Consider the following 72,089-nt stretch of genomic DNA (forward strand, 5'->3'; position numbering starts at 1 on the left):
TCTCATAAATATGTTCGTAAATCCTTCTTTTCAACATTCTCTCAGTCTTCCCTACATGGAAGCAATTACAAACTGAACAGATGGCTAGATAAACTATTCCCTTTGATTCACAATTATAGTAATCAGAGCTGATAATCCATTTTTTCTACTTTCTAAATAATATCTATCCCTATTCATAATATATGTGCATTGTGCACAATGTCCACATTTATATGTTCCCAACTTATTCTTATTAGTATTGCACTTATGTTTGTTTTCCAAAATATTTCTAATACTTTGTGAGCTTTTATATACCACTTTATAAGGGATTTTGGATATATTTTCTAAATCTGTGAGAGAGACAAATCTCTCCCATTCTTTTAAGAAGGTTTTTTTAATATTGTTGTTTAAAGCATTATATTCCAAAATCATAGCTTGCTGATAATCATCTCTAGTGCTTTCTGTTTTCATCCCCTCCATTATTCTGCTCCCTATATTTTTGGATAGGTTTAAATCTGTTTATTCTCCCTTTTACCACCTCCTCTCTGATATCTCTAATAAACTTCAAGGGGTAGCCTCTATCTATAAACATTTTTATTCCAATAGATCACATTCCACTGAAAAATCATTGTCGAAACTGGTCATGCGGCACCCCCTCACAAACTGTCCCCCGACAATGTTTTTCTTACAGTGTTGGGGGTGTGAACTTTTATAGTGCAGGAAGGAATTACAGAAAGTAGCGTTTCTGTATATTTTTGTTTCAAACTTTTTGTCCAACTTATATATTTCTAAATCCAAATATTGCAAACTTGTATTTGAAATTTTGTATGTGAACTTTAACAAATTACTAGAATTATTTATGTATGTCATAAACTCTTCAAATTTCTCCTTTCCTGCCATCCAAAAAATTATTATATCATCCAGAAATCTACAATAGTGTCCAGCAGGCTTTGAATTCAGTATTAAAAATATATTTTTCCTCCCTTTTAGCCAAGACCAGTTTGGCATAAGTTGGGGCACACGCTGCTCCCATGGCTACCCCTTGAGTTTGCTGAAAGAATTCCCCATTAAAATATAAAAAATTATTTTTCAGGACCATATCCATTAACCAGATACTTACTAGTTTTTTCGTTCTGTGTTAGTCTCTGGTCCTCATAGACTATTTCCTCAAACATCTCCATTCCACTATTGTAGGGTATAGATGAAAATAAGTCTACAATATCTATGATAATAAATAATAAATTATCATGATATAAATTATTGGAAATTTCTCTCAAAAGATCCCAAGAGTCCTTTAATATATATTTTCTTCCTACCCATAAGCCTTTTAATTTTGTATCTACATATTTAGCCAAAGGGTGGGTCTTAGACCCATCTGCAGATACAACAGGTCTAAGGGGTGGATCGCTTTCACTTTTGTGTATCTTGGGAATTCCAAAAATTATAGGAATTCTTGTTTTTTTCCATTTTTAGATACATATATGTGTTATAATTTATAAGGTCGTCTTGTAACATATCCCTTAGTCCTATGTCAATTTTATTATAGGCTATATTTACCTCATTTTTTGATACACTAGAGTATCTCAAGTCATCCTGCAGTATCATGTTCATTTTACTTTCATAATATATATTGTCCATAATAACCACCCCTCCCCCTTTATCTGGTTTCATCACTCTGATATTAGTATTTCCTTTCATTTCGTCCAATAATTTTCTTTCCTTATTACTTAAGTTAGCCTTATATTTAATATCCGTCTGCTCTTTCCTTACCTCTTTTTCCATAACTTTTTCCAGATTTTTTAACTGGGGGTGTAATGGGGGGTTGTAACTACTTTTACGTTTTATTTCTTGATTTCTAGTTGCCTTTTCTGTAGGGAACATGATACTCAGGTTGACTTTCCTTAAAAACAATTTGATGTCAAGTAATGTTTTGGTTACATCTCCTTTTTTATATGGAATGAATTTTAAACCCTTAGAAAATAGCTCAAAATGTTCTTTCTCTATTTCAATATCACTAAAATTGTAAATGGAAAAGTTATTATATGTATTTTTAATGCCATTCACTACAATCTCATTACTATAACATGTGGTGGGATGGATACTAGTTAAAATCTCCCCCTCCCCCTTCTCCCCCCCTCCATTGAAAATTTGACTGTTTAAAACCCTGCTTATTCATCAGCCTTTCTGATCTCCTCAAAGGTGGAAAGGCTTGATCATACTCTTGTTCCCCTTTTTCCTGATGGTATTCTTCGTTTCCACCATTCTCAAGGTTAATTACTTCCAAATTCTGCCTATTTTCATTAGTTTTCTTAAAATGTCCATTTGAGGGTTTGGGGTAACTAGTATTACTATTGTATTCCTTGAGGACTCTTTCTAATTTTTTCAATTTTCTATCCACCATATCCCCACATTTGTTGTCAATATATTTTCTTACGTTAAAATACTTTTCTTTCTCTTCCTTAATGGTAAAAATCAGATCATCCTTTATACACTGGTCTAGTTCTTCTATATCTTTTTGTATTACTTCCTGCAACCTTATGTTTTTTCCAATAATAAGTCTTAACACATCTAGGCCACACTTATTGAAAACCTCAGTAAGTTCCTTATGAAATACAGAACCAATCATCACATTATTAGGGAACTTATAGACACGTTGTCCCTTTGGAACTATTTCCCTAGATATACATTCTTTTAAATATTCATTTTCAATATCCAATGTCCTGTATTTAAACATTAACTTGGCCAATTTATCCAATTTTATACGATATGAATCATTAATGGCCGGTTGTTTAATGCCATTACGATCTAACTTGAAAACATACTTAGTCCGTAGCCATTCATTAGTATTAAAAGCTTGAACAGTACCTGCGACCATTTGAGTAGCAAATGGTGATTTTTGACCCGGTTCAATACTTGGGCAGTCATTAGAGCGAGGTCCTGTCTCAATTGTTCTAAAAATGTTTGGTGTGGATACAGGATTGAAAGTTCCTCCGTTAGCTTCAGTTGGGTCACCGGCGCCATTTAAAACACCAATAAGCTCCCTTTGCTTTGTATTTCCATGGCCTCTCTGTTCTCCAAACCCTTCGGTTCCTGGGGATCGATGATGGGCCAGGTTGCCGTAAAGCCCCACCAATGATTGGCTAAGCGGGGTTAGTAAGTCAATCAATTCTGTAAGTTGTCCAATCAACTTGTGAGATTGGCCTACCTCATCTTGCCCTTTTAAATCAGGCAGGTTTTGCTTCTCCATCTCCGTTCCACAAGAGAAACCAATAAATAGAAAAAAGATGGAACTGCAAAAAAAACACTTGTAAATCCAAAAAAGAATGTGCAATACACGGAGCGGAAACCAGTCGAGGTATATTTGAATGTTTTAATAAATCCACACAAATGAACACAAACACATTTACTACATGAACGCCTTCACACCGCTTACTTGCGTTTTTGTCTTATTACTATAGACTTCATCAGATAACCAGTGAATACATCTGTTACCAATATTTATACTGAATTTCATTACCAAAAACCAATGGGATTAAATCATTCGTATTTAAAATCACCAATAGGTTTGCATTTAAACCAGATGCAGAATTCAGTGTCATTATACCATTTAAAACTTTCATCCTAAAATCCTCAGATGTTAAAAACATAACATATAAAACCCCAATAATCAAATTTTATGTATAAACTATTGTTACACAATATTTAAAAGTTAAAAAATTTTAATGGTACACATTAACAGCATGTGACGAATGCGATATTTACAAAAGAGTTTTGGAAAAATAACCATAGGTGGAGGAGGAGGAGGAGCATAAGTAGGGTTAAAATATGGGATAGGATGAAGATGTGTAGTAAAATAGTACAGAATAATGATAACATGACTAAGTGCCTGAATTATGTTAAAAGAAGGAGAATGTGTACATTTATTCGGTGCCACATGGGGAAAAGCTTAGGTTGGATAATTTTGGTTAAGAATATTCTGCTAAGATTGTCATATACAGTTATTTCAGCTAAGCTCTCAATATCTATTTTGTTAAATGCATAAATTAAGCCAGAGTCTGTGCACCCCAGTGTCAGCATGCTATAGAAAACTATCACTTGCATTTCTACAAGTAGGAAATGGGAATGATGATTGGTTATTCCACGACACACTGGCAGAAATTCAGAAAATGTATTTTATTATCATTATTATTATTATTATTATTATTATTATTATTATTATTGTTGTTGTTGTTATTACAGATTTTTGATAGAAGTTCACAAAATGACTACTCTGATAAATAGTCCCACAAAAAAGAAATCAGTTTGAGAGCCAGGAGAAGTGCATCACCTCAATGAAGGGCACTCAAGGTGTGATCAGAATGAGTGAGTGATATTGCATCCAAGACTTTTGTGTCTTGCAAAAATACCCTTCCTTCTCAGATAACGCAGTCTCAGAGTTAATAAAATAAATATCAGGTGTGGAATGGATACATCCACCCCCTAAAACGGGAGAATGGACAGAGGAAGTAAAGATCATCTATATAAATATACATATATCTGTATATATCTATATCTATATGTAACACACACACACACACACACACACACACATTAAACAGATCTTTGATTTTTATTTTATTTTCACTGTTAAAAATCTCAGCATTATGGCTACACTTCTGAGTAGTGACCTATGGCTTCCTGCATTTGTGTCATATAATTAAGAAGGATAAATACTTTAGTGAAATGTAAATTTATTTTCATTTGGAAGTTGTTAGTCATTAGAAGTAGAAACAAATACTTTTCTAGAAAATATCTAGTGGCAATACCATGTTTGATTTATCTCAGAGGCCTCTTTCCCTCATTTGATGGTAATATTGTACTTTCAAACACTGCCTTCACCCACTGACATTCCTATCTGGATTACTCATACAGTGTTGCTCTTTGCCTTGCAAAGGAAATCATTTTTTTTCTTTCATGTCAAGGCTGCTTTCGAATCCATCATGAATTACATTTGTTTCCCTATTGCCAAAAAGTATGAGATGCAGTATTCATTACTTTCGTAACCTATAAATATGTGCATTTAACTTTTTAAACTGTCACATTTAAGTATGCCAGTAAAGAGTGATCATAACTATACATATATGTGTATATTCTTTTAAAGTTAGTGGACAGCTTATTTTATGCTGATGGAGGCAAAATTATAATTTTTGATCTGGACTTTGATTTTTTACTAAGAATATGAGTTGAAGTTTCAAATTTTACTTGTTGGGTATTTCAATATATACCAGTACTGTATTGTCTTCTTCAGTTTAGAGCCTCCACCAAGAAATTGTAACCCTACCATATTGTGTTTCCCTCTTACAATCTTGCGGTTTTTGATCCATGCTAAATGAAGGACCTGTAGCATGTTGTAGAAGTAGAGACATCCTGCTGCACAGTATCTAAGCATTTGATAAGAAGGTGCTAGAAATATAAGGAGCAATGTGTTCTGTATGTAATATGATAAATTTGTGGATAGAATAGCCTTTTAGGAATCCAATTAGTCAAGAAATCTACCAAAGTTGGCATTTTACAAGTTGTCTGGACCAGAACAAAGCCCTTTGCCATACCTGTCAACCATTTAGTGCAAACAATTCTAGACAAAGACAAAATTAATTGGGGGAATGCTCCAAATCAGGGACAGATGTTAAATATTGTTTCTGTAAGTGTAGAACTTTGTTTGTTTTTCATTACCATGCATTTAATGAAGGATGAAATCTGAAACCCAAATGTCCATCAGCTATTTAGTGATTTCAATCCTCAATGATTTATGAAAATAATAAAAACTTTTCAAGGAACTGACCAAAAATATGAAGCAGAATCCAGATATTCTACAAAATTCTGGAAAGTATGCTTCCCCCCTATTTGGCAGAGTTGCAATGTTTGGCAAAAATGGGATACAGAGCCATACATAATTAGCACTGTGTTGAATCCTATTAAATTCTCTGTCAAAATCCCTTAAACATCTTAATCAACCTGTTGCTATAACTGCATGTTGGCCACCCATTTAACAGAATGTAAATGCAATAACGTAGCACCGAGCTATATGGATACAATCTGCTCTACTCAGGAACACAATGTACATTGGTGAACTTTGATTCTGTACATAATTCAGTGGGTACAATGTGGAAGCATGCATTTTTGGTGGTCTGCTGAGATGTTGCATAGAATGTTGTTCTATGGATGACCTTAGTATACAGCTGATAACCAGAGAACTCATTCTCAATGAAAGGAGGCCAAATTCACGCAGATTATACCTACAGATGGTGAAATACTAAGTAGTCACTTTGCTGATAATTTCTAGAGTCACAGCACAAACTTCATGAATCACTACTCAAAGACAGCACAAAATGGCATTGCAACTGTTTTGGAATACCATCCCATATCATTTTGTTGATTTCACTGCAGAACTCTATGCCTTCTTATGCTGTTACACTTATCACTGCTTTCTTGGTTATGAATTCCTTCATGGAAGTGCTGGCTTTCTTGAATTAAGAAAATTAATTCAAATCTGGTGTCCCGAAACCTGAAGTCAGCATCTTTCAAGGAAGTCTCGGTATCAGAAATGTTTATGTTGTTGAAATGTTAGAGATGTTCTTACTTCATACAGAAAAGTGAAGTGTAGTAGATCTGTGATTTATTTTATCTCTTCTTCCTTAATTATGCAGTCGATTGAGTTTCAGAAATGCAGTTCATTTTATTTATTTCAGAAGTCTCTGAAATCACATTTATACTGTGTTATCCAAACATTCTAAGACTAGATGACATTTCTTCTAGTTTCTCTATTGCAACTTTATTTCTTTACAGAAATCATTTAAATTTTGTTCATGAATCCTTGAATTCTTTTATGGCAGCATGTACTGTTTACTGTGACATAGATATTCTTGATTTTTTAATATGAATTTCTTTTGGAATTCTTTAAATGTAATACTGAGTGATGATCTTTGTGAGGCAGCCATTTTCAGATGAACTAGTTTCTCCAATTTTATTTCCAAGTTGCTACTTTGAATTTAGTATGCTCTTTATTAGTTTCAGAAATGTGCAGACCCAAGACAAGGAGTCAGCTAACTCATCACTGACCATTCATTTCCACAGGTGTTTTCTAAATAACTTGCATATGCATCAGTCTGTGATTGGTGGAATGTGTGACTGTGCCAGTTCAGAAGAGTACTACACTGAAGAGACAGTGTCACTGCTCCCAGGGGTCGTAATGCTGCATCTAGTTGGTCTTTTCATTGACTTGGCATAACCTGATTGCATGTGTAAGATGGAAGGTAGAAGAACTGCTGCCTCTATTCCATTGTTATTGTCTGTATCTTTCTTCAGAGGATGAGTTTGCCATGGCCAGGGTAACAATCCCTCGTGATGAAGCACAGCAGGGGACTTCAGGTTAGTCCTACTTCACAAGCCCTCTGATTTTCATAATGCCTTTGGAACTTGATTGCATCTGACACTACTGAATGGTCTGGTCTGGTTTATCAGGACAGCTAATATAATCCCAAACTCAAACATAATACATGGAATTCTTCATTCATAAATAGCAATGATAGTTAATGTTGGTTGACTCGAATTCCAAGGGCAAGGTGGCATTTGCTAACCCATAATTTTTCCCTATTTAATGCACTTTTTAAGTTATTTTTGTAAATCCCTCTGCACTTTTAAGGTACATACTAGAAAAAATTTCACATGCAGTGTAACCAAAATTATTGTTCACTACCTATTGAAGGTTTTTTCAATGCCCCCATCACTTCTTGTCTTCCCTCTCTGGATGATGTGCAAATGTGAGCTAAATAATCCCGCCTATCATGATTTTCTCTCTTTGTCATTGTTGTGTTAACTGTTTTATGCTTATCAGTGTTTCATTAGCTAGTAATTTACATTAATTTTCTTTGAAAGTGTGTCAGTCTTTACCTGATAGATCATATGTCAGTCTGTTGAAAACATTCACAATGACAGATCACTGAACCTAACTCCTGCAGATTTAGGTTGTCAGCTTATTAGCAATGCTTTGTAATTCAGACCTCGTTTTTATGTTTATTTAACTTTTCACACCATTCTTCTAGCAGTAGATGAATGATGATATCACATCAGGACTGAAAACTAAACTGATATTTGAGAAACTGTGCTAAGTATATGAAACCAGTAAATTCTGTTAACATTTTTGGGCCATGTTTGCCTTGATTTTGAGCATGCTTTGTAGTAAAGCTCAGGCTCACTCATGATCAAATACTTTCTACTGTTTCATGTTGTTATTATTTGAATAATGACTAACCTCTACAGCTTTTCATTATCCTTTATTGTTTATCATCATTCTTTCTATTCTACTTTTAACATAGTTTGTGACTTCCCTTGTACATTTAGTGCATCTTTCTCAGTTTAAACATAGTTTTACTGCTTTTATAGGAGTCATTGGGAGTTCAAGGCTACGGAGTCTTTTGACCAGTATGCCTTCCTAGTTTCTACCCAGACTGCACCTTCATTCTCAAGGATGGTTGTGCCAGTCATTCCCAGCATGGATTTATGAATACCCATCCAATTACCCAGCTTCCATTTGAAGTACAATTGTGTACTGCACTGCTTTATCTATAAGAAGAGTTTATTCTATAGGTCAAGACGATGCTGGATAGTGACTGTATCTGTCTATCTTGTTTTACTGATCTACTGAGAATGATTATATATCTTGTTGTGGTACTTGTGGGTCTGTATTATTTATTAAAGAGCAAGAGAGCTAGGCCTACTAGGTTCCTGATTACTTGGAAGATAAGGTGTTGGTCTCTTGTGGGTATCCTATAGGACACACAAAAGAGCAAAAGTAAGTCTGGTCTGGTAGCTTAAAGGTTTCACAACTATGATCATTCTTGTTAGGAAGGTCTGCGGGGGTTACACCTGTTTGTTATGTCTGGTGACATATACCCCTGAAATGGTCTGATCAGTGCTGAATGCAATGGAACAGTAACCACTTGTGAGCTGGATGAAATTTCCCAGTTATTACCTTCAGTGAATAGAACAATTTCTTGAAAGGCAAGATTGCGTTGGTTTGGAAATGTGCTGAGGAGGGATGCTAGGTATATTGGGAAAAGGATGGTAAGGATTAAGCTGCCAGGTAAGAGGAAAAGAGGAAGACCTAAGATAAGGTTTATGGATGTGGTGAGAGAAAACATGCAGGTGGTTGGTGTGACAGAGCAAGATGCAGAGGACAGGAAGAAATGGAAACAGATGATCCACTGTGGCGACCCCTAATGGGAACCGGTGAAATAAAAAGAAGAATAAGGAGAATATTAAACGTAAGGCAGTCGAGGTATTGCATGGTAGGCAGTAGGTGGGGCAGGAAAGTTTGAGATGATGTGGAAAGTGTCAGGTTGAAGGGGAAGGTGAAGAACTGTGTTGTGAGTTATAGGGGATGGTGTTGGGGGAGGGTAATGGAATGAAACTAGTGAGTGCAAATAGGTTGAACGGGGAAGGGATGTGGTAAGTTAGCTATAAGTTAGATGAAAGGTGGTGGGTGGGAATGGGGGTAGGGTAGGGGAGAGGAGTGAGCCTGAGTGAAGTGAGGGCAAATGGAGCGGGTTGAGCCAAGCACTGAAGAGTTTGCCCTAAGAAAAACAATCCAAAAGGTGGAAATCTACCAGGATATGTCTCGCCTTGATTCTATCTGACAAGATCTAAAGCTCATAAGACCAACAACCATATGGCCGACACCATATCACTGACAGCCAAAATCTCAACATCGGAATAAGACTGTAAAAAAGGAACATAAAATTCCCTTTCAACTGCTATCAGGGGTGTTATGCCCCCCCCCCCGTAACTTTAATATACCAACTCCGAAATCGCAATGCAGCACAGGAATGGAAAACTTTCCATTCCACACGGTAATGAGATGCTGGTTCCACATTGTTTGCATTACGAATGTTGATCATATGGTGTCAGCCATATGGTTGTCGGCATTCTGGAGTGTCGGCAATTGGAGCTAGTAACTGAGGGGGGTTGTGAGGGGAGAACAGGGTTCAGCAAAATAAATAATGCTGTTTTTATTTGGATGTCAGCTACTCAGCAAGTGTTTTAGTTGTAAGGTGCTGGCTGGGAGTTGGACTGAAATATTTAGACTTTGCTAACCTGAAAAAACATCAAGCATTCTAGGGAAACAGCTGTTAGGTACATTATGTAGAACAGTGAATGTTCTTTTGGATGGGAAAATATGTCCTTTAACCCTACGGGAGGCAGGATAGCTATCACAGGTTGTTTAAAACCTGGAAGGCACCCAGGGAGTGAGCGAGCATGCCACAAGTTACAAATTATCCAAGGAAGTTGCAGGTATTACACCATAAAACCAAGTAAAAATGCTATTGGGACACCAACGCTTGCAGGTCAGATGGCGGGTTGTGGTGTTCCCCGGTCTCCTTTTTGTAATTAAAACTGACTTAGACAGGGAAACTGTAAGCGACAGAAACATAGAAAAATAAGGGGCGATGGTAAGAGCAGTAAAAGGGCTGAAAATAGTTTAGCAATTATGTACAATGGGCTAACCGTTTCCTAACTTGTGCTAGACAGGCTAACTGTAGATATTGAACACAGCTAGACACTGCTGCTACAATGTGCCAGTTGAATATAGATGGCATTGGCCTAATAAAGTTCATTGCTACCAAGCTTACAGTACTAAGTGGCCTAGAAAACCTTATTCACAATATCTAGCTGCAACGTTAAATTGTTAACAAAAAATGTAGCAGCTGAAAATACATACAGAGTCTAATTCTAATACAGTTCATCTAACTATGTGCTACAGAAACAGAGAAACAAGCTGGCCCAGTAGTAATTAAGATCGCTCACTCAAGCTACATGTGACCTTCTTGCAGTTGCTCTAATTGTACAGAAGACTAAAATGGACACAAGCAATGTTTTTACATACCTGCCAGGGATGCATACTCAGTAAGCTCAATCATGTTTCCCTTCATATAGTCCAGGGATCATTCACTCCAACATGGACTATGACAGAGTCATAACAGTATCTGTTGAGAGACTTGAGTGCATTGGTGATATGGCAGATTCTGGCATCCAGCAAACAACTAACTGTGACTTTCTCCTTATCCAGCCTGGTGAGGGGCACACCTGTGTGTCTCACAATGGAGTCTCCTATGACTAATATGTTGGATTTATGTTTAGGCCTTAGTGGCTGTGAGACACAGGTGTGTGGACTATGTGTGATGTGTGGTGTGGTGGGCAGAGGAGTTTGCATTCATTTATGCTTCAGAGGTCTCTTTTGATTGGGTATTTTTTTGATGAGGGCCTCTGCATATGTGGGAATGTGTTCTGTAGGTATGGGTGGTGTTTGATGTATGGTATTTGTGTTGCCAGCCTTCTCTGTGCTACATATACTGGATTGTGGGGGAGAGAGCAATGACACTAGGTGCTTGATGCATTTGCATCTTTCACAAATTGTGTTCCTAGGTGGTAGCAGTAGAGGGTTGTCAGTGTGCATGAGGCAGTTGCTACACTTTCTTAGGATGCCCATAGCAATCAGACTGGCAGGAGAACATGTATGAAATTGTCCATCCATGTGTGTCAGAAAATGAAAGAGCTAAGAGGGGAAAGGGAGGAAGGTCTATGAGTAGTACGACTAGATTCCCCACGCAGGACACATCATTACACATCTCCAAAACAATTAAACTGGCTAGAATTACCCCAGCTACTACTCTTTAATCAGCTAACCTTTGCCCATAAAATCCTGCATCAGCCAGACAAACCCCCTGCCCTACAAAATCTAATACAACCATACACCAACGATCACTCTCTCTGCTCCAGAAAAAATGTTTAACATTTCAAAAGCAAACAACTCAGCTGGGGGCTCACTCTTCTCAAACTTCATTTCCCAAATATGTAACAAACTACCAGCCCCAATAACCTCACACTGTTCTCTAGTTCAATTAAAAAAACTTGTAAAATCACACTTAATTAAAACTTGGCTCTGCTCATGCTCCTGTCCTGGCTAGTTCTTGTACACACTGAATCTAAGAAGCCTACACCATAAATGTCCTACTACTGTCGTCTATCTACATATGGAATCTATGCTGTATTTGACTTTGGTACAGACCTGTTTTTGTCCTAAAAGTGGGCTGAAACAGAGAAAATTTTCACCTGTATTATCTAAAATATGTGTATATTGTATTTCACCTTTTATTTTTATTCAGCCTTATAGATATATCATATTTGTTAACCTCTTCCATAGCTTTTTCAACTATTCATATTATCATTGATTATATTATTTGCACTTTTCACCTTTCTATTATGTTTTAAGATACCAATTATACTTTTTGTCAAGTATTGTATTTTTTCTTCTTTCGCTGTAATATTTCACTTTGTACAATTTCTCACAGCGTTTCTCCCCGGTCCTCTGCTGAAAAAGTATCTCTGTCCAGTTGGATTTTCCCAGTAAACAAATGTAAAATAAATGATAACACAAGTGCTACTAAGGTAAAACTTGTAACTGGAATACCTCAAAAGGGGTTAAAAACTGTGCAGCTGAAGTTCTGGATGCCACAGACCTGTATCTAGACTATGCTACTCAACTTAAGGTTAAGAACTCTGTAAGAAAAAACTCACAATGATGCACAAATTAATCACTTATAGTAAAAAGAATAGAACTCATTTGCATCTTTACAGAGTGTTACCTAACTAGTTATATGTAGTGTCTGTCTATCCCTCCCTTAGTACTGGTCAGTAGGCCTGTGAGTGGCTTACTCATAACTAATAAGTGAATGTGTTACATATTCTCATCTGGGTAGCAGGTTATTGATGTGTACACATTCATTATTTTACAAGAAGGAAACCTGATTGCTAAAATGTTGTTTGTTTTGGAAAAGTGTTAAACCGTAACGTCACCACTGTGATGAAAACAATGGTCCTTTATTTTCATTATCTTAGTGACAGTGATTTCTTTAACAAGGTTGATTCATCTTTTCTCCATGAGGTATATGGAGATTTGAACACAGAGGAGGATTTTAGCCTATTGGTAGTTTGCATTTCACTAAAATAAATTACACCGTTATAAATGGTTTTAACAGGTGTACATGCTTTTCCTGAACTATCTTTTAAAGGACTTTATTTGTGTAGAAGATAGTTACATTTGACAAATACAGTGCTTGGACATCGGTTACATGCCTTCACAAATTTTTGATATCAGAACATGTGTTATTCTGATATTATTTTCTCAGATAAAGTGAATGTAAACTACACATATAACTTCAGCAATGAGCTTCGTCTTCACTTTGTTTAATTAAAAAGATTTGGAAGCATTCAGAAAGCTTTGCCTGTTAAGGATTCATGGAGCTTGAAACTCAGTAAGTTTGATATACTCTGACATTCATAGACAAGTGTTGCTTGAGTTCCTGTACATTGGCAGTATTCAAGGAGTTCAACATCTAAAGTGGCTTGAAGCTAATTCAACATACATTTACTTTGTCCAAGAATGGCTCCCACCATGTACACAGCTGTGACATGCACTTATGCTCTGAGTCCCAGCCTCTGTGTATGCATGAAATACATGGTGTAACGTTGGTATACAGTGTGGCATTCTGATTTGTAGGATATAAATGGGAGTGAATGAAATGTGCTCAAGGAGAACGAAAAACGTGGAGCAGGAATGGTGGTGAAAGGTTGGATTAGGGTGACTGAACAGTGTAACTGAGATAAATGAGAAGGTAGATGGTATTTTGAGGGACATTTGAAGACAAAGCAGGGGTAGTACATTGATATTATGGCTTGAGCAGAGATGAAGTAAAGAAAATGATTGGCTGTGTAGAAGAAATTAACAGGGTGAGACAAAGAGAAGAGTGACATGGCCAGGGGCATTTCAATGCACAGTTAGAAAAGAGTGGTCACATGGCAAAACAGATTTTAATATAAAAGGTCAGAAAAGTTTAAGGAAATGTAGGAAATGAATACAATTGCTAGATAATATGGGGAGAAATGGGGAGTGTGAGTAGTTTACAAACAGTAGATAGGTAGGGAAGCAAGAAAGCATGTTGTATGGGATATTAGTAGACAATAAATCCATATATGAAGTGGACACTGTGGACATATTATGAAAAAGGAGTCTCAGGTCTTTTTGGTTACCTTGTTATGGAAATGGTATAAGGATGGACTGAGGGCTGGAGAAAAAATGAGTATGTGGTGATACTCAAATCAGTTACAGTCATTAAAAAAGATGGCTAGGGAGGTAGTTCAGTGGAATAATTCAGTAAAGAGAAATATAGAAATAAAGGAGTGTGATGGAATGAAACCTGCTTGAAGGACAGAAGTGAAGGGATACAGAATGTGGTAACAAGATCAAACAGGGGATTTAGAGACAGATTTGCAACAGATGTAGATAGAAATACATGAAGAGGAGAAGAAATAAATACAGGATGAGATGATCGGTAGGGTAGGCCATAAAACACAGCGGCAGGAAGTACAGAAGCTATTAGAAGAGCAGACACAGGTGAGGCAAAATAGATGGAGAAATAATGGCAAAAGGATGTGAAATCAGTAGTGTAAAACTCAAAGTTTCAAAGAAGAGAGAATGGGTGACTGACGTAGGAATAGAACAATGTAGGATAACAATCAACAAATAATAACACACTAACAAATATAGTAGAGTTACCCATAATAAAGAAATGAGATAGGAATTTATTAAACACTTTGAGGATTTATATGTACAAAGAGAAAAGAGTGGGAAGAGGTTTGAGGAACGGGAAAGGCTAGAACACAGCTGCACCTTGTGTACAGTCACAGAGTTTGGGTCAGCCGTACCACCAGCCATGTATATACCAAGGTGGCTGAACAAGAAATGATATCTACGGCAGACAAACTGGTACAAAACAGCTACAGCACTGATGAGTTAGGCAGCTCTGGAAGTAATATATACTTCAGTATAGTCGCTCAGTATTAACCTTATGGGGGACTCGCTTTTACCTTACAGAATATGTTCTGCACTTCACATCATTATGTTAAATTGAACCTAATAATTTTCAATATTTCTGAGGAGGATGGACAACAAAAGAGTGTGGTGCCATCTTATGATGGACTGACACATTTTTTTCCTTCCTTCCAGGGCATCATTTCAGCAAACTATGTCAAATTGGTTTAATGCACCCTTCTTCACAGTGCAATTTGATATACAACCATTTAGGTGGCATAAAATATAAATGATGAAACTTCCAAATACAGTCTGCAGAATTTGATGCTGTGTCCACCAACATACCTAAAGAAAGACCCTTTTGTCATCCGTTTCACTGAAACTTTGAAATTATTTCCAGTCAACTTTCTTTAGGGATTTGATTTGCTGATGTCTCATTTTTGACAGGACTGTACATGATACTTAAATCTACACGTGGCTACTTTGTTTTTACCCTGACATTCTGATTATACGGTTCTAGTACATCTGTCTGCAAATAAGTGCATCAGGAATATTAAAATCCAAACAGTGGAAAAAAGCAAGCAGAATATGTAAACAAGAAGATATCGAAACACAATGGACACCACACATAACGAATACATCTCTCCACATGAACCAAACCACTACATTACAATGAAAATAAATCACTGAGATAAAGACAGCCCTAAACTTCAACTTTAACCATGACTCGAAACCTATTTCCAGCCAAAAGTTAATCAAAGCTCTAAATCTAATGGTAAATAAAACTAAAAACTCACCCTAATTGCAACTTCAACATCAAATCAAAGTCTAAAGTAAATGATTTGTACAGGTATCACATTAATCATATTTAATCAGGCAGCATTTAATTTAAAGTAACATTTTGCCAAATCGCATTTCATTTAAATGCATCATTACAAATAAACAAAATGACTTACCCAAAGTGCTCTCAACAAAAATGCTTTTGAACAAGTAACCTGAATCCAAGACACGTAATGAGAACTAAGACATTCACATCTCACTCTATTTCTGCATGCTGTGCCAGTTACTAACTTCTTTTCTTGAAATGGTTGCTGCTGAATTCAGCTTCAGATGACAACTCATTGTGTTATGACTTTTAATGCTTGACTATCTTAAGAACAAGAGCTCTCTTTATATAAGGAGGCGAATATTACTCTACAGAAGCATATTTGTGATTTTTTCCCCCTCATATACCTTTGTCATCCAGCTTACTTGTGCCAGCATTAATGATCTGTTCTGTCACATTTCTCAACATAAAATCTGGTTAGCGAGTCTATATTAAACACAGTACACTTATTTGTTTTCTGTCTGCACTATATTGATCAGACTTGTAGAATATACTTTTTCAACGCACAAATGTGTTTATATCCCCTTTTTCTGTTCTTTTCCCAAAAAAAGTCTTCTTCCTTCAATGACAGTGTTCTAAAAGAGAAATTGATTCAGTGAGTACCTTCACATTTTTCTTGAAAGATTACTTGTCTTGCTAAGTAAATACAGAAGACTCCATTGTACTAATTTGTTAGAGTAAAGCTTCGGTTTTTGCAAATTAGATGTACAATATTCTTTAGTTTTATAGATCTGCATTGTTGAAAGACAAAACAAAAGTATTTATTAGAATATGTTCAGTTTGTATCCTAAAATGCCTAGCTTTCTGCCATAGATGCACAAAACTGTAACTGTAACTGCAAATGTTAAGATGAAGCAGAAAGGTAAACGATTGGGATTGTTGTGAGCAATTTCAGAAGTGTTGCCCATTGAAACTATGGGCTAGAATACAGCACTGTCTCAAGAAATAAGGGAACTTAGTGAAATAATGACAGCATATTAAATCATGCGATGACACAGACTCCCTTAAGGTCACAAAACTACCTTTTAAGTAAACTAGTTGAAGAAGTTCCAAAAGGCAAATAAAGAAATACGTACACTTAAAACACTTGATATGAATATATAGATATTGAACAATATGCCTAGGCATTTTTTTTAAATCTGAAAGTGTTGTTTTATTAACAACCTCCAGCCCTGACTCTTGAATTTTAAGTTAATGCTATGTAAATGAGCAACATGAAATTTAAAAGTGGCTCTTCTCATAGCATGCTGGGCCTTAGGTGGTACGTCGAGGTCCCAAAGCAAACTTGTAGGTTTCATTTACATTTCATAATTGACAGTGCTGTGACTAATGGTCTGTTGCATGCCTTGTAGTCCACCACAGTGACAGCACTGTGAAATGAAAATGTACAGACAAATAACATTCCACTTAATAACTAGGCCTTGGGTTTAGTGAAAAGACTTGTCTATTTCATTTAACTGCAGGCTGATGAATCATATCGCTCTAGAAGATTCTGGTAGAAAGAAGCAATTTTCAGGCATGTACGTAGTGCTGGGGGTGGCCATGCAAGTCAGAGTCATAGATTGAGCTGATGATTATGATGACTTATTTCCATGCCAAATCACTGTGTATAATATATCTTTATCAATCTGTCTCTAAGTACATATGTGCATAAATGCATGTGTCTGTGTATGCATGTACGTGTGCAAGCATACGTGTATATACACATTATATAATTTAGTCAGAACTTGAGTCTTGTTTAATATGTCTGCTCACTTGCTGGTATTACCCATAGGAACTTTATGAAATTAAAAGAAGTAAAACAATTTCAGACTGTTGGATAACAGAAGTAGTACATCACATATTATTAACCTTATGACCTTTTTTTCTTTGAATTAAAAAAATAATCACTTTCATTGAGGAAAAGGGAACTAACTTGTATGTTTTTTTTTCAATCCTTTGTCAATACAAATGCCCTAGAAAAATGTGTCAGACTACCCATTGGGGGGATAGCATCTTGGATCTTGTCCTTACTAATATGAGAGTATATTGCACCATCCCTTGCATATCTTCGTCACTTGTTAGGTCTGATCATAAACCAATCTGCTCTTAAATAAAAATAAAACCAGAGATCCCTTCTAGTCAAGGTACCTTTGGAAATTTCTTTAAGACAAATTACTTATCAATCTTCAAATAACCATATCCAGCTAACTCCATTGAGTATGCAGAAATGTGCACTACCACACTATACCAGCATGTAAACACTACATAGATGCAGGTGTAACCCACAGGAGCAAATGCAAGGCAAACCCCAGAAACAAACCCATATGGTGGAAACATAATATCAATATGCTTCATAATAAAAATTAAAAAATGACCAAACATAAGAAGAGTAATTTCCTGAATGTTAAAGCTCTTATCACTGAAAAAAAACCTCAGGAACTTAATAAAATCCACCAAAGCCAAGTTTGAGCCTAAAATAGCTACCCAAGCCAAACATAATCACGGGCAGTTTTATTTATGCCAGTAACTTCAAAAGCAGTAATGCACTGAGCTGATTTTGAATGATGTTACCTACACTGAGCCTGAAGATAAAACAAGTCTACCAGCTGACAAATTTAACTCTAAATTTACCCCGTTCTCCCCTCATTGTGTCCCTCAAAATATTCCTGAAACAGGCTTGGCTTCAGCTATCATACAAGACCAAGTTATAAAAATGATATACAAAACTAAAGCTAAAGCTAAAAATATTGCACTGATTGGTCCTGACTATATACTTTGTTGCATTTAAATAGCATGATGCAAGATGTAACCACACACATAACAACACTATCCAATCTCAGCCGCCATACATGTTTTGCACCAAGTGAATGGAGAACAGCTACAGTCATTTCCCTGAATATGAGATGACCTTCCACAGACCCAAGCAATTACAGTCCCATAAGTCTGACCAGTCTCATATGCAAAGCCATGGATATTGTGGAATTAATCAATCAGTATATAGTGAACCTCCAAAAACTAGACCTGTCTTGGTTTGGATTCATCAAGCTTACTCAGTGTGGGGATGTTTTTGAAAAGGTCACCAAAGCAATGGGTGAAGGAAAAATCATACACACCACATACCTCGACTTGACCAAAGCCTTTGACACAATGTCCCACTCAGACATAGTAGAAAAGCTAAATAAACTGGGAATAAACCTCGGTGTCACCCGATGGATTCTCAACTTGCTCACAGATAAGATGCAGGCAATCAAAATAGAGTTACCGCCACAAAGAGACCTGTCACTAGTGATGTCCCCCAGGGTTATATGCTGGGATCTTTCTTGTTTGACATCTACTTTTCTGTAGAAAAGGCCAGTACCAAAGGGCTCTGACTGACTACATTTTCAGATAACTGCAAGCTAGGAGCAGTCATTGAATTCCCAAATGACTTTGCCATCCTGCAGGAAGATTTGTCCTAAACAAATAACTGTTGCCAAAGATATGGTTTGAAACTAAATGCCATTATTGTATCTTTTAGGAAGTCAGCTACCCCAAGGAACTACCGCATTGACAATATGCCCCTAAAAATTGATTCACTTGTTTGGAATTTGGAAACTTATGTGAACAGTGACCTAACTTTCGACCAACATGTGGCTGATGTTGTAAGAACGTCCTTCTGTATTGCAGAGCTTATAAACAAAGGGTGGTGTCTAGATCTACAGATGTCACCCCCCCTTTACTCAGGCCTCATTAGGCCAGTCATTGAATATAATTCCTCCTTTGGTATGCATCTTTTCAGACACATGCAGCAGCTGGAACTCCCACAGAGATACCTCACTAAAAGGATACAAAACCTAAACAACATATCCTATAGGACTGACTCGGGTGGCACAATGCCAGAGTAATCCTAAGGGCTAGGCTTGTAAAAGCTCCAGGGCCATAAGCCTAGTACACACCTATGAACCTATGAACATTAATGGGTGTTAATAATAACCCTACCTCTATCCCTGCTTCTAAATCTAACCCTACACATCATGTTACTAAAAACCCTTTTCCTAAGAATACTACCATTCAGATAATGCTTGAACTGGGTTTTGTACCTGGGATCGAAGCTGTTAATATTTTGTTATTTGATCATTTTGTATGTAAGCCTTTGTGTTGCATTTCATTTGGTTTGTCAACCAATGCTGATATAACTAGACTTATAAACAGAGGTGCAGGTATATACAATGAGAAACATGCACTGCCACATTAGAAAAGATATTTCTCCTTGGGATTTTCAATATTTCCTTATAGTAAGCACTTTAGTCATTTACATTGAGCTGCAAGTCCAGGTAATCATCATCTTAAGCAGAAATCTAATTATCATGCCAATAGAATAACTGTACCTACCTTATTTTGATGTTACTTTATGCAGCAATGACAAATTAAGTGTGAATGAAAGGCATGTTCCATAATGTTGCAAGACCCTTAACCAGAAAATGTTATGCATATTCTGTTTTCTCTTTAATGCCTTCATTTACATTTCTAAGATGTCCATCTTTGACTTCTCATTGCCGTATATAATATAATGGCATCGTCCAATCAGAATCAAACCTCTCACCTGAAAATAATTATTTGCTCCAAATATACACAGACTATGTAATAAATGGTATCATTGCATTCATCCAACTTTTATTTATATCTCAGAATAAGTGAGCCATGAATGTAATATTAGCTCAACAGAATCAATCTTTAAAACTAAACTGTATGTGTTATCCATTTTACACAGCTTATTATAAGGATAGTTCTTTTAACTCTGTAATACATGGTTGAGACATATGCATTTCAGCTTGCTCAACTTTCCAGATTTTCACAGAATGTCCAAATTCTTGCTACAAATTTTTGGTCTAGACTATTCCTCATATAATTTGTGGTTCTCTGACAAATCACTGGGATGATTTGAGGATTGAAGTCACTAAATAATGACATACATTTGAGTTGCAGACTTCAAATCCTTCAGAAAATGTATGTTAACCCAAGCCCTGTTACTATAGCCACTTTCCAAGTTTATAAGAGCAATATTTAAAATCTGCCCCTATTTTTGGGCATTTGCTCCTCCCATTTTGTCAGGCTTTGCCCAGATGTCTTGCACTAAGAGGCTGAGAGGTATGCTTGTTGCTCTTTTCTTCCTATGCAATCTAAGAGCATGCAGACACGCCCACATTTCCAGTCCCTGCCTCCTCAAGGTCTCCAGCACGCTTACAGAAAGTTATTGTTTATGGTTTATACAGTTAAAACACTGTTTACTCTTAATAATTTATTATTAAAAAAGACAGTACAGTGTATTAACAACAAACAGAAAAAAAAAGATAAAATGAAAAGCAGAAATAAAAAATAAACAGGCAAATAAAGGCAGCAGGAAAGGAAACAGAAATTTGGCATATGAAATGTATAACTAGTTTAGGGGAGAGACAATCTGCTTCAGGTAAAACACTTGCTTGAATACCTTAGGTTTTAGAGCAGGACAATCAGAGCCAGGAGTTGGGGGACTAGAGTTTTAGGGTCAGGGAGTGAGGACTCAGGTTAAGAACTGGGTGGGATTGTTAGGCTTACAGTTTCATAGGGCTGGGTGTTGGGAGAGTTAAATAGTAAGCTATGGCTGGTGCAGGATGGGATACCTTCCTTTTCGAGCAAGTGTGTCATGAGCTACTGTCATGCAAGCACTTGTATTAAACCCGTTTTTAAAGATTTTGCAATTGTATGTTTTGTGTATACAGAATGTAAAGTTTTTTTTTTTTTTTGCCTTTTTTTATTAGAAAAATTGCATTAAACAATTACGCAATAATCCACGTCTGAGTGTGGGTAATGCTAGAGTTACCCATGGTTGGTGTGCTTTGGTCATGAAGGCGAAGCCCAAGTGACCAAACAAAGACATCCATGGGAAAATCTAGCATTACCCACACCCGGACATGGGTTATTGCTATTATACATTGACATTATTTAAGAAAAATAATACTTACTTTTCTTAAATAATGTCTTTGTATAATACCTCCGTGCTGCGCTCCCATGGTTTTCCACTATCCTGGGGCTTTTTCTGATGTACTGTGCATGCATATGGAACTTGTGCTCCCATGCTTACGCAGTACATCAGAGCTGTGCAGAGGAAGCAATGGAGAAAGTAAGATCTCTGTTGCTTTTTTAAAGCTATCTTGCTATGTTAAACGAGTTTAACATAGCAAGATATCTTTGAAACATAGAGAGATATCTTTAAAAAAAGCAACGGAGAAAGGAAGATCTCAGTTCCCTTTTTTAAACGTATAACATTGCGAGACTATAACAATGGAGATCTTCCTTTCTCTGTGGCTACCTGTGCTCATACAGACAAAAAAATTAGGACATATACTAATGGAAAAAGTCCATGCGACCGGACCTTTTTCCATTAGTATATGTCGGATTTACAACGGGCACTCTGGTTGGGCTGGCCAATCAGCATGCATGTTTTGGAATGCTAATTGCCAGTCATTGTTTAATGTTGAATTTCTAATGGTATGATGCAGGCAGAATACTGACAAAAATATTTACAATTTGTGTCACATGTTTGTATTACAGCAATTATCAGTGTCTATTGTCATGATCGAGTTAACATGTTTCTTAACCATACAGTACAAGATTTTTAATTTATTTTTTAACAAAATCCGACATATTCATTTCATCCATTTTGTTCTGTAATTTTAATTTTGGGTTCCCAATTCCTACTCATTTCAAATGGATACAACAATTTGAGACTATTTGTATAGCATTTTATGTGTGTTTCAATGTTTTTTCTTGATTTTGTGGAAAACATTTCTTAGTCTGGTAAAGTTTATTTAACTATTTTATACTTATAAGATTGCTTCATGGCTTGGTTAGCTTAAAGGATTTAGTGTGCCTTCCAGTGATTTGGGTCAGATTGTTTAATGCAAGTAAGTATACATGTATTAATTCGTATTACTGGCTGGCTGATTAAAATTGTTATTTTACTGAACATTTATTTCTTTGTTTTATTTTTGTTTAATTTTGTTAAATTTCTTGTGTAATGATTTGATGATAAATATAAGGCTTTTCTATAGGATTTTTTTATTTTACTTTGTTTCCAGTGTGCAGTGTCTTTTCTGAACTGGACCGAGATACAATGTTTGGTGATGTGGGCAAAATGGTGGTAAATATTTGATATTGAATCATCATCATCAGCCCCCCCTTTAACCATTTTCTTCATGGGGTTGGGGTATCTTGTTAACTGTCACCATCTCTCTTGATTCAGTGCCATACTCCTGCCTTATTCAACACTCATGCCTAAATGTCGCAGATCTTCTTTCACATAATCCATTAATTTCTTTGCTAGATGCCCTTGTTTCCTCTTACCTTCTTCCTTTCTGTCCCAAATCTTCTTCACAAGATTGTCTTCTGCTTTTCTCTACATGTGTCTGAACCATTGTAATTTGTTCTCTTTGATCTTTTCTGCAATTGAAGCTAATTGGGCTTCTGCTCTTATGTCCTCATTTCTTCATTTGTCCCACAGTGTGTATCCTACCACCCTTCTCAAGCACGTCATTTCCATCACCTCTAGCTTCTTCATCTGCTCTGCCTTTACTGCTCAGGTTTCTATACCTTACAGTAGTACTGGTAACACCACTGTCTCATACACCTTACTTTTCAGCTTTTTTGGCATTCTTCTGTTATAGACTATACTTGAGACTGCATGCCAGTTGGCTGCAGCTCCTCTGATTCTAGCTTTGACCTTCATTCAGAATTCCCTTCTTCTCAACCACCTCTCCCAGATACTTTAAGCTATTTACCTTGTCTATCTTTCCTTCTCTCTCAATTCTCAGTTTCTTCTGATTTCCCCAATTTGCTGCTATTACCACTGTCTTATCTGTGCTTAGTTTCATCCCAAGTGCCTTCAGTTTTGCTTTCCATTTCCTGTCCTTTGCTGAAGTTCTTGCTAAGAGTCTGCCTGCAATGCACCATCATCTGCATTAGCAACTTTGTTGCTCGGTCCCCTCTAACCTGTTTGTAATGTAGTCCATCACCATTATGAGCAGAAGTGGGCTGAGACCTGAACCCTGGTGTACACCCACTCCCACTGGGAACCTCTCTATGAGGCCAAACACTGTTCTTATTTGAGTCATTGGGTCCTTGTACATAGCCACTACTAATTCTACCAATGTTTCTGTGATTTTGCACCATGACAGTTCTGCTCGGATCACAGGTTCATAGGATCATAGGAAGTTACTAGGCTATTGGCCCTGAAGCCCTTACAAGCCTAGCCAAGAATTTAGGCCATGTTTCAAGAAGTCAGCACACAATGCCCCTGGCTAGCAGGGACACAGGTGGAATCTCAGGGGTGTATTTTCGCTTCCCCATCCAGTTATCCAGGTTGCACTTAAAAAGGGGTAATGAGGTACTCAGCTTGACGTGGAGAGGGAGCCTATTCCACAGAAGGGGGGGTCTCTAGGACACAAAGCTGTCCTGCCAGCAAGTTGTATTGATGTCACAACGCATGTTGAGTTCATGAGTGCAGGCTATTAAAGTGGAGCTTGACTTGTGGATATGCAGCAGTCCCATCAAGGCAGGGTCTGATATTGCTTTGTATGCCAGACAGAAGTCACCACTGAGGAGTCTGTATGAGACTGAGTAGAGGAATAGGGCCTTTAGCCTATCTGTGTAGGGTAGAAGTTTGAGATCCTGGATTCTCCTGGTGAGGAACCTCTGTGGTCTCTCCAGCTGCTGTATGTGCTTTGTGAGGTACATGCTGAATGGGGCATTGTTCTCAATAATGGGTCTTGAAAGTGAAGAATACAGGAAAGTTATGACCTCCTTGTCCGTGGATGAAATCCTCTTTCTAATGAGGTGGGCATGTAGAAAGCTTTCTGTACAATGAAGGCAACATGGGGGTCAAAAGTCAGTTTGCTATCAACCTGGGTGCCCAAGTTACTCATGACTGATTGTGTGCTTAGGACCTTGTTATTAATGTGATCATTTGTGGGGATATCACTCTCCCCAAAGGGGATGATGATGTATTTTTTGGAATTCAGTTTGAGACCATATTTCTGGCAGCAGTCATTTGTTTGGGTGAGACCCTCTTTGAGCATGTCCACATCACTAGAGAAATTGATGACAGTGTCAGGCTTGCAGTTATGTGCAAACATGGTCAGTAATAACCCACTGGGTTTGGCTTGCACATCACAAAAATATGTCCCAAACAAGAGATGCCCAAGACTGATCCCTGGGGTACACCATTCATTACGGGTCTACTGTTTGAGGTGGCTTCCCTTATTTTGACTAGGTGGATTCTATCAGTGAGCCTGTTTGCTTCCCATCTGGTAACATATGGATTGATGCCTTTCTTGGGACCTTCTCATATGCTTTCTCCAAGTCTAGGAATGCCCAGTTGGGCTCTTTCTTTATCTCTAGCTTCTTCTCAACTATCTGTCTCACTGCAAACATTGGATCAGTTGTACTGCATACTGATCTGAATCCAAACTGCTCATCTCCCTTCTTACATTCTATTACTCCTCATATCTGTTTATTGCATCTATATTACATAACTAAACTTTCAAAAGTTTCAACGTCATATGGTCGACACCATATGATCGAACTTTTAAAAGTTTGAAAATGTAATAAAAAATAATAAACCAAAGGAAAAAACCTACCTGAATGGTTTGAGCAGGAGAACAGGCCCCCCCTGCACCCCCACACCATGTTTTATAAGTATAACAACTCCGAGATTGCACTACAGTGCAGAAAAGGGAAATCTTCCCATTCTGCACTGTACGGAGATCCCCACTGAGTCATTTGAACTTTTAAAAGTTTGATCATATAATGACATTCGAACTTTTAAAAGTTCAACAACGTGATATAGACCCTGATTATCAATGACCCTGTCCAGATCTTTCACGCAATATGATAGAAGTATGATGCCTCGGCACTGCCTACAGTTGTGGATGACCCCTTTGTTCTTCAATATTGACAGAATAGTAACCAAAATAAGTGATCGCATCCACACTCACACACAAACACACACACACACACACTCACACACACACACACACACACACACACACACACACACACACACACACACACACACACACACACACACACACACACTCACACACACACACTCACACTCACACACTCACACACTCACATACTCAAAATATCTTTATCTATATATGTACCTATCTGTGTATCTATAGTTGGGCTCAAGAAAGTTACTAGAATGAAACACTGCCAAACCTCAAATGATCATATAAACAAAGATCAGACTGAAATATAAAATAAATAAATAAATAAAAGCATATTAGCAGGGTGGCAAGATCTTCACCATCAGTGTGAAGGCTGTGCCCTGTTTCCCCCCACTGCCCTGCAGTTTATATATACAAAATGTGAGATTGCACAACAATGGAGAAAGGGCACATATCCTAAACCCATTACACAATTTAATCTCAGCATGTACCCGTGGTAGTGGTGCTGCGGTAGCGTTGTCACCTCAGGGCAAGACGTTGTCCTGTTCGATTCTCAGCTAGAGCATCTTCTGTGTGGAGGCATGCGTGAATGGGCATGCCTTCATTGAAGGGTGTGCATCAGGGCTGGTAACTTGGCACGTAAAAATCCGCTACCAAACATTAGCGGACTGGTGTTCCACTGTAGCGACCCCTAACCAGGATAAGCCGAAAGACACAACAACAACATTGAGTGATACAGTGCACATTTGATCTCTACTTTTGGTGATCAGTTCATTTAATGACCTTTGCACTTAGCAAAATGCTAGTCTCATACACACAGACAGACAACACACACACACACACACACACACACACACACACACACACACACACAAACATACACACACCTGGTACAGCTTGCTTATCGACATTGTCTTCTGTCTTCAGCACTTGTCCACACACTTGGCACAACTGCAACAGTTAGTCTACAGCCTTGTCCTTGCATCAAAGCTACAAAAATTCACCTAAACTCTAGCATGTTTACACTCTTAAAAAAAAAAAAATAAAGCATACATATTGCCTAAGCAAAAAGAGAGCAAAGACACCCCTGTAATACCCAGTCAATGTAAAACAATTCTTAAATTGAAGTACATTTTGTTTACTAGAAAAATGAAAACATGCTGTTGGTAAAGAAAACAAACTGTAATGAAGAAAAAAAAAATGAAAGAAAGCTCTCCAGATAACCTCTGATGCTCTGAGTCAAATCACCAGCCACAAGAATAAACGAAAGGTAAATAAATTTACCTTTCATTTATTCTTGTGGCTGGTGATTTGACTCAGAGCATCGGAGGTTATCTGGAGAGCTTTCTAAAAATGAAAACATATTTTAAAAGAGTTTCTATTTACTACAATGTAAAAATAAATATGGGCCTTGTGCCACTTTTACTAAAGTGTAAAAAGTAAAGGAGTTGTACATAACACAAACATGAACAATGCCCACAACAATCCCCCAACCTTCTAAAACATTACCATAATGTAAAAATGCAATTAGTTTAATTTAATAATGTTAAGTAATATTTAAAACTATGTCAACACACACACAGTATGTTAGATTTGCAATGGTGAAAAGAGTAACTTTACAGCTAACACACACAAAATCAGTTGTACTGTGAGCGCTCAAGTCCCAAGTGCTTAAAGACCACTGTTTGAAGCCAGGGACTCAAGCATCTTGTAGATCGACTTGGTTGCTGCTTGTGTTCAGGCAAGCAGATGGGAAGGGGATATGAGGAGTGGCTTACAGATTAATGCAGGAGAGTTTTAGGTGTCAGGAGCAGGAGTGCAGTTTTAAGGATAGGTAGTCAGGGGAAGTGGAAAGGAGTTTTCAGTTTTGGGAGTGGATGGTGGGGTTAGTAATAGGAAAAAAAAGGAAGTGTTTGGTTTAAAGTGCAGGAAAGGAAATTCAGGCTTAGGGTGCGGAAAGGGAGTTTTACAGTTAGTAAGCAGGAAGAGAGTCTTAGGTTTAGGGAGCAAGGAAGAAATTTTAGGGTTAGGGATCAATTGGTGAATTTAGGTTTAGGGAGGGGGTTGGTGTCTAAGGGTACAGGATTCAGGACTCCGTTTAGAACTTAGTGGGAGTTTTAGGGTTAGAGATAGGGCTGCGGTAGGCCTATATAGTTTTATAGGGATTGGGATGGATAAGTAGTTATGGGAGACCAGGTTAGTGGAAATTCAAGCACTTGTTTTTTCAAGCAACTAGCAGTGAGCAGGTGTGTCATGAGCTACTAGCACATAGATACTTGTAGCAGACACCATATAATCCGCACAAACATCAAACCCCTCGGAAATAACACTGCCCACCTAAATGAGGTCCTTAGAAAGGACAGTCACTGTTACTAGAATGAAAACAAAAATTAAAAGAAAAGAAAAAAACAAATCTTAAGAGCAAACGTAACCATGACTAGTCAATCTGAAAACTGTATTGCTGGCAAAATGGACCAGCTCTGGGCTATCTAATCAAGAAAAAAAATAAGCTAATTAAAGAAAAAAATAAAATAACTGAAACATGTCCTGTAAGGCAAACAAATAACACCACAATCCTAAATAAGCTATACAATGCATCAGATAAATGAACTGCCATTACAGAAAAGGAAATTAAAATTTATTTCAGATTTACAAAAAAAAAAAAAAAAAAAAAACAGTTATGAGGTTATCCTTTCAAACAAGAAAAAAAAGTTGAGCAGTCTTAGATAATTAATGATGACCACTGAAACTAATGGAAAACACCACTCAACCATACAAAACAGAAATAATGATAAATAGAGTAATTGCAAGGCCTGGCTTGTGCAGTACATAATCTATCTTGTAATGCAGAATACTGAAACCTGACCACAGTTGTCAAAATATTTGTTCTCTAAATCTACATTGCAGAATATCTCACACTTCACATAAATACACACACAAAAATAAACAAATAGATAAATAAATAAATAAATAAAGGAAAACAGACAGAGAGGAAAAACAATACAGTTTATGTTGCATTTTTTAATAAAACTCCAAGTTACACTACTAAAAACAACCACTAAAACAACAAACTGGAGAATGAGGTTGTATCAAAAGATGAACTGCACCACTTTAGCGTAAACACTCTTTAATCAACGCTTTCATCTGTAGACGTCACCAAAAATACAAAACGCATACAAAATGCCACCTTTATATACTTTAAAAACCAATTAATCTATTAACACATTTGTTAGAACAATTGTTAAATCATTCATTTTCTGTTAGTTAAAAAACATTTGATGTTAATTAAGTCATTCAAGCCCGGGAAACTATCTGCTCTTAACCTCAGTTGCCACAGTGTTTCCTTTTTTTCCACTTTATTTTTATTGTTGCTCCCCTACCATCATCCATAACTTGTTCAAGGATCGCAAAAGAATATTTTTTTATATGCTTCACATGATCGTGTGTGTCTAAAAAGAGCATTATTGATGTCCTTTGTTTTAATAGCATAACAATGCTCTCTTATTCTTTTGTTAAGAGTTCTGGTGGAGGACTGCAGTGGGAGTGACAGATCCATTTAAGGTGGAGGTGGGATTACATCAAGGATCAGCTCTGAGTCCTTTCTTATTTGCAGTGGTGATGGACAGGTTGACAGATGACATACTCAGTAAAACCAAAAACACTGTCAACTGATAAAACAAAAAAATGAACCAGAAGACAAAGTAACCAACGATCCTTCCAAATGTAGGAAAATATTCAGTTAATGCCTGAAACAAAACCACCAGGTAGACCAGGTAAACCAAGTCCGAAACCAAGATTTAATTGAAGCGCTTTTCGTTTGCTCAAATGGGCAAACTTCTTCAGAATGAATTACACTCCATCACAGTGCAGTATTTAAATACATAAATTGTCAGCAATTAAGCACAATTAAGAACCAACAATAAAAATCAATTAACATTTAAAAATACAGGTAAGTATAGTCAAATATGTAAGGGTAAGAGTAAAAAAATGCCTTACATAAATAAAAACCATACAACACTAATAAATACTACATATGTGTATAACCTATATAATGGTCATAAAAATAAAGTAATAATTTAGATATACCTCAACAATTTAATTCCTAAATTAATAAACACAAACAAATGTAATGCATACCTATCACAGTATAATGAAAATGAGACTGAAAATCTCATGAAAAACCAGTCTACCAATAAATACAAATTAGACAACAAGACAAGAAAATACAAATAAACTAAAGTTATTCATAACTAGAAATTAGAAACTAAAAACTGAAGTGAATATGCAAGATATATATATATATATATATATATATATATATATATATATATATATATATATATATATATATATATATATATATATATAATTCTATAAGGAGGAATTACTAAAACTACATAAGTAACATATAACCACATAGGTCTATCATTTAAGACTAAAAATGCTTAATAAACAAGAAATAGAACATGCTTCATTTAAACCAGGGAAGTGATATGCTTCCAACCTAATCTGCCACTGTAATTCAAGTTCTAATAACTTTAATGCGGTAGGACCACCCCTAATATCACAGACCGGCTGATCTATCCCAATAAATTTAAACTGATGGGTGGGATAGTCAAGAATATGCTTAGCAAGTGCATTAGTAACCTTATGCTTCCTTATAGCATACTGATGCTCGTAAATGTGTTCTCTAAACCTACGTTTGGTTTTTCCTACATAGTGGGCTGAGCAGTTTTGACATTGTGCTAAATATACGAGCATCCTTGAATTACAATTGAGTCTGTGCTTTAGTTTGAATTCATGCTTATTAACTGTAAACCTGTTGGATTCAATTATATATTTACAGTAATTACATGTATGACATTTAAACATCCCTGGGCATCTAGCAGGAGGTGGTTCCATCTCAAACCAAGATTTGAGGTTCCTAGCTTTCCTATATGTCACCTTCGGAGTTGAACCTAGTTTCAATGACACCCCTGGATCAGCTCTAAACAAATGCCAGTTTTATTTGATAAAGAACCACAAGCTAGCACTATCCACTGCAAAGGTAGTGATAAACCTAGGGAGATCCAACGTACCAACCCTATCCTCATTCTCAACTGCCGAACTATTCAAATAAATTGCTGATGTTGTTAATTCACTACTTTTTTTGACTTGCAGTAATGGTACATAAAAATTGGAACTCCTTTTCATTGAAATTTCACCTATTAGTTCTAGGTTGACAGATGAGATTAGACAGGAGACCCCATGGACTATGATGTTTGCAGATGACATTGTGATCTGTAGTGAGAGTAGGAATCAGGTTGAGGAGACTCTGGAGAGGTGGAGATATGCTCTAGAGAGCAGAGGAATGAAGGTCAGCAGGGCTAAGACAGAATATATGTGTGTAAATGAGAGGGAGGGTAGACGAATGGTGAGGATGCAGGGAGTAGAGTTGGTAAAGGTGGACGAGTTTAAGTATTTGGGATCAACAGTTCAGAGTAATGGTGAATGTGGAAGAGAGGTGAAGAAGAGAGTACAGGCCGGGTGGAGAAGAGTGTCAGGAGTAATTTGTGACAGACGGTACCAGTAAGAGTGAAAGGGAAGGTCTACAAGAGGGTAGTGAGACCAGCTATGTTATATGGGTTGGAGATGGTGGCATTGACAAAAAGGCAGGAGTCAGAGCTGGATGTGGCAGAGTTAAAGATGTTAAGATTTGCACTTGGTGTGACTAGGTGGATAGGATTAGGAATCAGTATATTATAGGGTCAGCTCATGTTGGACAGTTTGGAGACAAAGCAAGAGAGACGAGATTGCGTTGGTTTGGGCATGTGCTGAGGAGGGATGATGGGTATATTGGGAAAAAGATGCTAAGGATGGAGCTGCCAGGTAAGAGGAAAAGAGGAAGGCCTAAGATAAGGTTTATGGATGTGGTGAGAGAGGACATGCAAGTGGATGGTGTGACAGAGCAAGATGCAGAGGATAGGAAGAAATGGAAAGAGATGATCTGCTGTGGCGACCCCTAACGAGAAAAGCCAAAAGATGATGATGATACTACATTATTGGTATTATAGCTAAATCTGCCAGGTATTTTGATCGTGTAAGATAAATGTTCTAAACGAATATAAGGTCCCTCATGTATATATCTACAACAGTTACAATTATAACATTTGTAAGTGCCATTCAGTCGAGTAGACTTAAAACCAGACTTTATTTCTTTATCACTTTCCAATATGTTTTTTATGTTTAAAATTTTCTTCTATACAAAATGAGAATCCATGCCTAAAATCTCACATAATTCACTATTACCAGCTACTTACTATTTTCCAATTATTTTTAACTGTGGAAATAATGCTACTACTATCCACTGTCATTTCAACTGCTAACCTTGGAATGACTCCTAAACCATTAGTCTGAAGGGAATTGTTGTTGGCTATAAGACTCTGCGACAAAATAGGTGGGAAATCTGTGCTTCTCCTTGATTTTATTTCCAAACTTCTTTTATTCAGTACTTCTAAAGGATACCCTCTCTCCATGAATAAGGAAGTAATAAATTCTACCTCTTTGTAGAAATCCACTTCTTGACTCACCATTCAAGATGCTCTAATCATTTGGCCCTTAGGAATATTATTCTTCATGTATACAGGATGATTACTATTGTAATGCACATAATTAGCATAGGTATGTTTTCTATGTATTTTACTAAAGAAATATTTTTTCTCCAAATCCAAACTCAATTCCATACCTAAATAGCATACCTTATCACCTATGTCTCTACCCACAAATTTTAAAAAAGTACTTATAGAATTTAACTGTTCCATAAGGGTACCAAATAAACTAACAGGTTCCTTAACAACAAAAAACAAATCATCTATAAATCTATGATAGTACAATACATTAGAAAAAAGACCAGTGTTTGGCAGTATTTCTTTTTAATCTCCGTGGTATCCCTGAAGTCTCAAAACAACCCACTAAACAAGTGTAGTGGGTCCAAAAACAAAACAGTGTAAGAAACTTCTCTGTGTGGAAAATTTTCAGTCCATATATCTCTAGTTAATCACTGTATGTTAATTAGATCAGACAATAGCAGTAGAAGGAGCAAACAAACTTGTCTTAAGTCAAAACAAAACAAAAAAAAATAATAAAAAATATATAATTGTACACCATTACTAAGTATTCAAAAGTAATCCACGCAAGGCAGGCAGGCAGTCTGTTTCTAGTCGAAAAGCCTTTATTAAGTACACAGACCGTCTGTTATTATTATTATTATTTTATTAAGTACACAGACGGTCTGTGTACTTAATAAAGGATTTTTGACTGGAAACAGACTGCCTGCCTGCCTTACTTGGATTACTTTTGAATACCTAGTAATGCTGTACAATTATATATTTTTTATTATTGTTTTTTGTTTTCTTTTGTTTTGACTTGACGAGTTTAAGTTCACTACTTCTACTACTATTGTCTGATTTGATTAATATACAGTGATTAACTTGAGCTATATGGACTGAAAATCTTCCACACAGAGAAGTTTCTTACACTGTTTTGCATTATTTCGTTTTTCCCAGCAACCCATCACAAGGCCTGCAAAAGCGGGGGCTACTGTGGCCCCCATCGCTGCACCCTTTAACTGTTTATAATATTTATTATTAAAAAGAAAAAAATGTATTTTCCAACATTACTTCCAGTAAAGAATTATACAAATTAATACTGGAAGCATCCAAAGTGGTATATTTATGTAAAAAATTAATTACAAATTCCAACCCCTCAATCTGAGGTATGGAAGTGTATAAAGCTGTAACATCAACAACTACCATAAAAAATTCTCCATTGCTTTGATCCAAGAAACTGAGAGAATAACCGTATCCCATCTAAAAAAGACCATGAGTTCCTTATATAGGAAGGCAATTGCTGAACAAGTGGATTCAAAACTGAATTTAAAAACAAAGAAATTCCTTCTGTTAAACTCCCTGATGCTGAAACTATGGGCCAAAACAGAGGATTAACCATGTTTTTATGTATCTTGGGTATACCAAAAAGTATACCCACTTTAGGATTGTCTACTATCAAAAAATCATAAAGTTCCATGGACAATTCATCGTTCATCAGAAGATCATAAAGAACAATATTGTACATATTTAGAACTTCTACTTATAACATCATGTGACATCACAATATTCATCAATATTATTTAACGTTTGTTCAATGGCTGTTGTGCAATCTTTGTTATACATTAAAACCAATCCACCCCCTTATCAGCTTTCATTCAACGTATTTGCCGTTCTTTACTAAAGTTGACCAAAAACTCCTTTCATCACTTGAAAGATTGAAAAAATAATTGTCTGGTTTATCATTTAACATTGACCTTATGTCCTTTTCACAATAACTTTCAAAGACCTTTAAAGTTGTGTGCAGGGGTGGGGGGTTGTAAGAGGATGTTTTATGCAAGCTTTTTTTGACATTGATATCTTTCATTATATACAACAAGTTGAGCTTTCTAATTTATAACTTTAATTCTAATAATGAATTAACTACATTCGCCCTTCAGCTCGGAATGAAATTTAAACCCAACAATAAAACATGCCGTTCCTTATCTGTTAAATCAATGTCAGTCAAATTATATAAAGTTTCTTTGCCACTCACTAGAACCTCTTTATTTAATTTCTCTTCTGAAAATGGCTTCTCCCTCTCGTCTGTTAGGAAACAGTTCTGTTCGTCACTCCTGGATTTGCACAGTTTTTTGAACTCGACCCTGGAGTACCAGAATTTGCTTCATTGTTAGAAAAAACACTCATGCTGTTATCTGTTAAAGAACTAACGTTAGTCTGGATCTGAGGAACCTTAGCATGACATATTACTTTCTTTCCGATTTTGATTTAAAGGCACAGTCACTCTTTTAACTGCTGCACTATAAGAGCCACTGGGGCTAAACCATGATGTGTTAACTGTCTTTTTGTCAACAAAAAAAGCATAAGCAGTTCCATTTTTGTATTCCTTCACATCACGGTCAGTTTTATCCATTTTTCTTTGAATAATAAGCCTTTCATTTTGATCAACAACTTCAAAGATTTTCAAGTACCTCTCATCAAGTTCTTTGTCTACTTCCAACTGCTCTCTAATTTCTTTATCCAGTGCTTCCAACTGGACTTTTAATGACTCTACGGTTGCCTTATTACGCTGGATTAAAAGCATAAGAAAAACAATTCCAGCGTTATTGAAAAAGGCAACCACTTCTTTGAAAAAAGGATCACCTTGTTGGACTCCATTAAGCAATTTAAAGAAACAGAGCCCCTTTGATACAATTTTGCTGCTGACACAATGTTCAAAATAATTATTTTCTATGATTAAAGCACAATATTTCTTTAACCCTTTTTCCAACTCAAACAGTTGGTCAACTGATGTGTTATCAGACAAAGTCAGTTCTAATACACCTGCACTCTGTCAAAACGGGTTACTGGAAAAACTCAAAACTGCAGCAGTGTCTTTATAAAATATGTTTTTATCTGAATCAATTAATTTTCCATTTCTTTCAGACAGAGTGTTACCTTTGGTGGTTATCAATAATGCTGAACCCACATCTTCTGGCTGGAATATTTTAGTGAGCACAGCAGGTGAGTTTTGTAAATCCCTCAGAATGGTTAGAAATTCTCCCATAGCCGAATCTTGATTGTTGCATTTTTGTTGATGTTTAAAGTGTCATGCACCTTTTGCAAAATGAATTGGTCGGCCTCCATAGAAGAAAGGAAGCACATGGGTTTATTTGTTTTATACCTTCCATGTTCTCCAGATTTGTAGTATCTCAGAGGTGGTAAACTGGCAGATTAATGCAGGTTGCACTGTGATTCTGCTGCCCTTCAAAAATAATGCATTACAAAAAATACAGTTTGCTTGCAGACGCACTTGTCATGAGGCTCTTGAGTAGTATGGGGGGGCGGTAGAATTGATCAGATGGTAAAATTCTTTAAGGTAAGCAGGAGGAGAAGTTTGAGGCAGTCACCCTAAGCCGTAGACAAGGGTAAGTTGATTCACACAGCCTATCTTGACGTAGCCAAGGTTTCAACACCATCTGCCATTCTGGAATTGTAGCTAAACTCATTAAACTAGGTATGAAACCCTGCATTACAAGATGAGTTGCCATCTGGCTCACTGACAGAACCCACACTGTAAAAGTTGCAGACTCCAAATCTGACTTCAAACCAGTAACAAGTGGAATACCATAGGATTCAGTCATGAGACCTCTCCTGTTTGGCATCTACTTCTCTGATGTACAGGCTAACACAGAAGGCCTCTGGCTAATGAAGTTTGCAGATGACTGCAAACTAGGAGCCATAGTTGAGTCTCCTAATGATGTGGACATCCTACAGAAGGTCCTCACTGAGACAGATGCCTGGTGTCAGAGGCATGGCCTCAAGCTCAATGCCAAAAAGTGCATTGTCATCCCCTTTGGTAAAAACTCTGTACCCATGAACTACCACATACACAGCAGTCTACTTAACACTGAATGTGTGATAAGAGACCTTGGGATCCAGGTAGACAGCAGTCTATCCTTTGATAATCACATCTCCACAGTAGTTAGGAAATCCTTCTATGTGGCTCACCTCATCACAAAAGGGTTCTGATCAGGAAAAAAGAGGTCATTGTTCCCCTCTACTCTGCAGTCATAAGACCCATTATATAGTACAATGCTCCTTTTGGAATGTACCTCACAAGACATCTGCAGCAGGTGGAAAGGCCACAGAAGTACCTCACAAAGAAGATTACTGGCCTCAAACAGATGCCCTACACTGACCGTCTCAAAAAACTCCAGCGTTACTCTGTAGCATATTGCCTACTCCGAGGAGATCTCTGCCTAACATATAAAGCTATGTTAAACCCAGAGCTGTTGAACATGCTACACCTAAAGAAATCCCAATCCCTCCGAGCTGCATGCTCTAGGGATCATCACCTTGTCACCACAATAAACAGGACATGCTGGAGGGATAGATTCCTGTCCCAGAGACTTCCTATACTCTGGAACAAGCTACCAATCTATGTCAAGCAAAGTTCCTCATTAGCACTTTTCAAAAAAAGTCTTGATGAGTGGATGGAAAATAGGAAATACACCCCGGGGATCACTTGTGGCTCTGCTTGACAGGGGCACAGAAAATTAACTTTCTTGGGTGGCATAAGCAGGGAACCTTGTTGGCTAGGCTTACTTAGGCCCTTGGGCCGATAGCCTAGTACCTACCTATGAACCTATGAACTTATTTAATTGGTTGGAATATTTTCCACAATTACTCAAGATTTTGATGGCTGATGACAGCAACGTACATATCATACCTCTCAACTGTCCAGATTTACACAGAATGTCCAGATCTTTTGCCTCCTATTTTTGCGCTATTCCTCATAAAATGTGAGTTTCTAAAAATCATTTGCAAATTATTGAGGAGTGAAATCAGAAAATAATTACAGACATTTGAGTTTCAGACTTTATAGCCTGCAGAAAATGCATGCAATTGCAAAAGCTGTTAATCCATCAACCTTTGAAGTTTCTACAAGCAATATTTAAAAACTGTCCCTATTTTGAGTCTTTGATCCCCCATTATTTTTTGGCTTTGTCCAGATTTCTTGCTCTAACGGGTTGAAAGGTATGGTAAATGCTGGGCTTTTAACACTCGTTGATGTTCCTGGCTAGCTTGTAGATTTAATCATGTGTGCTCAGGGTGTGGGGGCAATCACGTGGCACGAAAAGGAATATCATAAACAGGAGGTGCTGGGCAGTCAACTCTGCAATGATGCAATGGGTTTAATTAGGTAAATGTCAGTTAAGAGCAGAATATAAGGGGCAGGGGTAGTTTTATCAGCCAGAGAGGATCTATGCCTTTTTGAGATCAAGCGCGAAGGCAAGTTTTCACATTTACTTATTAATATAGTGGAGAAGGAGGCCTTGTTGTGTGGCTTCTCAGATGTCAAAGTGAGGCAGGAGTTGCTAGCGGGTTTCAAGAAAGGATTTTCCATTAAGTCAGGAGCAAGGAGGCATCCTGTCGTAATCTGAATTCAGTCAAGGGGAAGGCAGTCGTGTACATTTTGCTGGACAAGGAAGTGGAAGTTGGCAGAGTGTTAGGTCCTTTTAAGGTGCTGCCTTTTGAAAGCTATTGCAGTTCCCTATTGGGTTAGTTCCTAAGAAAAGGCTGGGGAAATTTAGGTCATTTCATCATTTATCATACCTGTGAGGGGATATAGTAAATGATTTTATCAGCAGATTTGATATGCAGGTGTAATATGCATCACTAGAATATGCTGTGAGGCTAATCAATACCTTTCAGGCTCCTTGGCTGGTTAAGCTGGACATCGAGGCATCCTTTTGGCATATACTGATCAGCAAGCAGGGCATGCCTCTACTCAGCATATGCTCGGATGAGTAGTATTACTTTGTTAAGGCAATGCCGATGTGGTGTTTGATTGTATGTACCACCTTTGAAAAATTCAGTTCAGCTCTGCACTGGATTTAGCAAAGCTGGGTTGCTGGGTAGAAGGTTCATTATTTAGATGAGTTCTTACTGACAGGAAAAGACTGCTTTATGACTGAATCAGGTAAGTTGTTTATTCAAGAGTTGTGTAAGGATTTAAGAGTTCCACTTACACAGGACAAGGAGGAGGAACCAAGTCAGATGTTCAACTTTTTGGGTATGATATTGGATGTTAAGAACCAGCTAATTTGCTTGCTGATGGACAATGTGAGAAGTTGTAGGGTATGAAAGAGGTATTGGGGGGTGCATCAGAAGGTGGGGATTAGGGATGTGATGTAGTTGCTGGGATTGATGAGTTGTGTGTGCAGTATAAGTACAGGTAGAAATTTCTGTAGGTTTGTTGAAAACTTGTTTGTAGGCAAGATCAGTAAACATCATTGGGTTATGGCATCATGGAAATGAAGACTGATATGGCACTGCGGTTGATGTTTTGGCAGACTTTAATGGGGTGCTATTTTGGCAGGAGGAGTGGTTGGATGATGAGGCATTAAATCTTTAGATGGATGCAGCAGTAACTCATGAAATGGGGTAATTTTTTGTTGGGGAATGGTTTGTGGTGCCATGCCCTGAAGATTGACCATAGGTGTACAGGACAAATTTGGCATTTTTGGAGATTATACTAATTTGGGTGGCGTTGTTGGTTTGGTAGAAGAAACTGTGAAACAAGAGGATGAATTTTCTGTCTTAAATTTTGTCAAGGAAGTCAGTGATGTCAGTTTAGTGTTGCTGGCACTTTGCAAACTAATGTTACAGAGTTTGTTGAATAATTTTAGTTTTTCAGCCAGACATGTACCCGATCATGTCAATACTGTAGCTGAGAGATTTTCTTATCTTCATTTTTCAGGATTCAGGCCCTAGTTCCAGGTGTAAGGTGAGACCTGTGATGTTGCCTCCCAGGGTATGAAATCTTGGAGAGCTATAGTCATTTTGTTAATGCAGATCACAGTCAAGTGACCCAGTTTGTTGTTCACATTTGTTTTTTGGGTGAGGCAGTTAGATCAATTAAGCTGGTTTAAATGAGTGTAGCTGTGAGGTTAGCAGGCCTCAAGGATTTGACGAGGGTATGGGTCTTGAGTAGGTTAGTTAAGATTGGCAGAAAGTCCAGGGTTCAGGGATAGATAGCCATTTCCCCTTGAACAGGCAGATGGTTAGTGTCTTGCTTTGAGGATTCTTTACTTTGAAGAGTAGTATAGTTGATTATATGTCTGGACAGCCCTGGCAGTAACTATGTACATGAGAGCATTTAGAGTTTGAGAAGGGTTGAGGATGTTGTGGTAAATTGACTTCTGTATTACTGATTCATTGATAGTAATTTGCAAGTGGAGGTTGATGATGGAGCAGTTAGGGAAGGGTTAGCAGGTGGTTTTGCATGTAATATTGAGTGTTTATGTCTAATGGCTTAGGTTAGACAATTAAGGAAGTTGTGAAGGGGTAAGGAAGAAGACTTGGTTTCTCATTTTCGTAATGACTAAGAGATTGTTGCATTGCAGTTCATAGGTGTGATAAGGGCTGCTTTGGAATCCCATGACATTGTTAGTGTAGATTCTTTGCACGTCCTTTTAGAATATGGAGACCTTCTGTCCTGGTCAAAGAAGATAAGTCTGAAGAAGTGATCCATAGGATGGGAGGGGGTGGTCTTCCAAACCATGTTTTTCATTTTACAATAGGAAGGGGTGGTTCTTAGTTGTTTTGTTTGTTTTACAGGTGGATTAATTGTTTTGCTGGGACATTCTTTTGCTCTGCGTATCATGAAGAGTGCAGTGATTTTGACCTGGTGAAACTATGCTGGGAATGGATTAAGAAACTTGGTAGGTGTTTTTGGCATTGTTCTGGTGTGGAGTTAGATGGCAGGAGCTACTGGGGAAATTTGAGGAGCTACAAGTGTGGTTTGGTTTACCTCATGCCTTGGGCATTAATATTTGGGGGTAACAATTTGGGGTAGCTGCCAAAACAGACTGGTCGGAGAAGATTATTGCTGATTTATTATATTTAAAGCAGCAATTCACTCAGATGGTTATAGTGTAGTTGAATATTATTTCCAGGTTGGTATGGAGGAATGCTGGCAGCTTTATGGCTATTGTGAGTGCTAGATGATTTGTCAGTCATAGAGTGGCAAGGATTTTGAGGAGGTTCAGTGTGTATGTGATTTAACACTGGTTTTGATAACAGGAACACTTTATGGTATAGGTGGGACAAGTTTCACTTACGTGATACAGGTTTAGACTTGTTCAACATTCATTTATCTTTTTTTTTTTGAAGGCTTAGTTAAGGTTTGGTAATGAAGGGGGGCAACGCTTGCTAGGGCAGGTTAGTGGGTGGAGTAAGAGGGGTACAATTGAGCCTGCTACTGTTCCTATCCTTTCCTCTTTGGCAACTGGACACTCAAAAGCAAGTGGTGGGCCACTCTTTCTGAGGTTGTTCATATTTGTTAGTGTTTTCAGGGTGAGCTGTGGAAATTAATGATGCTGTTTGACAAAGTGAGTGGTTTTACAGTGCCATCTGTTATGTTATATTATTTGTTGTACTGATCTTGATTGTGACATGTTATATTTTATGATGTACCTTTGGAATTTATTAAAAAAATGATTGCTATACAATTTAGATGAGTTCACTTAAAAATGAGTCTTTGGACAAATGCAGTTTGCTTCCAGATGCATTTATCCTAAGGCTCCTGAGTAGTGTGGAGGTGTGTGTGTGTGTGTGTGTGTGTGGGGGGGGGGGGTGTTGAATAGTTGGTAAGATTGTTTAAGGTAAGCAGGAAAAGAAAGGGTTAATTAGTTGGAGCAAGTGATGGAAGAGTTTATGTGGGAGTGGGGTATGTGGAATGTGGGGTTCACATTTATATTGCCAGGTTTGGCTTAGGTTAAATGTCTTTTGGCATGGTTTGAAACAACCTTCCCCTTTTTTGGTTGGGATTGGGGACCTGTAGGAGGTTATGTTCTATGTTTTTGGCAGTGCAAGAGTGGTTCAATTGAACCCTCCTTTGCTCCCTTCTTTCCTGTTTGGCAATTGGACATTCAGAAATAAGTGGTGGGCTGCTGCTTCTGTGGATGTTGCTGTTTGTTGGCATTGTCAGATGGAACAGTTGGACTTAACTCTGCTGGTTGAAAAGGGACGTGAGCTGTTTTATGCTGCCAAATGTTATTTGGTGAATCAAGCTTTATTATGACATGTTATATTTTATGTTGTACTATTAGAATTTATCAGTAAATGGTCACTAAGCAATTTTGGTGTGTTCACTGAAAAGGAATCTTTGGTCATAATGTTTATTTATGGAATATTCTGATTTAATAATGAGTGACTTGAATGCACATATTGAGACAGACAGAGCAGGATATGAGGACTGCATGGATCCACATGGGTGGGACTACAGGAATAAGAAGGAGAGGCCATTCTAGACTTCTGTCTGGAAAATGGCTTGTTAGTAGCCAACACATGGTTCAGAAAGAAAAGACAATTACAGCATCACATGCAAGAGTGACTAACATGCAACTCAGGAAGACTTCCTCCTAATAAGTAAAGGACACTGGGGTAGAATCAGCAATTGCAAAGTCAACCCAAGTGAAACAGTTGGTCCACAGCATAAACCACTGGTTGACACAATCAGCTGCAAGCAGTGGCCAGAGAAGGCTCTAAGGTCAGCATAGACTTGACTGAAGCCCAGGAAGTTGACTAGAGAGAAAGCACAACAGTTCAATGAATTAGTCAGGGCTGTTTTACCTCAAGAAATGGAGGAAATAGGTGGAGCTGAAGAAGAATGGCAGCACCTCAAAAGAGCATGTGCGAGGACTACAGAACATATATGCAGCCGAGCCAGGTATGGAAATAAGGTACATATGGAAAGCTGGTGGTGAAATGCAAAAGTCCAGAAAGTCATCAAATGAAAGAAGGAATGCACTAATAAGTGGGAAATAGAAAAGACACACCAGCTCAGGAAGGAATACCGGTTGTCTAACAAAGATGCTCTGAGAGCAATTGCAATAGCAAAGAACAAGGCATCAGAGGCACTCTTCCAACTTCTAAAAGGTAAGTTACTAGATGGCACAAAGAAACTATATCAGGTTGCAAGGCAAAGACTAAAAGATAAAGAAGTTAGTCAGACACCCTTCCTAAGAGATGTCACCACTCCACAGGACATCAAAGGCAGATGGAAGGAGTACTTCCAGCCGCTTCTGAATGAAGAAAACCCCAAATAAGCTGTACTGTCCCAGACACAGCCTACATTGAGCGAAGTCGATTAGCCCAGTATGGAAGTCAGAATGGCAATAAAGAAAATGAAGTCAGGGAAAGCAGCAGGTTTAGATGAGGTCACAGGCGGTACATGATAAAGATGCTGGGTGAGATGTGGAGAAATCGTCCCTGAGGGTACTCATTGCAGTGTGGAGAGAAAGGCGTATCTCGGATGACTGGAAAATAAGCATACTAGTGCCATTGTTCAAGAACAAACAGAACAATTGCAACTCTGGGCAGCAGAGAGGTATCAAATTCCTGACATACTGCTCACCAGGTTAGATAAGGAGAAAGTCACAGTTAGCTGCGTGTCCAGTGCCAGAGTCATCAGATCACACATGCACTCAGATCTCTCAGCAACAAGTACTGTTATGAATCTGTCATAGCTCATGTTGGAGTGAATAACCTGAGACGTACCTCACTGGACTATATGAAGGGAGACATTTTTGAGCTCTCTGAGTGTGTGTCCCAGGCAGGTATGTCCTCTAGCTTTGAGCAGCATAATACCCTGACCTAGAATAATCCCACAGTATAAACAAAATATGATTATTTTCAATAATTGGCTTAGTTTTTGATGTCATTCAAGGGGGATCCAGTGTCTGTCAGCCTGGGATGACATGGTCGACAAACCTCGCTGCTTTGCCAGAGACAGTTTGTACCTCGCACTACTAGGCATTCGGCTACTGGCAATGGCTCTTGCCTCCCCATAGTGCCTCTTTTAGGCAAGATTTCTAAAACAAAATGTCCTGGAGCAAATTGTTCAAACCCAACAAGAGGAACAAACATACAAGATCTGGTCCTCACTAACATGAAAAACATATGCACCACCTCAACTGTCAGACGCTCATTATTTAAATCTGACCACCAATCAGTTTCCTTTGTACTGAAACTAACGCCAGAACTCACAAAGGGTGAAGTCAGACTAACAAACTTCACCAAAGCAAGCTATACTCTCCAAAGGGGAGATTTAAATGCATTCCAAGACCCACCCCCATCTGGAAGTGGTAACTACAGCAAAGCTTACACTAAAGCCTTGTATAATGACTTGTATAAGTGTATAGGCACAGCTGTTCCAGAGAGAATCAAAGCCAGAGCCTCAAGTAAAAACAAGCCACCCTGGTGGACATCCAGGATCAACACATTTTACAACAAATGCAAAATGTTGCTCCCTAAAAAAACTAAGGCGAGAATCCAACAGTGGAAAAGCACCATCCTCAGCCTCAACAGACAAATAAGACAACATGTCAAATCCTCTAAGGGTAATTTTGAAAAACACTTAGCAATCACAGCCAAGGATAACCATAAGGCCTATTACAGCTACATATATAGCTTAAAAGGTAGGAACCAAGCATGTGCCATACTAGTGACTAACTGTATCGCACACACTGATCCCACAGAGATTGCAAACCTGCTAGGGGACAGCTTTTGTGAGTATTGCACTCCGTGATTACCTCCAAGCTTATCATAAATCTTACCTCCAACCCCCCCACCCTACATATGCAAAGATCAAGTCATTAAAGCCTTGACTAAGGCAAACATCTCAACTTCTGCAGGACCAAGCAGCATCCCAGGCTGCCTTCTAAACAAACTAAAACATAAACTAACATCGCCATTAAGTGCCCTAGTCAATCATAGTGTAACCATAGTTTTTTTTTTCCTGCGGAATGGGAACAGCAACAGTTGTTCCCCTCAACAAAAATGGCTTAGCAACAGACCCAGGGAATTATAGACCCATGCGTTTGACCAGCCTGATCTGTAAAGCCATGGAATGCCTCATCATGGGCGTCATAAAAAAAAGACATAGGTGACATCCAAACCCTGGATCTGGCCAGATTTGGCTTTGCCAAGGGCAGATCCTGCCTCTTAAACCTGGTGGATTTCTTTGAAAATGTGACCAGGGCCATTGACAAGCACAAATCTGGGCACACAGCTAACCTCAACTTGGCAAAAGCCTTTGATACAATCCCACACTCAGGCATTACTGATAAACTTAACAAACTGAGTGTAAACCCCTTTTTTGTAAGATGGGTTGCCATCTGGCTCACAAACTGGTCACACACTATCAATGTGGGTGACTCCACATCAAACAGCAGAACTATCACCACTGGAGTGCCATAAGGGTCAGTGCTGAGCTACCTAATGTTTGATATATACTTCTCAGAAGTTCAGGCCAAAACTAAGGGGCTGTGGCTGACCAGGTTTGCAGATGACTGCAAAGTGGGTGCAATTATTGAATCCTCAAATTATATCAGTATACTTCAGGAGGATCTTGTGCAGACCAACTACTGAAGTCTTATTCATGGTCTCAAACTAAATACAAATATATGCATCATCATTCCCTTTGGCACAAACAATGTCCCTTCACACTATCAAATTAACAATACCCTATGTACCTACAAAGTGGTAAGAGATGTGGAATAACAAGTAGACTGTGACTTTATCTTTGACTACCATGTGTGTACTGTAGTTAGGAAGGCTTTCTATGTAGCACACTTGATTAGCAAAGGCATCACCTCTAGAGCAAGGGAGGCTAGAACCCCTCAATACTTGTCACTAATCAGGCCCATAATTGAGTATAACACCCCTTTTAGCATGTACCATACAAAGCACTTGAAGCAATTGGACAGACCTCAGAGGTTTCTAACTAAGAAGATCAAGGGACTCCAGCACATGCTTTACACAGACCGACTAAAGTCCTTGTCAATATACTCAGTATCATATAGACATTTTAGGGGAGACTTGTGACTGGGCTTACAGAGCAATCTCTGACCCAAACCTAATGAATTTGCTGCACATCCATAAATCAAATGGTACTAGAGCTACCCGTTCCAGGGACCTAAGCATTGCCAGTGACTTGAATAGGACATGCTGGAGGGACAGATTTGTCTCCAAATAACTGCATCTTTAGAGTAGGCTGCCAATTCATGTGAAACAGAGCACCTGTATGTCACTGTTCAAAAAGAACCAGGACGAGTAGATGGGACACCATAAATTCTTACCAGGGATAGCACCCACAATCCTCCTGGACATGGGCAGTCATTACTTAATCCTGGGCATCGACTAGAGTATCTGTCTTATTACATTGGGATGAAACAGCTAGGCTTGAAATGACCTCTAGGTTGATATCCTGGTAGCCTCCTATAATCTTGTGATCCTATGATCCTATGGAGAGGATCATTGATAAAACTATGATCCTATGGAGAGGATCATTGATAAAAATATGATCCTATGGAGAGGATCATTGATAAAACTATGATCCTATGGAGAGGATCATTGATAAAACTATGATCCTATGGAGAGGATCATTGATAAAACTATGATCCTATGGAGAGGATCATTGATAAAACTATGATCCTATGGAGAGGATCGTTGATAAAACTATGATCCTATGGAGAGGATCATTGATAAAACTATGATCCTATGGAGAGGATCATTGATAAAACTATGATCCTATGGAGAGGATCATTGATAAAAGAATACACAGCGTAGCAGAAAGTAAGATGGAAATGAGTAGCTCAGATTTAGATGAGATGCAGCACATCTGACCTAATGTTTGCAGTGAGACAGATACTTTAAAAGAAGCTAAACTGGGCATTCCTAGACTTAGAGAATGCATATGACAAGGTCCCAAGAAAGCTGATTTGGACATTCCTGTGGTGGTTCAAAGTCCCAGAAACATTGGTAGAATTAGTGCAGGCTATGTACAAGTACCCAATGACTCAATAATGAACTGTGTTCAGTCTCTCAGAGGGGTTCCTGGTGAGAATGGGTGTGCACCAGTGTTCAGCTCTGAGCCCACTGCTATTCATACTGGTGATTGACTGATTAGCAAACCAGCTGGAGGGAACAGATGAACAAAGTTGCTGTATGCAGATGATGTGCATTACAGGCAGACTAAGCAAAAACTTCAGTAAAGGATAAGGGACTGTAATGCAAAACTGAAGGCACGTGGGATGAAACTGAGTATTTATAAAACAGTTGTAATGGCAGCAAATTGTGGAGTACAGAAAAGTTGAAAATTGAGATAGTATGGGAAATAGTGAACAGGTTAACAGCTTTAAGAAACTGAGAGGGGTGGTTGAGGAGAAGGGAAGTCTGAATGAGGAAAGCAAAGCTAGAATCAGAGGGGCTGCAGCCAAATGGCAAAAAGTATCAGGTATAGTATATGACAAAAGAATGCCAAAGAAGCTGAGAAGTAAGGTGTTAAAACAGTAGTGCAACCAGTATTGCTATATGGTACAGAAACCTGGGCAGTAACGGTAGAGTAGATGAGGAAGCTACAGGTGATGGAGATGATGTGCCTGAGACAGGTGTTAAGATGCACACTGTGGAACAGATGAAGAAATGGGGACATAAGTGCAGATGCCAAAGTAGCTCCACTTACAGAAAAGGTAAAAGAGAAGAGATTGCAGTGATCTGGACACATGTAAAGAAAAGCAGAAGACAATCTGGTGAAGATGATTTGGGACAGACAGGAAGAAGGCAAAAGGAAATAAGGGCAACCGACAAAGAGGTGGATGAATTGTATGAAAGAAGACTTGAGACAGTCAGACAGGAGTTTCATAGAATGCAGGAGAGTGGCTTTGATTAGAGAGAGATGGCAACATCTGACACGACCTGACCACATGTAGAAAATGGGAAAAGGGGATTTGATGATGATGATGATAGTTCTAGCTTAGTGATCTTATGACTGTCTCTCGATCAAACTGCCAGAAAAATAAATGTTATATCTGCAATAACCTACTTGGTAGCAGTGCTGTAATACTGAATAGTGCATCAGTTCAGTAAAATGTAAGCTGAAAACAAGTTAATGTGCCCTGAATATAGAACTTTAAAGCAGTAAGAGAAGATGCAGGTTTAATCAGGAGCTCAAAGAAATGGGGAGCATTTTAAAATACATGCCATATGACTCGGTTCGGATAAAAGGTAATATTAAGCTTGCAAATCTTTACATACTTTTCTATAGCTCCCTTTGTTTTTGACATTTCACACTCTGAGGCTGCCAGTCCAGCTATCTAGAATTTTGTAAACAATCATATGCCATTTGTGAATATTAATATGATCCATAGGCTTGTCTTACAAATGTAATATAACTATATATCTGTATATTAACCTACTGGTGCAGAAGTGTGTGTTGATCTGTATGTTATGTACTGAGTTTCAAGAATGTAACCACAGTGTACCCTACTGGAAAAGAACATAAATGTATATGGACTATGTATCTGTGAAAATGTGCGTTTTCATGGTAGAAGCTGGAACATACAGAGTTAACTTGCAAACCCTCAATAAAATAAGTTGAAAAGTAAAGAATTTTACAATTGTGTTTTGGTGCAGCAAGGAGGCAGGATGTCTAGAGCTAAAAGTTTCTTTCTATTGTCTTGAAACAGAAATAATTACTAGGTTTCAAATGTAAAAGTGTTAATTGTTTTATGACTTCCAGTTCTAGGCAAACTTCTGAGAGATATGTACTTTTCACATAGAGATTTTAAAAATTATGTTAGTTTCTGTTAGCCTGGAAACTGAAAGCAGGTGGCAAAGAGTGATGTCATCCTGGCTAACTGTTGGTGCTGTCATCTTAAGGGCAAGAAAGTCGGGGTAAACATACATTTACAGAGGAAAATAAACACACGTGAAGGCAATCAGTCTGGTTAAAAACGGAAGAAGGGAACAACCCTTGCTTCCTCCTTTATTATAAGGATCACATGACCTCTCTTGACCTCTCCACCCCAACGACGTCAGTGTAAGAGCACACATACGATCATTCACTCTCTTTTATTATTATCAGCCAACACCCCCACTTGTTCTTACGCTATATACAAATACATTTTAAGAACATATTTTTGGATAACTTTTCCTTTATATCCCAAATACGTAAAGCATGAACTTTTCAATCTTCGATTTTGTAGCAGGTTTATTAAAGATATCTGCAACCATGTCCGTTGTCGAGCAATATTCAAGGCTTATTTTTTCATCATTAAGTGCTGATCTAACAAAATGATACTTAATGTCAACATTTTACATGTCTGTCGGCTTATTTTATTCTTCGACTAAGCGATTGCTCCTTGATTGTCTTCAAATATTGTTACTGGCACACATTTGCACTCTCCATCCATTCCACTCAACAACTGCACAAGCGACAAACTCTCCTGTGTTATTGCTCCCAATGCCATGTACTCTGCCTCACATGTAGATAAAGCCACTATTTGTTGTTTCTTTGATTTCCATGAAATAATAGGCCCGTCTCTATTAAGGCTAAAGCAATAACCTGTTGTACTACGCTTATCGTTTTGATCTGTTGCCCAGTCTGCATCACTGTATGCTACGAGCTGAAGTTTTTCTTTATTTTTCTGGTAACACAGCTCTCTGTCCAATGTACCTTTTAAGTACCTTAACACATGTTTGGCTAGTGTTAAATGAGATTCACTCATTTGTGACAAATACTGTGAAAGTTTACTTACAATGCAGCTAAGATCAGGTCTCGTGCTTGTCATAACATATATCAAACTACCCACAAGCTCATGATATTTTCTTGGATTGGTAGATTCACTGTCACATTCAAAGTTTGTTCTTTGTTCAGAAGGGGTACTTCTTACTTTGCAATTAGACACACCAAATTTCTCAAGAAGTTTTGTGATGTACCTCTTTTGGTTCATTTTTACTTCACCACTGTTCTGGGTAAAGTCAATGCCTAGAAAATGTCTTAGCTTTCCCAGATCTTTCATTTTAAATTTAGCTTTGAGCATTTCTTTTACATCGTTCAGTGATTCATTGTCACTAGCTGCTATGATGAGATCATCAACCCATATAATTAGGACCGTTTTCTCATTTTCAGTCTGTCTAGTGTATACACAATGGTCTGTGGGGTTTTGGATAAAACTATTTTCACAGAGATAATCGTGCAACATTTTCTTCCAGTTATGCCCTGATTGTTTCAATACATGCAATGACTTATTCAGTTTACAAACCAATTTTTCATCATTATTTGATTTCCTTTCAAAGCCTTCAGGTTGCTCCATATACACCTCACAGTCAATAGGAGCATGTAAATAGGCCGTTTGTACATCCATCTGGTGCAACTCTAAATCATACTGAGCTGCCATCTGCTTTAGGCTTGTCAGATGTCATACTTTCAGTTGGTGCAAATGTTTCATCATAGTCTATACCAGCAACTTGACTGTAGCCTTTAGCCACATATCTAGCTTTGTAAGGCTCAGCATTATATGCATTGTCTTTTACAGTGAAAACCCACCTACCCCCCACTGCATTTTTATCTTCTGGCAGTGTGGTGAATGTAAATGTGTTTTCCTTTAAAGACTTAGGTTCCTCCTTCATAGCTTTGACCCACTTCTCTGAGTTAGATGGAGTCATGGCCTCTTTAAAGCTCTGCGGTGTGTTGCATATTATTCTGTAACAATAGTCAGCATTAACTGTCACATAATCGTCATTTTCAACTTTACACTCATAGTCATTCAAGTATGCAGGTGGTTTTCTCTCTCTTTTAGAGTAATGTGTATCCTGCTTTTCCTCTTCTTTTCTTATTTTTGTGTCTCCATCATTTATCATAGATTCAGTGTGATTTACTTGTATTTCTTTTGTGATTTGACTGTCAGCTTTTGATTCTGACTTAACATGCACACTTCTTCTGGTATTAAAATCTTCATCCATCACTTCTTGGTCTGCCTGAATCTGGCATTCAGCTAAATTCTTAGTAATGAACTTAACTAACCTGTGTTTAAGGACCCTTCCTGTGTCAGGATAATAGACCAGATATGATGAGCTGTTTTTATCATATCTGACAAAAATCCCCTTATCAGATCTTGGGTCTAACTTCTTTTTATCTTGTCTGTATGCATAGCACACTGATCCAAATTCTCTCATCCTTGAAAGATAAGGTTTCTTTCCTGTTAGCATGAAGAATGGCATCTGCCCCACACGCCTGTTATAACATCTGTTGCGAATAAAAGCAGCAGTCATTACTGCATATGTCCACAACTCTTTAGGTACATCACCCTCTATCAACATACAACTTGCCATTTCGAACAGTGTTCTCCAGTTTCTCTCTGCTGTCCTATTCTAATGTGGTGAGTAAGGTGCTGATGTTTCATGTCTTATAACATTTTTACTCAGTAGTGACTGAAAGTCTTTTGACATGAACTCAGTGCCATTATCTGATCTGATACACTTTATCCTCCCATAAGGGGCTGAATCTGCAATAAACTTTTCAGTCGTCTTGACTGTGTCACTAGGCTTTCAGAAAATAGACAAATATTACACCTGAGTAGTCATCAGTAAATGCTAAAGTATACTTAAATCCATCTTTTGCTGCTGGCTCAGTTGGGCTGGCCAAATCAGTATGGACTAGTTCAAACACAGTTTTTGCTCGTGCATCTGGTTCTCTGTTTCTGCTCTGTACAAATTTCCCTTGCATACAGGTTTCACAATCTAGGTTAGGTTTCTCAACTTTACCTTTAATTTTCATTCCTTTTGCCACTTTTTCTAATTTTGACACATCTTCAAAATTACAGTGACCAATAATTTTATGCCATGCGTGAATGTCATAACAGCTCTGAGATGCATCATAATGTGTCTCACCTTCATTTTCTTCAGCATATGTGTCTATATAATAGTATATCATACTCAGTTATGTCAAACCTGGTGCCGTTTTTGTAGATGAGTTGGTCCCTTCCTTGCTTAAAGTTGATCGAGTCCCCTTTAGATGTTGCTGCCTTAACAAAAAAAATGCTTTGTGGATATGTCAGGATATACAGTGCCCGGGTCATCATCACCTTTACTTTGCGCCCCTCTGTGTTCAGAAGCCATACCTCTGCATTATCTCTCTTCTGTGTGACACCACAAGTTCTAGTCCCTTCAGCTAATTCCACAATGTGCTTCTCCGATTGGAAAGTTGCATCAAAGTGTTTACACTTTTTCAGGTCGTTAATTATGTGTGACGTGGCACCATTGTCCACCATTAATCCTTTCTGTTTTAATTCACGAATCTGATGCTCATTTATTCTGAAGACAAATGTGTGATCATCCTCATCAGTTGCTTGTTTCACATTGTCTTTCTTCTTTCATCTGCAGTTACTGTCCTTGTGGCTGGAGTTTTTGCATAAACTACACCACTGTTTCTTATATTCTCTCCGGCATTCCCGTGCCTTGTGTCCCTCTTGGCCAAAGCCATAGCATATAATCTCTACTTTTACTCTTTCCCCAAGGCCGCTTGCTTTCATCACATTATCATTACTTACGTTGGCATTACATTTCTCAGTATGTTCGTAGCTTGACAGCAGTATACGGTAGTCTAACCACGTTCAATATGCAGCAGGTCAAAAAACAGTTCGAAAAAGTCACTCACAACGTCTCCAAAGTATGAAAAAATATTTAATCCATGGAACAAAAAGAGTAAGCGCTTCCGCGTAGGGTTACCTATGCTTCCTCAGACATAAAAACTTTTAAAAACTCTCCCTCTTTTAAATCCAACAAGGCGGGAAAAGTACACCAATTAATAAAACAATCATTCAATCAATCAAGTCATCTGCTGTTCAAATTTCAGAATATTGGCAACTGTTGCTAGCACTGTGTAAACAGCATCCTAAATGTAAGCATAACTCATTCATGACTTGTGATAAATATGAAACTTATTGCATAAAGCATGTTCTTGATCATCGCGCTACTAAAACATTTACAACAAGCATTAGAACCAAGAGAATCATTGACTCATAAGTTCCATCAAAAACAAACATTAAAATACATATAGATAAACCATATAGAAAGCATCAACAATAAGGTTGTAACATTGACATTTCAAAATACGTCTGTTTATAGCTTGCATTCATAATGATTTAAAACAAACTCTGCACCAATGCATGACTGTAAAACAGTTTATACATAGTAAGGGAATAATCCCTTAATGGTAAGATCGCTAGTTGTGTTATAGTTAAAAAATGCCTGCATTCAGCAAAAATAATCGTTACAAACAACCAAGATGTTCAGAATTGCCGTAACTAACATAAAATCATATGGCGTGTGATCGCAGTAACTATTATTTTTAAAACTTACTGTGTCGTGACTCTGATGGTAGGATACACATTTCAAAGGAATTAAGATGGTAAACTCCTTACTAAGACATATGAATAAAAGTAAATTCTTGCCGTTAGTGATCCTTAACACAAAATCACGTCAATACTCAGATTAGCGTACATGCTGTGGTTCGTTCAATTAAAGTGATACGCCCAGCATAGTGACGTTATTCAGAAGTCCTTGTTTGATCTATATTAGGGCTTATATTGTAAAAAAGGATTCTAAAGCTACGGCGATATACATCCAATAGTTAATCAAACAGTTCCTATTGGTAAGGTGAAACATAAAAGAGGTTTGCTGGTCATAGAGCCAATTCTTATCACATCAGATATGTTTGAAGGGTGTATGTTATGTCTTCTTGCAGAAAGCGTGTATGCTTAAACAGATTGGCTGGGCATTAAACAAAATGGACTGAATTACTAACTCTATTTATTTATTTATGTATCTAAAATAGAATATGAATTAAATACAGCATATGATATTAAATAAATTAATTATTCCATATACAAATAAATATCGATGCACAGGGCATTAATGTAATGAAGAGAACTAGTAGCAAGACTAAATATATAACTAAAGCCCTTGGTGCATAAACACTTATAGATGGCTATAATTGAAATGCCATATGATAAAGCCTACGTATATGTGGGCGTCTGCATCATCAATAGGGCCAATACTGATAGAAAGTGTAGGGTAAACTGTAAACAATGTTCTTATGTGACATCTGATATATATGCAAACGGTATCCATATAAGTGCTAGAATGTAAATATGCACATGAACTTAACTGTGTTTAACACTATACATACAAAGCCAATAGTTCTTATTAATAAAGTATATAAGCATATATCAACTATGGAAATAAAAAACTTATGTCTATCCATATCGTTACAAATCTCCAACTTTCATATGCATATGATTAATAGCAGAAATCTAATGGTCATTTTTAAAAAATCAAGATATTACGAACATTACTGTGTTGAGAGGTAATTATATGCTAACACAACTCAACTGGTGTCCATAAGTTAGTATAACTTCATTGAACTTAGCCATTTTCATGTAACGATAATAGTGATACAAAAAAATGCCAATTCAATGTACTGAATGGTACAAAAGTGGTTGTATTTCAACCACTACTTCATCTAACATAATAGGAAACATATAGTGCCTATAATCGAGTACATTTATAATATAGGCTTAATAGTAATAAAATTATTCAAGCCTGGATATAGATGTGCCCTCATTTTCAAGATCCAATTCAATTCAGCCTTGGCTAACCTGTTGGCTGAATCTCCACCTCTGTGGTTCACTGCCACAATCTCTAGTACTCAAAACTGAAAGGACAAATGTGTAGGGTGCTCTATCAAATGCTTAGCCAGGGCATTATTCTCATTGCCCTTCCTGATGTCATATAGGTGATTGTAAATTCTATCACTAAGTTTCCTTTTAGTGAGGCCTATGTAGAAAGCTATACAACTTGAACAATGGGTGAGATATATGACGTTTTTTGTGTCACAGGTAGCATGAAATCTAGGCGAAAACCTAAAATCCATGCAAGGATGTGAATAGTCCTGAACGGAAGTAATATACTTGCATCTATTGCAATTATTACATAGGTATGTTCCCAGTTTCAAATTATTGCAGTTGGTACTATGGGCCCCAGATAGTAAATCATTACATAGGATCATTTTTAATTTGTTGCAGTTTCTATAAAGGAACTGTGGTCTATTACTTATAATCTCCCTAGTTGCAGTGTCTAGTGTTAGCATATTCCAGTTTCGTGTGACTACCCCTTGAATTGATTTTACATCACTGGTGTATTTAATGATGTACCTAAGTGAGTCAGATGTTTGTACTTTAAACGATGTCCTATTCACATGGTGTCGAGAATATGTAGCTACATTAGTTTCAGGGTTCAGGACCATATTTCTGATATCCTTAACCATACTGGGTTTGTAGCCTCTATCTCTAAATAGAGATTCCATCAAATCAGCTTCTTTCTCTATCAATGATTGATCTTTGCATAACCTTCTCAGTATAATGAACTGACTCTTAACGATACCAAAGAAAACATGCCTGGGGTGCATGCTTTCATATCTGAGTATCGAATTCCTCCAAACTGGTTTTCTGTATAGGGTTGATGTGATCTGTCCATTCTCATTGATGTTAAGTGTCACATCTAAAAATGGAATGGATGAAGTAGAATACTCCTGTGTGAATGTTAGGAAAGTGGTGGTTGATTCTATCTCTGACCAGAATGACTTAAAGTCTGTTTGTGTACCTTCCCAAATAATGATGATGTCATCTACAAAGCGTTTGTACATTTTCACTCGCTTAAACATAGTATGTGTAAATACATGATCTAACTCCCAATCAAGGACCACTAGATTGGCATAAGAGTTAGCACAGGGTGTGCCCATGGCAACACCCCATTTCTGTAAATAACTTTTTTTCTTTGAATATAAAGATGTTGTTGCTCAATACCAAATCTAGAAGTTGACAAATAAGTCAATTCCTATCTTTACTATATGTTGGTTCTTTGGTGAGTATCTCATGAATAGATTGTATCCCTACTTCATTGGGTATGCAGGTGAACAAGTTTTTGACATCTAGGGTAATCAACAGGTAGTCATGTTGATCAACATCAAGTATTATGTTCCCTATACAGTCTAATAGCTGATACGTATCCCTGAGTATGGAGGGAAAGGACTCAACAATGGGTCTCAGTAAATGTTCAATAAAGGCAGAGATATTATAAGTAGCCCTTGTCCACCATTAATCCTTTCTGTTTTAATTCACAAATCTGATGCTCATTTATTCTGAAGACAAATGTGTGATCATCCTCATCAGTTGCTTGTTTCACATTGTCTTTCTTCTTTCGTCTGCAGTTACTGTCCTTGTGGCTGGAGTTTTTGCATAAACTACACCACTGTCTCTTATATTCTTTCCGGCATTCCCATGCCTTGTGTCCCTCTTGGCCAAAGCCATAGCATATAATCTCTACTTTTACTCTTTCCCCAAGGCCACTCGCTTTCATCACATTATCATTACTTACGTTGGCATTACATTTCTCAGTATGTTCGTAGCTTCTCAACCTCTTCTTGAACTCACCAAAGCTCAACTTATCATCATCTTGCATGATGTGGACTGCAAATGGTTTAAAAGTTTCAGGCAACCCTTTCAGAATCATTGCAATTAGTAATCCATCACTGAGCTTCTCCTCAGTAATTCTAAGTGCTGTAAGGGCCATTTCAGCCTGAATAATATAGTCTGTGACACTTTCACTGGTAGCATTCTGGAGGCTTGTTAATTCGGTGTATAGGCTAATTACCCATGGCTTCCCTTTCCTGGCATAATGGTCTCTCAGGATCTGAAGCGCTTCTCTTCCATTGTCTGCAGCTTCTCTCATGACGAGGGACAAACTTTTGTCGTCTAAGAACTGTATTAGTTCTGCATATGCCTCTTCATTTTTCTCAGCATCGCCTTCCTCCTCATTCTCGTCATCCAATGTGTCCTGCTGCACATTTCGCAAAATGGCATCTTTCAGCCCTAGCAAGTGCAGGTGTTCCAAAAACTTTGTCTCTCACAACTCGTAATTCTTTTCATCTCTGTCAAAACATAGTGTATGCCATCAGCTTCCTACTTCCCTCCTGGGTCCATAACCTGTTGGCTCTATCATCTTAAGGGCAAGAAAGCCGACTTAAACATACATTTACAGAGAAAAATAAACACATGAAGGCAATGAATCTGGTTAAAAACGGAAGAAGGGAACAACCCTCGTTTCCTCCTTTATTATAAAGCATAGGATCACATGACCTCTCTTGACCTCTCCACACCAACAACGTCAGTGTAAGAGCACACATACGATCATTCACTCTATTTTATTATTGTCAGCCAACACTAACCCAACAGTAATGCGTATTATCAATTTAAGAACTGTCTCATAGAGTGAGTCTGTGCATTTTGTATTTGTCCTTTGACCTGGAAGCATCCTCTATTCAGCACTTGCATTGCTAATAGTAAGTAATCAGGGTACAGTAATCTCTCTTATATATAGACAGGAATATAGTAAAGATTAGTTTAGATGTTTTCTGTATTTATGTGAGACTGTCCAGTAATGTTGTTTTAAAATATTTCCAATGATTCTGAACTCTGTAGTCACTGTGTTGAGTTACTCAGTATTGTCTTGTTCTTTTATTATTAAATACATTTAAACCTTTTAATTGTGACTGGTTTGTTTAGAGATATTTGAGCTCATAGAGTACTTGCATATGTATTTGGTGAGTCTGTATGGGCCACTTCTAAATAGGCGTGAAAGTCTTGGTCATACTTACCATTTAGATAATAGTAGCAATACACAGTAGAATTGGTCACCATTTGGCAAGGGCCTTAATGTAGCTGATAAGGGGTTCTTATGGCAGTGATAACTACTTTATGGTCTGGGCAGAAGGGGGCATAGCTAGTAAACCTGTGCCAGCTTTTCTCAAGTGTGTGCTTGTGTATAAATCAATTCTCAGTGTGTGTGTGAGTGTGTGTGTGTATGTGTGTGTGTGTGTGTGTGTGTGTGTGTGTGTGTGTCAGCTACTTGGGCAGGGATTCAAAGCACTGGTTGGACAGAAAGAGTGCTGGGAGGACTTGGCTTGGAACCCTGGCTAAAGACAACTCTATAGGTGTGCCAGTGGGGAGTCTTACTGGATATCTGGAGAGAGGGAGAAATCAGCCCCAGACTGACTGTGATCTCTAAGTGCTCTTAAGAGAAATTGTACTTTGTGTGTGTGTGTGTGTACTTGTCATCCTCCCAATGTGCACGTCCCTCACTGGTGCTAGTGGTGAGGTTTGAGGCTCCTTGATTACTGGTCCAGTGCAGGGGTGTCACACATTAATTGTTTGGCAGTGGTGGGATAGCCACATCACATATTAATTGGTTGACTGTGGTGAGTTAGCCACATCACATATTAATTGGCTCGTAGTAGTGTGGATACTGAATTCCTGTAGCTTGTGTACAGTGATCACTGAAGGTGTTTGTACTCTTTAATCATCCATGCAGTGAACAGTCAGAGTTCATAGCACAATTGTTTTATTTTTTTGTTAGCTTAGTTAGTCAGGGAGAGCAGGAAGCATGTCAGCAGAGGAGTATGGCAAGCTGACAAGGAGCTAGATGGCTGAGATGTGCCCGGCTAAAGGATTGGTGCATGCCAACCTGACTAAAGCAGACATGATTGCAGCTGTAGTCACAGCTGCATTGCAGAATAGCAATCAGGAAGACAATTAGACTTTCCTTGGAAATGTACAACGCTCAGAAAATGGACAGCTCAACCTTTCCACAGAGGAGTTAAAATACATTTGGAGTTAAAGAGACATGAGCTAGAGTCTAAGTGTTTGGAAACAGAAGCAGCAGAGGAACTGAAATGGCTGGAGGCTGAGGAAAAAGAGAGGCAGAGGTAACATGAAAAGGAGATGCTGACTATTTGCCAGAGTCATGGAGGTAATGAGAAGGGAGTAACTGCACCCCAGAAGCAACAAAGGCCAGTAAATCTTTTCAACAATTTACAGAGGGGGGATAATTTTGATAGTTTCATTCATATGTTTGAGAGGGTATGTAAACAGTATAATGTTGACCAAGAGCTCTGTGTATGATTCCTGACCCCATTACTCCATGGTAAAACTGTAACTGTTCTTTCCAAACTGTCTGATACTGGCTGTTTAAATTATAATATAAAGAACTGTTTGCTAGAATTTTTTAAGTTAATACCTTAAGCTTATAAGAAAATGTTTTGTGATCATAGACGCAAGGCAAATGAAAGTGTGTGTGAATATGTTGCTGAACTAAGCACTTATTTTAATAGATGGGTAAGTGGATGTCAGGTCACCACTTTTGAAGCATTGGCAGACATTTTGGTGAGGTAGCAAACCCTTAGCACTTTGCCTGAGGACATGAGAATTTGGTTAGCTGATAGACAATTCAATACTGTGGATGAGTTGGGGAAGAAGAGAGACCTATACCTAGCAAGCAGGGCATCACTGCACAGGAAAGGGACACCCAGTGCTGCTCATGGATCTAAGGGAACCCATGGTGGGCTGCCCAGGGTGCCCCAACAGAGTCTGCCACTAGCAGTGGAAGCCACTAGTCTAGTTGCATGTTCAGGACCTAGGATTAAATGTTTTAAATGCAACCAGTGGGGCCATGTAACATATAGATGTCCACGTGGGCATGGTTGGGAACAAAAGCTGAGAGAGCCAGTAAATAAGAATGACAAAATGCCAACAGTAGGTTGTCTTGAGACAACAAGCGTACCAAACTACCACAAGAGGTTATATCCTATCTTAGTGAAATGGAAAGAGGCCATGGCTAAGAGCGATACAGCCTCTGACCTAACCATTGTGAAGCCTGCAATGGTTACAAAGAAACACTACTTTCTTGGGCAGTCTACTCCAGTCAGAGCTTTAGGACGGACCCCATTCCAAATACCTTTGGCTAGGGTTCACCTTGACTGGGAAGGTGGAAAAGGAAGCCAGCAAGTAGGTGTGTTTGAGGATATGCCTGCAGCTGTCCTGATAGATAATGATTTTGATAATGCAGTACTATGTGTGCATGCAGTTACACACAATCAGGTTTGAAGACAAGCGTTTGGGTCTGGTAGCCTGGGGTAGACCCAGACAGACTGCACACTTGCAGCCAAGACTGGTGACGTAGTTACTTCAGAGAGGGAGCTACCCTGCAGCAGTGAGACTTAAGGTGAACCACAGCTGCTTGTGGGTACTGATTTTCCCTTGGACAGAGTGACTGCAAGGGCAGAAGTGAGTAGTAGTACCCAGGCTCACAGTGAGGCACTGCTGTCAGAGGATACAAGACTTCCTGTGGAATGGAAGATGGGAACGGTTACAAAGAGAGAGCTGAGACAGGCTCAGCTCTCAGACCCTATATTACAAAGCCTGAGGGAGGTAGCTAGTGAGGCACCTGATTCTCAAGTGAAGGGGGAATCTGTATACTGAGGAAAAGGGTTACTGTGTAGAGAGTGGACCCCTGAGGGAGGGCTAGATGGTGAGACAATACAGCAGCTGGTAGTGCCTAGCCTAGCATCTGGCAATTCTAGCCATAACCCATGATATTCCCTTTGCAGGTCATATGGGCATAAAACATACAAAGAGACGTATTATGCAGAACTTTTATTGCCCTGGGATTTCCAGAGGTGTAACAAGGTTCTGCATGACCTGTGAGCAGTGCCAAATGGTAGGCAAGGCAGGGGACAAGGTGAAAGCTCCTTGGATGCCATTGCCTGTGATTTAGACATTTCACAGAGTAGTTATGGATATTGTGGGACCTTTGAGTACCCCAAGTTCCACAGGGAAAATGTATATCCTAGTGGTAGTAGATCATGCTTTCAGATGCCCTGAGGCAGTGGCTCTTTCCTCCATTGAGGCAGAAAACATGGTAAATGCTTTGTTAGAGAATTTCAGCAGGTTAGGTTTCCCAAAAGAAATACTGACTGACTGAGGTGCCTCTTTCATGTTAGACCTGCTGGCTTGTCCAGCAATCTATTAACTACCTCCTAAACCCTTGCAAAACCTCTACCCCACACCTCATCCACATCCAATTCCTCTGAACCTTTAGCATCTCAATTCAATACACATTCTATTAACTCTATCCCCTCCTTCCTAGTCAACCATCAAAATCTACCACTCACTATCCCATCCCCCTCGTCTGCAACCACTGACTCTTTTTTTCTTCAAATCAGTCCAAACTGCATGCATAAAAAAGCTACTCACCAAACTGAAACCCTGCTGCCTAGCTGCTGACCAACTACCAAATGAATTCTTAAAAATAGCAGCTCCATCTATCACATATCCCATCTCCTATCTTAATAAATTGTTCTATCTCTGAGCAATATGTACCTCACCTCTGGAAGATCTCTTACATCATTCCCCTCCACAAGGGCGGACCCTCTACTGATATTTCCAACTAACAACCCATTGCCATTCTCCCTCTCATAGCCAAAAAACTTGAAAAATGCATTCACCAACAACTTCTAACTCACCCATCCTTCAGCAACCTACTGTCCCACACCCAGCATGTTTTTAGGTCTAAACATAGTACTGTATCTATTTTAATTTTTGAAAAAAAAAAAACAAAACAAAACAAAAAAAAACCCGAAAACAAAAATCCTATCTCTCTACTCGTTTCCCACCTTCCTATAACCAGTAGAGAGAGTCCAGTTTTCAGATTTTGCAGAATTCTGGGCTGTTTTGTAGTTTCTGTGTTGCCCAAACCTTACTAAGATAGAAGGAAGCTTCTCTGTTCATCAGTGAGAGTGGTGAGCTTTGAGCAGCCTATCCGTTGCTGGAGGAGTGGTTTCAGCTCAGAATCTGTAGTTTTACTGGCCATTTTGGGCTACTTCTATCCCTTTCATCTTTTGTTTAAACACCTGTGTTTGCACATTTTTGCACATCGCGCTGCACTATTTAACTAGGGTTAAACTATTTCTGGTGCCAGAAAGTCTGCTCTTCTAATTTTCCCTTAGAACTAGCCAGTTTTCTAGTTTTAGTGCTCAAAACTGTTTCCTTGCGCTCAGCACCTGTTCAAAACTCATTGCAAGCACTAAATAATCTACAAATTACTGCAACACTCAACTTTCCTCACTTGTTAGGAGAAAAACAGTTTTTAGTACTTAAATTAAGAAGCACCTATCCAGGCATGTCTAAGGGTCAGCTCCCAGTATTTTCCCCTGTTCATCTGATGAATCTGGGCAGCTTGGGGCAATGTAGCAATTGCTTCATATACACTGATAACCCTCTCCTCCTACCACCCAACACTACAACCTGTGAGAGATGCACTTATATAGCCAAACTGGAAGCCAAGCTCTCTCCAGCCAAGACTGTACTAGACAGTCAGGAGGAGAAGGTAAACTCCTGCACCACATCACACTCAACACATAGTCTATTAAAACCTACACCACCTAAACCCACATATAGCAACACAAAACACACACCTACATTCACAGAGGCTCTCAATAAAAATCTACTCAAACAACAGAGATCTCCAAAGCTGAAATGCAAGGTTTGCACACCCCAACACTACTAAAATCACACATAGCCCACAAAATCAGTGTGCCACTCAATCTCAGCCCATAAGGCAAAACAACGTACCCAACACACTAGTCATAGGTGACTGTATCATCAAGCACACTGATGTCCCACTCACCAGGCTAAACAAGGAGAAAGTTACAGTCAGCTGCCTGCCAGGGTGCCAGGACCCGCCACATAATGCAATCCCTCAGGTCACTCCACAACAAGTACAAATATGACTCTGTCATTGTCCGTGTTGGTGTGAATGACGTACCTCCCTGGACTACATGAAAAGAGACATGGAGGAGATCTCGGATCATGTAGCTCAGACAGGTATGACCCTAGCCCTGAGTATCATCCTGCCATCGCCCAGAATGATACCACAATAAAAGGACAAATGATTGACTTCAACAATTGGCTAAGCTTCTTGTGTCATTCTAAGGGGATCCACTGTCTGTCTGCCTGGGACGACATGATCGATAGACCATGATGCTTTGCCAGAGATGGCCTACACCTGTCACTCCCTGGGATTCTGGATACTGGCTAAGGCTCTTGCCACCCCTATAGTGCCTTTTTTAGGTAAGGTTCAAATGACAAACTCACCACCATAGCAAGTATAAGCAAGCAAAATCTGAGGGTAATGCTACTCAATGCTAGAAATCTAAACTTCAAAATGCACTCACTCGAGGCATTCCTTAAAATGGAGAATATTGACATCTGTGCAGTGACGGAGACCTGGTTCAAGGCTCCAGAGAGCATCCCTGCATTACCAGGCTGTAACTCATAGCACACCATTCGACCACCTAACCTGGACCAAAACACAAAGGAGGAGGTGTGTCTAAATTCATTAAGGATATCCACACCTCCAGGCTAGTTGCTCAACATAATACATCCAAAATTATCCAAGTGCAACTAACACTGGGCAAGACTGTAATCCAGGTTGTAGCTTATTACAGATCCCCTGCTATGCCTCAGGATGCCCACTCCACCTTTCTTGATATACTGGGTAATATTAAAGTACAGCCTAATAATGGGTGATTTCAACTACCCCACCATCAACTGGAAAAACTACTTATGTGCTAACTCATTTGCTCAGTGCTTTCAGGAACTCATACATTCCAATGCCCTGGATCAGCTTGTCCATACCCCCACCAGGGGCAGCAATATCCTGGACCTGGTCATTACCAATATGGGCAACCAATGTTTTACACTATAGGTCACCTCCTTGTTGGTGAGATCTGACTACAAGCTAATCACCCTAGACATCAATATCCCACCACCACCCCCATTAAGGAAACCACCGTAAAAAACTTCTCCAAAGCCAACTTTAATCTTCTTAAGACAGAAGTGGCAAGCTTCACGACACCCATACAGACGGAAAATAGAGGTACAACTGCTGAATCCTATACAAATGGACTGTATAAACACATACATGAGTGCATGGATCATGCCATCCCCAACAGAACCAAGATTCTATCCTCCAAAAAAGGAAGCCAATCTGGTGGTTCCCTGCCATAAACAAACTCTACAACAGAAGGAAGAAGCTATTGCAAAAAAGAGTAAAATCCCAATTGCAGGAACTCCCTGTTCAGCCTCAGTAAGAAGCTGCTATCTCTCATAAAATCCTCCAAAGCTAGTTACAAAAATAAAATCACCACTGATTCTAAAGACAACCACAAAGCATTCTACAGCTATGTCAAGAATCGCAATGGCGACACTCAGATCTGCTCTGAGCTACTGCACAATGGGACTAGATATACAGAACCAACTGATATTGCCAACATCCTGGCAGATAGGCTCAGTGCAAACCCCCCCCCTCCCCAAAGAGCCCATCACTATACCGGAAGAATGCAAAGCCCCTGTAATTATGGCCGGACAAGTAAAGACCGCACTCTCCAAAGCCAAGAACACAGCATCTATGAGACCTGACAAAATCCCAGGCTGTGTTCTGCAAGAACTACAGAATGAACTGGCACCCCAGCTAAGTACCATGTTCAGTCCTAGCCTTACTTCAGGTTTTGTGTCTACTGAATGGTGCAGAATGACGGTTATCCCACTCTACAAAGGGGGCGCCAGCACGGACCCCGGGAACTACTGGCCCATTAGCCTGATGAGCCTGGTCTGCAAGGCCATGGAGTGTATCATCATGGAGCTTATAAACAAAGACATAGGTAACATCCAAACTCTGGACCCCACTCAGTTTGAGTTTGTAAAAGATAGGTCATGTCTCCTAAAACTGAGTGACTTCTTTGAAGTGGTTACCAGAGCTGTGGATGAGGGTAACATGGTGCACACAGCCTATCTTAACCTCGCCAAGGCTTTCAACACCATCCCCCACTCTGGAATTATAGATAAACTCACTAGACTGGGCATAAATCCTTATGTTACAAGATGGATGGCCAACTGGCTCACTGACAGAACCCACACAGTGAAAGTAGCCGACTCCAAATCCAACTTCAGATCAGTGACAAGTGGAGTACCACAGGGCTCTGTCCTGGGTCCTCTCCTGTTTGGCATCTACTTCTCAAAATTCCAGGCTAATACAGCAGGTCTTTGGCTAATGAAGCTCGCAGATGACTGCAAACTAGGTGCCATAATAGAATCACCTAATGATGTGGACATTCTACAAAGGGCCTCACTGAGACTGATGCTTGGTGTCAAAGTCATGGCCTCAAGCTCAATGCCAGGAAGTGCATTGTCATCCCCTTTGGGAAAAACACTGTACCCATAAACTATCACGTAGGTGGTAGCCTACTAAACACTGAAAGCATAATAAGAGACCTCAGGACACAGGTGGACAGTAGTCTCTCCTTTGATAATCACATCGCCAGAGTAGTCAGGAAATCGTTCTATGTGGCACACCTCATCACAAAGGGGTTCACCTCCAGAAAAAATGAGGTCATTGTTCATCTCTACTCATCCCTTATCAGACCCATTATAGAGTACAATGGCCCATTTGGCATGTACCTTGCAAGACATCTACAACAACTAGACAGTCCAAAGAAATACCTCACAAAGAGGATTACTGGCCTCAAACAAATGCCATACGCAGACCATCTCAAAAAAACTCCAGCTCTACTCCATCGCTTATCACCTACTCAGAGCTGACCTACATATAAAGCCAAGTCAAATACAGGTCTGATGGACATGCTACACTTAAAGAAACCCCAATCCCTCTGAGCCACATGCTCCAGGGACCTAAACCTTGCCACCACAATAAACAGAACATGCTCGAGGGATAGATTCCTGTCCCAGTGACTTTCCATCCTCTGGAACAGACTACCCATTCATGTCAAGCAAAGCTCCTTATTAGCCCTCTTTAAGAAAAAAGCTTGACAACTGGATGCAAAATAGGAGATTCACCCCGGGGATCACTTCTGTGGCTCTGCTAGACAGGGTTGCAGGAAAATAACTTTCTTGGGTGGTGAAAGTCAGGGAACATTTTTGGCTAGGCTTAGCCTAGTACCTACTTATGAACCTATGAACCAATACAGCTTTAATATCCTTTATTGACATTATTCCTCACCTTAAGAAAAGTGGCCTATTAGTCTCAGCTTTTTCCTTGACATGTCAAAATCAGTTGACACTGCCTCCCATCAACTCCTACTTAACAAACTTGCCACTCACAATCTCAGCTCATCAGCACTTACATGGTTTCTCAGCTAGCTATCTAACCATAAACAGGCCATCAAATGTGAGAACACTCTCTCTCCTCTGTTGTCACTCTCCAATGGTGTATCCCAAGGGTCCATACTTGGGCTCCTCCTTTTTATCACATTTACCAATAATCTAAATGATGCTACCCAACTGGCAACCACTGTACAATATGCAGATGATACAACTCTTATCTGCTCTGCCTCCACCCACATTGAACTTCAAGATATGACTCAAAAAGCATTCCAGGACATAAAGTCTTATCGATCAAACCACCAACTCATCCTAAACCCGAATAAGACTAAGCTGATATACTTATCAAGAAGACTTACCAAACCTCACTTTCCTTCACTTTATATCCAATCCACAAATGGTACTAAAACTGAGTCTTCAAATCACACCAGACTCCTAGGTGTAACTATAGATAACAGGCTGAAATTTGATTTTCATGTTTCCCAAACAATCAAAAAAGTCCATGCCAAACTCGGCCCTCTTTACAGGGCCAGATCCCTCCTAACACACCAAGCCAGACTAGCCACAGCTAGATCTCAACTTCTAACTACCCTTCTCTACCACTCTCGCATTTTTACAAACTTTCACAAGGCAGACCTAAACAACCTAGATTCTTGCTATAATAAAATAGCAAAATTTGCCTGCAACCAGCCCCATAAAATTCATCATTGTACTTGTTCGCCAACAACTAAATTGGCTAAAACTCCCCAACCTGATAACATTAAACCAACTCACCTTCACCCACAAAATCATTCACAACTCCAGTCCCTGCCCTTCCCTCCCTGGTTCAAACTCATGTCAATACCAGGTCTCTTAGATCTTCAAACAAACTACAGCTAAAAATAACCCAGTCAAACAACCACCATGGTGACTCACTCTTTTCAAAACAAAATTGCTAAGGCCTGGAATGCCCTCCCCAAACACATATAAGTATGCCTCAACTATTCTACCTTTAAAACACAGATAAAAGAAGATCTCAAAACCACCTGGCTCTGCCCCTGTACTACTATTAGTTAATCTCCCTCCCTCTTACTAAATCCCCACCTCTTCATTCCACTACACAGCTCTTTTCCTTTCGACTCCTTAATATAGTTCTTCTTTTCTCTTTTTCTTTGAACTCTGGGCTCAAGCACAGGTAGAGAAAAGGTCAATTATTTCTGTATTCAGCAATGTGTATGTCATTAAATTTGTTTTTTTTTTCATGTCATGACCTTTCTACCTTTTCTCTGTCTGCCATTGTTAGCATTATCCCAAATTTGTTAAAAACACTTTTAAATTTACTGTTTGTACTGTATTATTTAGACTACTTACTGTAGTTTTTCAATAATTAACTATCGTCATTAGTTTGTGGTGCTTTTCTCCCTGGGTTTCCACTGAAAACGGGCTCCTGGCCAAGTCAGACACTACCCAGTTAACAGATGTCAATAAATAAATAAATAAATAAATAAATAAATACTGTGGGATGAAGCACCTAAAGACCACCTCCTACCATCCCCAGACGAATGGTCTTGTTGGTTAAACTCTGAACTCAAGTCCTTGCTATGGGCATTTGCAGACCAGTTTAAGAGGGAGTGGAACAAATATTTGCCCTTCTGTTGTCTGCTTACAGAGAGGTTTCCCAGGAATCCACAAGTTTTTTACCCTTTGAGTTGCTGTATGGGCATAGGGTGAGAGGACCTTATGATTTGATTCGAGATGAGTGGGAGGGTGAGTGTGAATCCCACAAGGAGTCTGTTGTGGCATATGTCCTAACCTCAGGACAAGGCTCAGGGAAATCATGGGCTTGGCCCAGGAGAACCTGGCATGAGCCCAATAGCAGAAAGAGGTCTGGTATGACAGGAATGCTCAAGCTAGAGAGTATGCTGTAGGGCAGCAGGTAATGGTTCCCATTCCTGTCAGACAGAACAAACTGTAGGCAGCTTGGGAGGAAACTTACAAGGTGGTAAGGAAGGTCACTGATGTTAACTGCATGGTAGAACTGCTAGGCAGGAGGCAGAGGCACAAATTGTACTATGTTAACATGATGAAGCCTTACCATGATAGGGAGGTCATTGTGCCATGTATTTGCAGTGGATTGCAGGAGGCGTCTGAGGGGGATCTAGTGACTGATATCCTCAGTGAGGCTCAAACTGACACCTCAGTGGAAAGGGAAGCAATATTCCAGCAGTTATCTCCTACCCAGATTTGAGAAATCCAAGCAGTGATACAGGAGTCTGGGGACATGTTCACTGGGAAACCAGAATGCACCCACCTGTTGCAGCACCATGTGGATACGGGACCCCAAAGGCCTATTAAGCAAGACCCTTATAGGGTGCCTGAGAGACTCAAACAGACTCTGAGGGAAGAGATACAGGAAATGTTGAGACTAGGGGTAATTCATGAGTCCAACATTCCCTGGGCCTCCACAGTGGTGCTGGTATCAAAGAAGGATGGCCGCACCAGGTTCTGTGTGGACTACAGGAAATTAAATAGTCACACAGAGTCAGATGCTTACCCAATGTCTAGGACAGAAGAGGCCCTAGAGCAGCTGGGTGGGGCTAAGTATCTTACCACCATTGATCTTACCAAGGGTTACTGGCAGATGCCCTTGACTCCCAGTGCTAGAGAGAAGTCAGCCTTTGTGACTCCTTTTGGCTTGTACGAGGTCACAAAGATGCCCTTTGGGATGAAAAATGCCACAGTGACTTTCCAGAAGGTGGTAGATCATATCCTAGCAGGAGCAGGAGATTTTGCCTTTGCTTACATAGATGATATTGCCATCTACAGCCATTCCTGGCAAGAGCACCTTCAGCATGTCAGGGAGGTGTTGGGCAGACTACAGAGGGCAAGGTTGACCATTAAGTCCAGAAAATGTCAGGTGGGTATGGCAGAGGTCTCCTACCTGGGACATAGAGTGAGGAGTGGTAAGATCAGGCCAGAACCTGCCAAAGTTGAAGCCATTCAGGCATGGCCTGCCCCTGTTACCAAAAAGCAGGTGAGGGGATTTTTAGGGACAGCAGGGTACTACAGAAAGTTTGTCCCCAGTTATAGTACCATAGCTGCTCCCCTCACAGATCTGACAAGACAAAACAGGCCAGATAACTTAGTGTGGACCCCATCATGTGAGCAGGCATTCCAGAAGCTTAAAGGAGCTTTGGGAGGACCCCCTGTGTTAGCCAGTCCAGATTACAGCAAATAATTTGTTGTGCAGGTGGATGCTTCAAACCATGGGGTTGGGGCTGTGCTTAGCCAGGTTTCTTTAGAGAGAGAAGAGCACCCAGTGGTTTATCTCAGTCATAAGCTCCAACCCAGGGAGGAATGCTATGCAGCTGTATAAAAAGAATGCCTAGCCATAGTGTGAGCACTGCAGAAACTTCAGCCTTATCTGTATGGAAGAAAATTAACTGTAGTTACAGACCACAATCCCTTAACATGGCTACTTCAAGCCAACCAGAAAAATGCCAAGTTACCAATGTGGAGCTTAGAGTTGCAAGCATATGATATGACAGTGCAGCACTGCAGTGGGGCTAGCAATGCCAATCCAGATGTGCTGTCAAGACAGGGAATGGGGTAAGGTTTTCTCAGATGGGTTCAACCCTCTCAAGCAACATTTCTCAAGGGTCACTTGAAAAACTAACTTGACTTTTTTTTTTTGGGGGGGGGGGTTGTGAGGCTGCCACCCCAGCTATGTAGAATTTTATAAATAATCATATGTCATTTGTGAATATTAATATGATCGATAAGCTTGTGTTACAAATGTAAGAGAACTATATGTTATGTGTATATTAACCTACTGGTGCAGAAGTGTGTGTTGAACTGTATGTTATTTATTGAGCTTCAAGAATGTAACCACAGTGTACCCTACTGGAAAAAAACAGAACTGTATATAGACTATGTTCTTGTGCAAATGTGTAGTTTCATGGTAGAAGCTGGAACTTACAGTTAACTTGCAAACTCTCAAGAAAATAAGTTGAAAAATAAAGTGTTTTATGATTGTGTTTCAGTGCAGCATGCAGACAGGGTGTCTAGAGTTAAATGTTTCTTTCTATTGTCTTGAAACAGAAATAATTAATAGGTTTTAAATGTAAAAGTGTTAATTGTTTTATGACTTCCAGTTCTAGACAAACTTCTGTGAGATATGTAGTTCTCACATAGAGATGTTAAAAATTATGTTAGTTTCTGTTAGCCTGGGAACTGAAGGCAGGTGACAAAAAGTAATGTCATCCTGGCTAACCCAGCAGTAATTTGTATTATTAATTTAAGCACTATCTCAGAGAGTGAGTCTGTGCATTTTGTATTTGTCTTTGGACCAGGAAACATCCTCTATTCAGCACTTGCCTTGCTAATAGTAAGTAATCAGGGTACAGTAATATATCTTAGATATAGATGAGAATATAGTAAATATTAGTTTAGATGTTTTCTATGTTTATCTGAGACTGTCCTGCAATGTTGTTTTAAAATATTTCCTGTATTTCTGAACTCTATAGTCACTGTGTTGAGTTATTGAGTATTGTCTGGTTCTTTTATTATGTATTATTAAATATATTTAAACCTTTTAGTTGTGGCTGGTTTGTTTAGACATATTTGAGCTCATAGAGTACTTGCATATGTATTTGGTGACACTGTATGGGCCACTCCTAAATAGCTTAAAAGTGTGTGTGTGTCAGCCACTTGGGCAGGGACATGAAGCACTGGTTGGATAGAGAGATTACTGGGAGGACTTGGCTTGGAACCTTGGCTAAAGACTCTAGCTATGCCAGTGGGGAGTCTTATTGGGGATCTGGAGAGAGAGGGAGAAACCAGCCCCAGACTCACTGTAATCTCAGTGTCCTTTTAAGGGATATTGTACTTTACTGTGTGTGTACTTGTCGTCCTTCCAATGTGCATGTACCTCACTGGTGCTAGAGTTGAGGATTGAGGCTCCTTGATTACTGGGCCAGTGCAGGGGCATTACACATATTCTGATTTTCACCTATATTCCTGAAAAATATGGAATTTTATTTGTAATGTGAGTGCTTGCTCTGACACAAAGTATAATATAATAAAATAATTCTATTTTAATTCTAAATAAAATAGGGGCTATCTTATGCAATGCACTCTATTTTAATTTTTATCACTACTTTTGCCCTATTGTTATTATCCTTGTCATATTACTATTTCTATTTTCTCTTGAATGTGGAGCTGTTCTCCTTAGGCTTCTACTGAAGAGAGGCATTAGCCAAGTCAGAATCTACTTGTTAGCAAATGTTAATAAAAATGTTAATAAAAAAGCAACCAGCTATCAAACATCCAGACTGTATCTAGCATGCAAATTAAAATCACATTACAATACCAAAAACATACTGAAAGTGTACACTTATTGGGATGGTGTTATGCCTTAGGATGTTGATTGTACTTGCCCTTTGACCTTATACTCAAAACTTCAGCCATGAAATTATGCAAGAAAATACAGCCCTTGTTATGCTTTATTGGCGCTTTAAGGATTCTAAGTGCTTCATTAACAAGCAAGCTGAAAAACACAAGCTCTATGAGTTCTGACAATGGACTGGTTTGGTTCTTTGTCATTATGAAGCACTGTCTCACTACTCTGCTCCTGAATCTTTTCTAACTCAGTCTCTCTGTAGATTTCGTGCCAGACTTTAAGGAAAGTTGCTGTGGTGGTTCCTACTCCTGATCCTAACAACTGTAGATGGATAAGCCACAGCAGAGTTATCTGTATTATAATGGATCATGTCATTATGGAACTCAAAAGCAAAGATATTTGCAGCTTTCAATTCATTGACCCAAGGAATTTGAGGTTTGCTAAAGGAAGATCCTACCTATTTAACCTAGTCAGCTTCACTGAAAAAGTCACAGAGGCATCGGATGAGGGTAAAGCAGTAAACACGGCATACCTTTCTTCAGTGTGAGGATTTTTATTCCTTTCCACAATCAGGCATTATAAATGGAAGCCATTATGTACGCCACTTGACAGAACCCTGGCTGCAAGACTGGGACCAATCAATATGGATAAAAAGCAAGCTGTCCTCTAAACGGATAGTTACTAGTAGGACACCCCAGGACTTGGTAAAAGGGTCACTCCCTCTCCTATAAACTATTCATTTATGTGATGTCAGGGGACTTTGGAATTATCTGCAAACTTGATAAACCAAAGTAGAAATTCTTAATTCATTGGAAGACTCCCACATCCTACAGGTAGTGGCCCATCGTGCCAGCACTATGATTTGAAGGTAAATGAAAAAAAAAAACTGTAGTATCATGAGCTGTAACTCTGTATGATGGAGTGTTGGACCTATCTTTACATATTAGGAAGGCCCATTATTGCACGCACACACACACACACACACACACACACACACACACACACACACACACACACACACACACACACACACACACACAAAAACACACACAAATGCACAAACATAAATGTGTATGGAGGTGTAGTTTGCTGTACTTGCAGTAACCAAAACAGTTTATAAAACCAGCATTTCAGAATCAAGTTGAAGTTTACTTAAAAGGAGGAATGCACAATGGGGAGTTATTAAAAGTAGCACAGTCATGGCACTGCTAGTCTGTTTCAAAAAAAAAAAACTCTTGAAAGTCTAGAAATTCCAGTCAGTTTACAACAGTGCATGATTTTTAAAGCTCAGTCCAACTGGTGTGTTATCAGTCACTACATTTGCAGTATTTTTTCATACTGAAAACGCAGGGTTTGTTATCAGAGATGGCCAGTAAAACAAGCACTACTTTCAGGTATCTGACTGTATCTTCAGTTCTCTTAAGCACACACACAGTGGTAGTGCCATTACTTTTGTTTTATCTGACAGCAGCTCCCATGATTTCAGTGACTTTTTCCTGACT

This window comes from Protopterus annectens, chromosome 1.part0, assembly GCF_019279795.1.
Source record: "Protopterus annectens isolate FY-2018-M chromosome 1.part0, PAN1.0, whole genome shotgun sequence".
NCBI lineage: Eukaryota > Metazoa > Chordata > Ceratodontiformes > Protopteridae > Protopterus > Protopterus annectens.